The 70507-nt window shown below is 47.4% G+C and overlaps 5 protein-coding genes and 2 pseudogenes across 12 annotated transcripts; 1 reads left to right on the forward strand and 6 right to left on the reverse strand.

Annotated features, from left to right (window-relative positions):
• Positions 1–13316: 13316 nt before the first annotated feature.
• On the forward strand, positions 13317–14090 carry LOC136537335 (uncharacterized; annotated as a pseudogene).
• Positions 14091–15689: 1599 nt separating this feature from the next.
• LOC136537336 (proline-rich protein 4-like) lies at positions 15690–17146 on the reverse strand (annotated as a pseudogene).
• A 994-nt stretch (positions 17147–18140) lies between these two features.
• On the reverse strand, positions 18141–19191 carry LOC136537337 (proline-rich protein 4-like). The gene is made up of 3 exons (XM_066529339.1): positions 18928–19191; positions 18318–18831; positions 18141–18258 (listed from the first exon to the last, which is right to left on the reverse strand). The coding sequence occupies exons 1-3, from the start codon at positions 19091–19093 to the stop codon at positions 18141–18143; spliced, it is 798 nt and encodes a 265-aa protein (XP_066385436.1). The 5' UTR covers positions 19094–19191.
• A 6942-nt stretch (positions 19192–26133) lies between these two features.
• Positions 26134–27015, reverse strand: LOC136540314 (proline-rich protein 4-like). The gene is made up of 2 exons (XM_066532314.1): positions 26835–27015; positions 26134–26738 (listed from the first exon to the last, which is right to left on the reverse strand). The coding sequence occupies exons 1-2, from the start codon at positions 26998–27000 to the stop codon at positions 26149–26151; spliced, it is 756 nt and encodes a 251-aa protein (XP_066388411.1). The 5' UTR covers positions 27001–27015; the 3' UTR covers positions 26134–26148.
• Positions 27016–28188: 1173 nt separating this feature from the next.
• On the reverse strand, positions 28189–30112 carry LOC136540315 (proline-rich protein 4-like). The gene is made up of 2 exons (XM_066532315.1): positions 29885–30112; positions 28189–28983 (listed from the first exon to the last, which is right to left on the reverse strand). Exons 1-2 carry the CDS (start codon positions 30051–30053, stop codon positions 28379–28381), a joined length of 774 nt encoding a protein of 257 aa, XP_066388412.1. The 5' UTR covers positions 30054–30112; the 3' UTR covers positions 28189–28378.
• A 6053-nt stretch (positions 30113–36165) lies between these two features.
• LOC136537338 (uncharacterized) lies at positions 36166–37185 on the reverse strand. The gene has a single exon (XM_066529340.1). The coding sequence runs from the start codon at positions 37183–37185 to the stop codon at positions 36166–36168; it is 1020 nt and encodes a 339-aa protein (XP_066385437.1).
• Positions 37186–42177: 4992 nt separating this feature from the next.
• LOC136534650 (uncharacterized) lies at positions 42178–45167 on the reverse strand. Of its 8 annotated transcripts, XM_066527051.1 has the most exons (6): positions 44701–45164; positions 44552–44624; positions 43917–44175; positions 43756–43798; positions 42935–43004; positions 42178–42547 (listed from the first exon to the last, which is right to left on the reverse strand). In XM_066527051.1, exons 2-5 carry the CDS (start codon positions 44587–44589, stop codon positions 42961–42963), a joined length of 384 nt encoding a protein of 127 aa, XP_066383148.1. In that variant the 5' UTR covers positions 44590–44624; positions 44701–45164; the 3' UTR covers positions 42178–42547; positions 42935–42960. The 8 variants fall into 8 exon arrangements, 2 of the variants coding, with proteins under 2 accessions (XP_066383148.1, XP_066383145.1); XR_010778780.1 differs by having other exon boundaries at positions 42815–43004; positions 43756–44175; positions 44701–45166; XR_010778778.1 differs by having other exon boundaries at positions 43756–44175.
• Positions 45168–70507: the final 25340 nt, after the last annotated feature.

Raw genomic sequence — 70507 nt, forward strand, 5'->3', positions numbered from 1 at the left:
GTTTCGGTTATGAGAGAAAAGCAGTTTGTGCTCTGGAAAACACATTAATGCAGTTGAACCTACCACAATATTTTCATGGATCAAGATCTCTTCCTTGTAAATTTCTTTTGTTGTTCTCATGAACTCTTGACATGTCATTTTCAAATTACAGATACTGAAATACTTCCTTGGATCGTAAATATAAGCATCTAGGTTTGTCCTAAGTTAAACTTTTTGAACTTTCACCATCAAATCTATCTTTTTGTATAAATTGACAAAACAAGATTGGCATTACTAGTTTCACCTTGAAAATACTTTCATAATACATGCTCTTTTCACTTTTTCAATGATAATATACCTTTATAGACGAAGTTAGAAAAGTTTGACTTTGGACAAACCTAGATGGACTTATATTTGTGATCGAAGGAAATAGCAATTATAGATAATAACCAAGTATTCTGTTGATATGAGGCTAAATGGTTTGAAGAATTCTAAGAAAAGCACTGTAGAATTTGACTAAAAAAGGGTGGTTCCTTACAATCATCAGGTGGAATTTAAGTAGGATGCCTCTAACAATATATCCTATGTACATAATTGATTGAACAATTGTGGATTTCCATGGGAAAAATTGTTCCATATTTTTATAATATGCGGTCCATGTTTTTTTTGTCGGAGTTGTGTTTACTGCCCCCCCCCCCCCCCACCCACCCACCCCGCTTTCTATTACTATATTGTGTTACATGTTTTTATCCTCAAAAGGAAACATAAATCTTACTATATTATGCTTCTTACGTCCTGTGCTGACAGATGGTTAAGATTAGAGATCCTGAACAGCAGCTTGAGATGGTGGGTGTCCCTGAACAACACATTCAAGGGCATGCATTCCATCTGTATCATCTCACTTCTCCTGATGACAGGTAATAACCATTCTCCTGAAAATTGATGATACTGCCAATAAAGTAATTATACTCAATCATGGATATTTTTATAGTCTTGCTAATACATCAGAGCAATTTGAAGCATGCTATTTTTTCATCTTTGTTGATTTAATTGTGTTCTTTTAGTGTTTCATTTGAGTTCCAGCACAATGTTTGTGGTCGTTCAATCTACGCTGAAGGAACTATTGATGCGGCAATATTTCTGCATAGGAAGGTTGGCTGATGTGTTACTTCGGTTATTTTTTTAAAGTGGTGCTGCGTTTCAGATACTGTGCTGGTATCTTACATTCTTACGAAACTACTGGTATCTTACATTCTTACTCGTATTCTTTAATGTTGGTACAATCAAAGGACTCTAAGAGAATATATAATATGGATGATGTCCTGAGAGAAGGATACATGCGATAAAGTCTACTGATTAGCTGTTCATAAATAATATGCAGCACAGTATTGTTTTTTGTTAGTCTATGGGTTAGATATTAATAGAACACATGAGAAAGAGCAACAACAGCCTCAAATAGAACAAGCGTCATCTAGCGAGGCCCCTAGAAGGTCTCAAGAGTTAGGAGATCAGCCTTTCCTGATGATTATGAAGTTTATGAATGTGAGGAATTTCAAATGGAGGGTGATCCCACCTCATTTGAACAAGCCATGAGAAGTGCTCACTCATCCAAGTGGCTTGAAGCCATGGAAGATGAAATGAAATCAATGAAAACCAACAAAGTTTATAACTTAGAAACAATTCCTAAAGGAGCCAAGACAGTAGGCTGTAAATGGGTCTACAAAATTAAACATGACTCCAAAAGGAAATAGAAAGGTTTAAAGAACGACTTATGGCGAAAGGTTTCACGTAAAGAGAAGGCATAGATTACAATGAGACATTTTCTCCAGTCTCATGTAAGGATTCTTTTAGAATCTTAATGGCGCTTGTAGCACATTATGACTTAGAATTACATCAGATGGATATAAAGACGGTGTTCCTAAATAGGGATTTGGAGGGAAAAACATTTACAATGGCACAACCGAAAGGTTTTGGTTGTGAAGGGAAAGAACCCCCCCGCATGGGGATGCCACCTAAAGAAATCCCATTATGGATTAAAGCAAGCTTCAAGACAGTAGTATTTGAAGTTGATAGTACAATAAGAAAATTTGGGTTTCAAGAAAATGTAGAGGACAATTACGTTTATGCAAAGTTCAAAATGGGAAATACATTTTTAGTCTTGTATGTGGATGACATCTTGCTCGCTAGCAGTGATGTTAATCTACTACTAGAATAAGAAGTTCTTGTCCTCAAAGTTTGATATGAAGGATCTTGGTGAAGCTTCGTTCGTCCTAGGAATAGAGATTCACCGAGATAGAGAAATAGGGGTTTTAGGATTATCACAAAAGGCATACTTAGAAAAAGTTCTAACGAATACAATATCAAATTGTAAGTCATCACTGCTCCATAGTCAAGGGCAACAGATATGAGGAATTTCAATGTCCCAGGAACTAATATGAGATCGATCAAATGAAAGTAGTTCCATATAGTTCAGTTATCGGAAGTTTATAGTATGCTCAAATGTGTACTCGCCGTGACCTAGCATTGTTATCGGGTTGCTTGGCAGCTATCAGAGTAATCTAGAAACAGAACACTAGAAATTAGTTAAGAAAGTTTTGTGTTACTTGCAAGGTACGAAGGGTCTCATGCTAACATATAGAAGATCTGATTTCCTACACATAGAGGGGTAACATATTCTGATTATGCGGGAGATAAAAGAAAGTCCACGTCAGGATACATTATTCCACTCTCGCAGGAGAAGCCTATATCAAGGAAAAGCTCAAGCAAAACCATCACTACATCGTCCACAATGTATACTGAGTTTGTAGCATGTTATGAGGTCACAGGACAGGTGAATGGCTAAAGAAATTCATGCTCGGGTTGAAAGTGGTAAATGACATACATAAACCACTTTAAGTTATACTACGATAATAATCTAGCAGTATGTTATGCTCACAACAATAAGTCAAGTGGTGCTGCCAAACACATTGACATAAAAGTATTATGTTGTGAAAGATAAAGTCCAGGATCATATAATTAGTCTTGAGCATATAAGAACATAAAACATGCTCGTGGATCCGCTTACAAAGGCTTCCACCCAGTGTGTTCAGAGAACACGTAAGCCGGCATGGGTTTAAAGGAAAGCCTATGATTCCTAGACAAAAAGGTCTAGTTAAGAATCTATTTCAAAACAGAGATGTGCATTGTAGTTGTTTAATTTAATGGTAAGAGGACCGTAACGATGAGGCACGCTCTATGCACTGATCTGTGATGAAATGGGAACAAGAGAAAGTAAGTAAAAGTTAAGTTTAAGTTATAAGTGAGATCAAGGGGGAGGATGTTAGTTGATCTCCACCAATAGGCCCAACGGTCTATTGGGCCCTTAGATCCGCGGCCCTGATCGGGGGCGCCCAACCCTAATATGGTTGGTGGGCCCCGTCGCACAGCGCCATAAATAGAAGGTGGGGGTCGGGGGCACTCGAGTCCCAAGGTTCGCCTGAGCCACCTAGCACCCCACCTACAGTCCTAAACCCTAACAGATCACAGAGGGGGCGCTGCCAGCAATGGGAAGCGCCGCCACCGCCTCTGCATCACGTCGGAGGACTGCTATGATGCCGGGCTGCCCTGCGACCTCTACACCGACCCCGGACGACACCGCTACTGCACCGCCACTGGGTTATCGCCAAACACTATGATGGCGAGCCCATCTTCCTCCAAGGCAGGCCGATGGTTGCACCCTTTCACCACTCTCTCTCTATCTCGTTCTATCTACTGTTACCTGCATTAGTAGATGTTCTAGGACTCACGGTTTTGTTCAAAGCAAGTAGACTCGCTAGATCTATCACTAGTGATTCTATTTCGGTTATGAGAGAAAGCAGTTTGTGCTCTGGAAAACACAATTAATGCAGTTGAACCTACCACAATATTTTCATGGATCAAGATCTATTCCATGTAAATTTTCTTTTGTTGTTCTCATGAACTCTTGACATGTCATTTTCAAATTGTAGATACTAAAATACTTCCTTGGATCGTAAATATAAGCATCTAGGTTTGTCCTAAGTTAAACTTTTTGAACTTTCACCATCAAATCTATTTTTTGTATAAATTGACAAAACAAGATTGGCATTACTAGTTTAACCTTGAAAATACTTTCATAATACATGCTCTTTTCACTTTTTCAATGATAATATACCTTTATAGACGAAGTTAGAAAAGTTTGACTTTGGACAAACCTACATGGACTTATATTTGTGATCGAAGGAAATAGCAATTATAGATAATAACCAAGTATTCTGTTGATATGAGGCTAAATGGTTTGAATAATTCTAAGAAAAACACTGTAGAATTTGACTAAAAAAGGGTGGTTCCTTACAATCATCAGGTGGAATTTAAGTAGGATGCCTCTAACAATATATCCTATGTACATAACTGATTGAACAATTGTGGATTTTCATGGGAAAAATTGTTCCATATTTTTACAATATGCGGTCCATGTTTTTTTTTTGTCGGAGTTGTGTTTACTGCCCCCCCCTCCCCACCCACCCACCCCGCTTTCTATTACTATATTGCGTTACATGTTTTTATCCTCAAAAGGAAACATAAATCTTACTATATTATGCTTCTTACGTCCTGTGCTGACAGATGGTTAAGATTAGAGATCCTGAACAGCAGCTTGAGATGGTGGGTGTCCCTGAAGAACACATTCAAGGGCATGCATTCCATCTGTATCATCTCACTTCTCCTGATGACAGGTAATAACCATTCTCCTGAAAATTGATGATACTTCCAATAAAGTAATTATACTCAATCATGGATATTTTTATAGTCTTGCTAATACATCAGAGCAATTTGAAGCATGCTATTTTTTCATCTTTGTTGATTTAATTGTGTTCTTTTAGTGTTTCATTTGAGTTCCAGCACAATGTTTGTGGTCGTTCAATCTACGCTGAAGGAACTATTGATGTGGCAATATTTCTGCATAGGAAGGTTGGCTGATGTGTTACTTCGGTTATTTTTTTACAGTGGTGCTGCGTTTCAGATACTGCTGGCATCTTACATTCTTATGAAACTACTGGTATCTTACATTCTTACTCGTATTCTTTAATGTAGGTACAATCAAAGGACTCTAAGAGAATATATAATATGGATGATGTCCTGAGAGAAGGATACATGCGATAAAGTCTACTGATTAGCTGTTCATAAATAATATGCAGCACAGTATTGTTTTTTGTTAGTCTATGGGTTAGATATTAATAGAGTTCACTACAGGAAACTGGATCTTTGCCGAGTGCGTAGAGGTTTGCCGAGAGGCAAAACTCGGGCACTCAGCAAAGATCCACTTTGCCGAGCGTCAAACCCAGCACTCGGCAAAGGACGATTTGGCCGAGTGCCTGACTCTCGACGAACTCAGGCACTCGATAAATTAGTTCTTTGCCGAGTGCCGGGCTCTTGGCAATCATGGGCACTCGGCAAAGAGTGCCAGGGGCAAACGGCATCCATGGCCGCCACCTGTGCCGAGTGCCAGCCGTTAGGCACTCGGCAAAGACCTGCCACGTGGCCGGCTTGGGGGCCACCAGGCCGGCTCGCCTTTGCCGAGTGCCACGTGGTCGGCACTCGGCAAAGGACCCTCTTTGCCGAGTGCTAGACCTAGCACTCGGCAAATAATTTTTTTTTGGTTTTGGCCGCCAGTTTTTTTTGTGAAGCATTCCTATAGTATCATGATCAACATGTTCAAATTTGGCACATTTTTAGTACATTTTGCTATATTTTTCACTTTATTTCGATTTGTTGAATTTTTCCGAAAAATGTAGGTTTGAACTGCGGGTGCATCGAATATTCGATTTGAATGATTCAAAAAATGATATTCTTGTTTTTGAGTGTAAAGTTAGGCCAAATCCATGAACTGACCCAAAATTTCGATCAACGTGCGCACGGAGCAATGCCACCATCTTCCGTGCGGGCGGTTTTTTAATTCTAAAAAATGCAAACGAATTCCGAAAATCGCGAAACTTGTCGAGATGTCATGATATCGTATGTGTATGCTGTGGTCAAAATTTTAAAAAAGTTTCGAGCACGTTGCACATACGATGGTCACAAACCAGTACATCCCCATGAACTGGTTTGTGAACATCGTACGTGCAACGTGCTCGAAACTTTTTTAAATTTTGACCACAGCATACGCATACGATATCATGACATCTCGACAAGTTTCGCGATTTTTGGAATTCGTTTGCATTTTTTAGAATAAAAAAACCGCTCGCACGGAAGATGGTGGCATTGCTCCGTGCGCACGTTGATCGAAATTTTGGGTCAGTTCATGGATTTGGCCTAACTTTACACTCAAAAACAAGAATATCATTTTTTGAATCATTCAAATCGAATATTCGATGCACCCGCAGTTCAAACCTACATTTTCTGGAAAAATTCAACAAATCGAAATAAAGTGAAAAATATAGCAAAATGTACTAAAAATATGCCAAATTTGAACATGTTGATCATGGTGTTGTAGGAATGCTTCACAAAAAAACTAGCGGCCAAAACCAAAGAAAAATATTATTTGCCGAGTGCTAGGTCTGGCACTCGGCAAAGAGGTCCTTTGCCGAGGGCTAGGTCTGGCACTCGGCAAGAGGTCCTTTGCCGAGTACCGACCACGTGGCACTCGGCAAAGGCGAGCCGGCCTGGTGGCCCCCGAGCCGGTCACGTGGCAGGTCTTTGCTGAGTGCTGGCACTCGGCCGATCTGGCACTCGGCAAAGCGCGCAGCCCACCACAAAACTGCCTGCGCACACACCACTCCACACACACACACGCGAGCACGCTCGCACCCACCGCCACCGCCGCACGCGCGCCTCGGCCTACGCCCACGCCCGCCGCCGCGCCGCCTCGCCCCCTCGGCCCCGTCCCGGCGCCGCCCCGGTTCGGCCCCGCCGCGCCGCTGCCACACCGCGCCCACCGCCCGGCCCTGCCCCGGCGCCGCGCCGCCCGGCCCTGGCCCCGTCCGTGCCTCACCGCGCCGCCCGGGCCCCAGCCCCGTCCGTGCCCCGCCACGCCGCCCAGCCCCGTCCTGGCGCCGCCACGCCGTCGCATCGCCACCCCGGTCTAGCCCCGCCATGCCACCACCGTCCCCGGCCCCAGCCCCTTGCCCCAGCCGGTCGGAGAAGAGGAGGAAGGAGAGGAAGGAGGAAGGAAGAGGGGGAAGAAGGAGAAGGAGAAGGAGAGGAGGAGGAGGAGGAGGAAGAGCCGCCAACCAACCCATCCCCGACGCCCAGCCATCCTCGCACGTCGTCGACCACACCTCGCTCGGTGGCCCACCAGTCCGTCCGCGCTGTCCTAGGTACACTCTCTTTTCTCCTTTTTCCTTTCTCATAGTAGTGTAGCCATGTGTTGTGTTGTGTTGTGGTGGTGATGGTGGTGGAGGTGGTGGTGTGGTTGTGGTGGAGTAAATGGAGGTGTTTGTGGAGGTGGAAGTGGTGGTGGGGTTGTGGTGGTAGTGGTGATGGAGGTGGATGTAGAGTTGGAGGTGGAGGTTTTATGGCTTCATAATTAAAGTATATGGTTGTGATGTATACTTGTGGTGTTAAATGTGTACTTGTGGATGTTTGTGTGGTTGCCGGCCATCGTGCCGATGATTTTTTGTAGGTTTTGGGAACCTCACCGTGCAGGGGAGGTTCTGCTGATTTTTTTTGGAAATGACAGTATTTTGCAGAGAAGAGCGAATCCGGAGTAGCCCCGCGCCGTGTCGGTCTGCCTGCACAGCGTCGCCTCACCACAGCACCGCCACCCTAGGTATAACCCCTGTACCCGTACCTTGGTCATAGATCTCGTCACCCAGTTAGGCGTCTACCGTCCGAAAGAGATACGGTTCCCACCGTATCTCTTTCGGATTGTCCACATTTTTGGATAGCCTGTGGATGCGTAGATGGGTTAGCTTCCATGTTCTACTCTTGTCCGAGTTAGAGTTTCGATAGCACCTCTCCGTTATTCTCCAGATACACACTCTCCTTTGCAGGACGTGTATCGGGAGAACAGTGGGGAGGTGCTATCGAAATTCCATCTCGAATAGGAGCGGAGCATGGAAGCTAACCTTATCTATGCATCCTCGGGTGGGATTAGGACCTATCCTTCACCTATTAGATGGTAGGAATGTCGTGTAGATGCAATTGCTGGTTTTATTACTCGCTTATATATGTGTATGATAGAGGATGGATAACCGTGAGTGGATGTACATGGGCTACGCAAGTAAGAGCCATGAATGGGTTAGGGGACCAGTCATTTCCTGGAGCATGCATTTGGCAGGGCTGCTAAAGGGTCGAGTCGAATGCCGTGTCCCTGCAGCAAATGTAAGAACATGAAAAGAAAACGAAAGAGTCAGGTGGTGAGAGATCTTTACAAGCACGGATTCGTTGCAAACTATACCCGCTGGATCTACCATGGTGAAGGCGATCGTATTAGAGAGGAGGTGGTGAGACCACGCCTCGAGGAGTATGATGGAGATGCCGGGATGGCAGACATGATGGCAGACATTCACGATGCACAGTTCATTGAAGGATTGGAGGAGGAGGAGGATCCAGAGGAAACTGCAAAGGCGTTCTTAGCCATGCTGGATTCAGCACAGAAGCCCGTTCATGAGAAGACAATGGTTTCGCAACTGGATGCCATTTCACGCCTAATAGCGTTGAAGCTGCAATTGAGCCTGAGTCGAGATGGCTTCGATGCCATGTTGACAGTTTTGGGCAAACTGCTTCCGGAGGGTCACATCCTACCGAAGAACACGTACGAGTCACCGAGACTCCTTCGTGCACTTAAGATGCCGTATGAGCCGATCCATGCTTGTCCGAATGGGTGCGTCCTATTTAGGGGAGACCACGAGAAAGCAACGCACTGTCCAAAGTGCAAAGCCTCTAGGTTTGTGGAGGTAGACGGTAGTGATGGCAAGAAGAAATAGTCTAAGATCCCCGAGAATGTCCTACGGTACCTTTCTTTCCTACCGAGGATCCAACGACTATACATGACAGAGGAGTCCACGAAACAAATAACATGGCACAAGAATGGCAAAAGATACAGTCCTGGCAAGATGATACACCCATCGGATGGTGACACATGGAAGCACTTCGATGACATGCATCCTAGCAAAGCTATGGAGGCTCGGAATGTACGTGTAGTGCTGGCAACAGATGGGTTCAACCCGTTTGGAACGATGGCGGCCCCGTACACTTGTTGGCCCATTTTCGTGATCCCCCTCAATCTTCCCCCCGGCATCATTTTTGAACCCAGGAACGTGTTCTTGTCGCTAATAATACCTGGACACCTGGGCAACAATATGGGTGTGTTCATGCAGCCAGTGTGGGATGAATTGCAAGATGCTTGGGAAAAGGGGGTACTGACGTATGATCGAGCTACAAAGAACTTCACAATGCATGTGTGGTACCAGTATTCAATGCATGACTTCCTAGCGTATGGCATATTCAACGCGTGGTGTGTTCATGGGAAGTTCCCTTGCCCAACATGCAAGGCAGCTGTGATGTTCACCTGGTTGAACAAGGGTGGAAAGTATTCTTCGTTCGACAAACATCATCAATTCCTGCCTGACAACCATGAATTCAGAAGAGACGTCAAGCACTTCACAAAAGGTGTTGAAGTCACCGACCCCATTCCTCATATTATGGGCCATGCCAAGGTCCTTGCCAAGATAGAGGCTCTCCAAATTGATGAAGTCAAGGGTGGTTTTATTGGATATGGTACCAAACACATGTGGACTCATATATCGGGCTTGACTAGGCTCCCCTACTTCAAGGACCTTCTTCTTCCACACAACATCGATGCAATGCACACAGAAAAGAATATCACCAAGGCACTCTGGGCAACACTCATGGACATAAAGAAAAAATCAAAGGACAACGTTAAGGCTAGACTGGACGTGGAAAAGATGTGCGATAAACCAAAGCTAGTGATGAAGACCCCTGCGCCTGGCAAGAGATGGAAAAGGGGCTCGGCCGATTACATCTTGAAAAGGGGCAATAGGAAGGAAATACTACAGTGGATCAAGACGTTAATGTTTCCTAATGGGTATGCGGCGAATCTGAGTAGGGGAGTGAACTTCAAGACTATGAAAGTCAACGGGATGAAGAGTCATGACTTCCACATATGGATTCAGCGGCTCCTTCCTGTGATGACCCGGGGATACCTCCCCGAGCCAGTGTGGCACGTACTGGCAGAGTTGAGCTATTTTTTCTGCCAGCTTTGTGCCAAGGAGTTATCTTGGGCCGCGATTGCTGAACTGGAGCGTCTTGCACCTTTGTTGCTTTGCAAGATGGAGATGGTCTTTCCACCCGGCTTCTTCCTGTCGATGCAGCATCTGATTTTGCACCTACCACGCGAGGCATGTTTGGGGGGCCCGTGCAGGCCTATTGGTGCTATCCAATCGAGAGGTGTCTAAAGGTTCTTCAAAAAAAGTATAGAAATAAAGCCAAAATTGAGGCTTCCGTGGCAGAGGCATTCATTCTGGAGGAGGTGTCAAACTTCACAATGGCGTACTATAATGAGACCCTTCCCAACGTGCACAATCCACCCCCTCATCACAACGCCGTCGAGAGTTCATCGAACCTCAGCCTTTTCACAGGGCATCTCGGAAGAGGGAGCGCAGGTACCCCCAAGAACTTGCGAGATTATGAGTGGCGCACTATCTTCCTCTATGTGTTGTTGAACCTTGAAGAAGTGAATCCTTATCAGAGGTTAGTTCTCAATGAGCTTGTTACATACGCCATCACTATCCTCCACCTATCAATCCGACCCCCTTGTCTCTTGTTTTTTAGGGAATTTATTAATGAATACTTGAGAGGGAATAGGGCTCCTTCCCCTCAAGAAGAAGACCATCTTCTCAAATATGGTGTGCCCAATTTTATTTCCTGGTTCTGTACGAAGGTACCATCCAACTCACCTCATTCCAACTTTGAGATTCCACTTTGCTCCTAGGAGCGAGTAATGTAATGATCTACCTGGCCTCACCTTGCAGGCCCACACGAATGTGAAAATGAGTGATGAATTGAAATAGGTTGGCAGGGGCTTCTCCCATAGGGTCAAGTCATTCACCGTTTATGATGCGAATGGCTATCGCTTTCACACGAGAAGCTACGAGGAGAGTCGGCCCCAACCGAAGCACCACGTGCACCGGAGTTCATACGCCCGGCACCGATGAGCGTGACTATTACGGCATAGTCGAAGAAATATACGAGCTCAACTTTGAGGGTCCCAGAGCTCTTAATCCAGTGGTTTTCAAATGCCATTGGTTCGATCCTGAAGTCACGAGAAGAGCCCCTGAAATTGGGCAAGTCGAAATTCGGCAGGATTCCGTCTATAAAGGAGACGATGTCTATATTGTGGCTCAACAGGCCAGGCAAGTTTATTATCTCCATGGGTGTGCCAAAAAGATGAGAAGCTTACGGGTTGGTACCTTGTACACTTGGTATCGCCACGCGGTAAAGCGCTTGTCCCAAACGATGATGATTACAACTTTGACCCAAAGACAGATAGCGGAGAGTTCTATCAACCTGAGGGGCTAGAAGGGAGTTTGGAGATAGACATAACTTCGTTGATGGGCATGGAAGTAGACAACGACATCGATGAGGACGAGGGTGATGAGGTGTAGAATGCCAAGGTCTTAAGAATGCTTGAGCGATGGAGGATGGAGCGCGATGGAGTTGTTGAGGACGATGTAGATGATGAGGATGATGTAGATGATGAGGACGATGGAGATGATGCCATTCGTGGATATGATGAGGACTTATATGAGCTCGACGATATTGATAGTAATGACAACAATAGTGATAGTGATAGTGATGATGATGACGACACGCCAGTCACTGCCGTTCGTGGAGATAATTTCAAATTCATGTAATAATATATTGTTATTATTATTACCTTGCAATTATGTTTCGTTCATTTTGCATCTCTTTACAAGTACTTCTTGTTTATTTGTGAACAAGGGTTTAATCTTTGTCATTGCAGGCACTCGAAAAAATGCCGGGCGGAAGGCGACAGCAACGGCAGGGGATCACCTCGGTCTACCAGAGGGACCGCTCACCCACCACCGACGAGGAGCCGCCATCAGTGGAGCCGTCGATGAGCAGGGAGAGGAGGCCCCACGGACGTCGCTCGGCCACGAGGAGGCTGGAGTTGCCTCCCGACCCGACACCCCAACAGGGGGTGACGACGACGACGACTGATAGTTCCTCTTCCTCGTCGGACTCGGACCATGGGGACGAGGCGACACTAGGGGAGACACCTTCCTCAGGTTCGAGCAAGGTCTACTCGCGTGGGCCCTCGTCCCTCCCTTCAACGTCGCTCACGCCTTCCCACCGCCCGGTGATTCGACCCTGTGGTGACAAGTAAGTAACCATTGCTGTTTTCACTACTTGTTCATATGACATGTTGAAACTCGTACTTTAGACTAACAATTCTTCTTAATGACTGGTGCAGTAACTGGACGATGGTGAGCGAAGGGGGCAATGCACGCCATGTCAATGGCATCCAGAGCCTCCTACTTCGGAAGCACTACCCTAGCAGGGTCACCCACGCCAGGGTGACAGGGCCGCCCTGGTCGTGGGAGCACTTCGCCAGCGTCATGGACCCCGACCACGGCACCCTTGCGACGAGGATCAAGAGGGAGTTCTAGGTGAGTCTCCATCGCACTGCATTGCTCAGTACTACGCATTCGTTGGACGTTCTTGAAATAATGAAATGATACATGATATCTGTATGCAGGACTACTTCACGTGCGAGGATGGGAAACAGGCCGAGGCGGTGCGAGTGCAGGACAAGGTCTGCAGAGAGCGACTTAAGGACCTGTACCACGAGGGGTGTATCCAGTGCATCATCACCTACAACGCCGACGTGCTTGGCTGGGTGGTGAGGAAGAGGGAAGCCAGGCAGATGATGCTCCAGAGGGAGACCGACCTCACCAGGGAGTAGTACCTCCAGGTAAGTAGGAAACATTCATTCTGATTCCTTCCATGAAAAATAAGTAGGCTTCAATTCATCTTTTGACATGTCAAATACTTGATGTCATGCAGATGTGTCCTGCTTGGTGCTCCAAGTACAAAGACTGCTGGGTGGACATCGTGAACAAGTGGGTCTCGGAGGACATGTACACTCAGCGCAGAAGCCATCGGAGGTGCCGCCTAGAGATGCAAGGGCCGTCACACCACCAAGGGAACCGGTCCCTCCCAGTCTACATGGAAAGATGGGTACGCTTCTGTTGATCTATTTATTTATTTATTCTAGCGCTCAATTGTCATTACTTGTAATCATCTTTGTGTTTTCCTCGCAGTCCCAGTCGCATGGTGGCTAGGAAATCAATGAGTTCATGGGGTACGCCCTGGCTCACAAGGGCCCAGCGACAGCGGCGGACAACGTCTACAACCCAGAGGATGGGGCCGACACGTACACCAACGCGAGCGTCTACCCCAAGCTTGCTGAGTACACCTCGGCGGCTCGCATGCGCCATGGGGAGGACTTCGATCTGGCCACCCAGCCCCTGGATACGGACCTCATGATGAGGTTGGGAGGAGGGAAGCAGCATGGTCGGTACTGGATGGCCAACAGCGCAATCGAGTCGTCCTTTGTTCCCAGACTGAGCTAGATTCGACAAACCAGCACGAGCTCCTCCGACATCCCCATAGCACCTCGGCAGCCGAGCTCCACGCAGATGATGGCGGCATTTCAGGTAAGTACAATTTTATTCGTCGTTCACTGGTTTTACACATGTACCTGGCCTTTGCATTGTTTAAACCGGCGGGTTGTAATATTGCAGGCCTAGCTGGCAGAGTTGCAGGGCCAGCAGATGGCCCAGGCGGAGGCCCATCTACGGCAGCTGGAGGCTGTCCAGCAGCAGTCGGCGCATCAGCTGGAGGCTGTCCAGCAGCACTCGGTGCGTCAGCTGCAGGACGTGGCGACCTACTTTCAGGGCCTTCAGATCCCGGGTTTGGTCCTGCCTCCGTTGCCTCCCTCGCTGTTCGCTCCACCCCCTGCTCCTAGTCCTACAGGGACTCCAGTGAGTATATATGGTTGTTTATTGCTTTAGCTTGTGCGGCCATCCTGTAGGTACTAATGAGATCGCTTCTCCTTTGTGCAGGCATAGTCGGTGGGTTCGAACCCGACTCCTCCAGGTGGCCCTTCTCCACAGCACGGGTGGCCGGTTGGCACGGTTGGCCCGACTCCACAGTACACGTGGCCAGGTGTCGTTCCTCCATCTATGCAGCACGGGTACTCTGGGTGGACAGGCGGCCATCTTCTGCCGCCCGGGTGGACGTTCCGGGGTGGCCCTCCGCAGCAAGGGTGGCCTTCGTGGCCATCTGGGAGCTCTTCACACTCTGGGGGCCATGGGGACCAAGGGATGCAGTAGGTACCTCTCATTTCGCTTTTGGACTTGTGATGGTTATGTTGGACTAGTGATGGATTGGCTTATGTGAGGGTTATGTTGGACTAGTGATGGATTTGTGTGGATGTACTTGTGATGGATGGATGGATTTGTTACGGATGAACTTGTAGATGGATTTGTGTTGAATTGTATGAATGGAATGTGATATATATGTGTGTTGAATATATGTGATATTGCATGGATGGAATGTGAAAAAAAACTAAAAAAAAATTTACCCAGATTTGCCGAGTGCAAACACTCGGCAAAGCTGGGGAAGTTTTTCCCAGCACAACAGCTTTGCCGAGTGCTGACAGGCACTCGGCAAAGTGACCATAAGTTTGCCGAGTGTCAGCACTCGGCAAAGATTGTTTCAAAAAAATTACTTTGCCGAGTGTCTGTCAGACCGGCAAATATTATTTTTTTTAAAAAAATTTAAAACTCTTTTCCGAGTGCCTACCACGTCAGCACTCGGCAAAGAAAACCGGCAGATGACGGTGGACGTTAACTTTGCCAAGTGCTGACATGGCACTCGGCAAAGGCTTTGTCGAGTGCCAGACAGGTGGCACTCGGCAAAGAATTCTTTGCCGACTAATTCTTTGCCGAGTGCTCTTTGCCGAGTGCGGCACTCGGCAAAGCCTTTGCTGAGTGTAGAGCGGGCTTTGCCGAGTGCGGCCTGCACTCGGCAAAGAACCAAAATCCTGTAGTGGTTGTGTGCGAATTAAATTAAAAGATTTGCACTAAGTTCTTCAAGTTTCTGTCAAAACAAAAAACATATGAAAAAGAGAACATACATAAAGGTATATAAGTTTGTTTTAAGGTCAAAGAGGGATCACCTTACTGTTCTAGAGGGAAACATACATAAAAGGTGTATAAGTTGAAGTTTGTTTTAATGCCATAAAACTCTCATAAAATTTTCATTGACAAACTCGCACTGAGACTGCCCTTACACTCTCCTCTGGATAAAATCTCATGAGAGTTTGGTTTCATGAAGTACCGCGCACCACTTTGAAGTTTGGACGTTCATATCATTCTCTAGTTCAGTACATAGATAACATGGAACAACATGTTTCTATAATGACAGGCTTTTGCAGCAGTTGTTCAGGGCAGAGTCTAAATTAGATGTTCCGCATGTAATCTGATCGTCTTGATGAGTGCTATGCAATAGTGAACTCCATTTGATCATTTGAGATCAACTCTAAATCGGATCATTTTTTGTCGCTAAGATATTTAAGTGTTGTACATTTCCCACCTTTACCCATTTTAGACTTTCGGGTAATTGGGTTGAATATGCGAGGTTCAATAGGAAAAATAGCATGCTTCTGTTGACTGCAGTCATAATTTAATATTCCCAACTTCTTGCAGAGCTCTACTAAATAAAAACAGTTCACAGGAAGTTGCACAAGGTTCAACTATCCCCAATAGATAGAATAGAACACACCACTCTTAAACTGACCCAACCTTCATGCTGAACTTATCAATGTCACAGCCTTATTCTGAGGAAACTGCATAACCTGCAAAAACCATGAAACACTGACCAAACATTCTAGTGCTGAGTCTCCATCGCGGCAGGAGGAAAGAAAGGCAACAACTTCTTGAAGAACGGGAGCAGCTTCTTGAAGAGCTACGGGCCAGTGACAGCGTCGCGCTGCGCCGGCGGGTGGTAGATGGGGGTTGGCTTCGGTGGCGAATACACCGGCGGCGGCGACGGCGCGGTGGCCGTCGACGGAGGCTCGTGCTCCGGCACGGGCACCGGCGCCGGTTTGTGCTCAGGAACGCCTACCGCCGGCGGCTCATTGGTGACAGGCGGAATGGAATGGCCGTGGCCGTGATCAGGCAGGTGAGGGATAACCACAGGCGTGTGGATTCCTACGTGATGGTGATGGTGCATAACGCTGTGGAAGAAAGGGTGGCAAAGGAAAGCCGAAGCGCACTCGGGCGACGAGCGGTAGACCTTGCCGCCGAGCGCAACGAACGTCTTCTCGGTGCCGTCGTGGCCCCGGGTGGCGCCGCGACGATTCTTGGACGGCTCCTGCCCGGGGCACGGCGCACTCGACGCGCTGTGGAGCTGCGCGAAGCATTCGGACTTGAGCTCCCCGTCCTCGCCAACGACGTCAGCCGCCAGCGGGACGCTGAAGGCGCCAGACTTGCCCACCTGTCCCCACGGCCGTGCTCTCGTACTCGCCCTTGCTGTTCCTGCACTTCACGGCCACCTGAAGACCTGGGGAAAGTAAACGACAGACAAATCATTGACTAGCCAGCCAAACTGTCTACTACTATATCACGACACTGACAGGTTTGGGCTTGTTTAAACTACCTTTGAAAGCTGCCTCAGCGTTCATGTTCCTCCTGGCGCAATCGGAGCACTTGGCCAAGCCAACAACAACCGGCGGCTGCTGTCTCTCCTTGCACGGCATTGGCGAAACCTATCGCTATCACAATGCCGAAAACGGCCACCAGTAGCAGTCGTGCTTGGATCTCATCTAGCTCTACCACTTGTTCGGAGTTGTTGAGGAAGGAGAAGATGTGGATGGGTGGGGAGCAAGGAGTGGAACGCAGGCGGTCTATAAATGGGTGCCGAGGTCTGACGACGCAGCTCGATCGCGTGAAGTTAAGTGAAAACTAGTGAAGGGCCGAAGGCAACCTTGGCCAGCAGCCAGATAACTTGGGCGCCGCCTTTGTAGAATCTACAGTTTAATATGGTCCCTTGCAATGTGAACAGCGTTTCCTTCGAGTCTACTCCTCCACGCACCGTAGTGCACCTGCATGTGGTTGGTCATTGGCACTACTGTTCACCGTTGTCTGACGACGCAGCTCGATCGCGTGAAGTGAAGTGAAACTAGTGAAGGGCGAAGGCAACCTTGGCCAGCAGCCAGGATAAATTGGGCGCCGCCTTTGTAGATCTACAGTTAATATGGCCCCTTGCAATGTGAACAGCGTTTCCTTCGAGTCTACTCCACGCACCGTAGCGCACCTGCATGTGGTCTGGTCAATGTGGCACACTGTCCACCGTGTTATGGCCTTGCTTCAAAAGCTGATCGATGTGCGAAATTCTTGAAAGCCGAGAGTGATGTGACCCGATCACCATTTTTACACTGAACTCGGGTGAGATTTTATACGTACTACACTAGTGACAATCATATTCCATGGAGCTAGAGACAGTGAACTCTGCCGTTAGGTTACGTTGTGCTACTGCCTGCTGCCACTATTCTCTGCTGTGGAAATTCTTGGCCTCTGTTCAATTCCAACGCCACCTAGGCACCTAGCACCTAACCTGGCAGTTCCAACTTACATCTGGATAACAAACACCACGGCACCACACCATGTTGCTCCCGATCGAGCCGAGACGGCGAGACCCCAGCTGCCGCGCGCGCCATCAAACCAGGTGGCACTCGACAATTCTCGGCAGGCAGGCAGGCAGGACCGCGTGACGGGTGGTGGAGATCGTGCCCATTTTATACCGGCTATGCACGATCGTACGATCTGGATCCGGTGCATATAGTGTTCAACTAACCGTGCGCTGCCGACTCAAGGAGAGGTAAATGATGTCTTGAATGTGAATGTAAATGAATAGAGGTTTTGAGAACAACAGTTACTTTCATTGATCTCTCAGATATATATACAGAGTGAAAAGATGTTTGTTTACACGAAGAGGCAACTGTTCAGAGGAACAGTCGACTACCCAAAGGACATGCTCGTTCGGGTGGCATCCTAACGCTAACACGTTCACTACTAACCCTCTCTCTAACTGCATGTCCTTTCTTGTGGATGAGATCACACGGTGAGGAGACGCATGTTCACCAGTGAAGAGGCAGGCATTGATTCACAACACTCCCTCTCGATCGAATTCTTCTTGAGATCACAGCTATAGTTTGGATTTCCTCGAAAAACCCTGTGGAAAAAATCTAAGGAATATGTATGTATAGATATGCCATAAAAACTCCTTTAAACCTTAGGAGAATAAGGAGAAAATAGCATTGTGAGTGTGATTTAAACACCGGCGCCGGTTTGTGCTCAGGAACGCCTACCGCCGGCGGCTCATTGGTGACAGGCGGAATGGAATGGCCGTGGCCGTGATCAGGCAGGTGAGGGATAACCACAGGCGTGTGGATTCCTACGTGATGGTGATGGTGCATAACGCTGTGGAAGAAAGGGTGGCAAAGGAAAGCCGAAGCGCACTCGGGCGACGAGCGGTAGACCTTGCCGCCGAGAGCAACGAACGTCTTCTCGGTGCCGTCGTGGCCACCGGGTGGCGCCGCGACGATCTTGGACGGCTCCTGCCCGGGGCACGGCGCACTCGACGCGCTGTGGAGCTGCGCGAAGCATTCGGACTTGAGCTCCCCGTCCTCGCCAACGACGTCAGCCGCCAGCGGGACGCTGAAGGCGCCGGACTTGCCCACCTGTCCCACGGCCGTGCTCTCGTACTCGCCCTTGCTGTTCCTGCACTTCACGGCCACCTGAAGACCTGGGGAAAGTAAACGACAGACAAATCACTGACTAGCCAGCCAAACTGTCTACTACTATATCACGACACTGACAGGTTTGGGCTTGTTTAAACTACCTTTGAAAGCTGCCTCAGCGTTCATGTTCCTCCTGGCGCAATCGGAGCACTTGGCCAAGCCAACAACAACCGGCGTTGCTGTCTCTCCTTGCACGGCATTGGCGAAACCTATCGCTATCACAATGCCGAAAACGGCCACCAGTAGCAGTCGTGCTTGGATCTCCATCTAGCTCTACCACTTGTTCGGAGTTGTTGAGGAAGGAGAAGATGTGGAGTGGAACGCAGGCGTCTATAAATGGGTGCCGAGGTCTGACGACGCAGCTCGATCGCGTGAAGTTAAGTGAAACTAGTGAAGGGCCGAAGGCAACCTTGGCCAGCAGCCAGATAACTTGGGCGCCGCCTTTGTAGATCTACAGTTAATATGGCCCCTTGCAATGTGAACAGCGTTTCCTTCGAGTCTACTCCTCCACGCACCGTAGCGCACCTGCATGTGGTCTGGTCATTGGCACACTGTCCACCGTTGTCTGACGACGCAGCTCGATCGCGTGAAGTGAAGTGAAACTAGTGAAGGGCCGAAGGCAACCTTGGCCAGCTAGCAGCCAGATAAATTGGGCGCCGCCTTTGTAGATCTACAGTTAATATGGCCCCTTGCAATGTGAACAGCGTTTCCTTCGAGTCTACTCCACGCACCGTAGCGCACCTGCATGTGGTCTGGTCATTGGCACACTGTCCACCGTTGTATGGCCTTGCTCAAAAGTTGATCGATGTGCGAAATTCTTGAAAGCCAGAGAGTGAGTGACCGATCACCATTTTTACACTGAACTCGGTGAGATTTTATACGTACTACACTAGTGACAATCATATTCCATGGAGCTAGAGACAGTGAACTCTGCCGTTAGGTTACGTTGTGCTACTGCCTGCTGCCACTATTCTCTGCTGTGGAAATTCTTGGCCTCTGTTCAATTCCAACGCCACCTAGCACCTAACCTGGCAGTTCCAACCTACATCTGGATAACAAACACCACGGCACCACACCATGTTGCTCCCGATCGAGCCGAGACGGCGAGACCCCAGCTGCCGCGCGCGCCATCGAACCAGGTGGCACTCGACAATTCTCGGCAGGCAGGCAGGACCGCGTGACGGGTGGTGGAGATCGTGCCCATTTTATACCGACCTATGCACGATCGTACGATCTGGATCCGGTGCATATAGTGTTCAACTAACGGTGCGCTGCCGACTCAAGGAGAGGTAAATGATGTCTTGAATGTGAATGTAAATGAATAGAGGTTTTGAGAACAACAGTTACTTTCATTGATCTCTCAGATATATATACAGAGTGAAAAGATGTCTGTTTACACGAAGAGGCATCTGTTCAGAGGAACAGTCGACTACCCAAAGGACATGCCCGTTCGGGTGGCATCCTAACGCTAACACGTTCACTACTAACCCTCTCTCTAACTGCATATCCTTTCTTGTGGATGAGATCACACGGTGAGGAGACGCATGTTCACCAGTGAAGAGGCAGGCATTGATTCACAACACTCCCTCTCGATCGAATTCTTCTTGAGATCAATACAGCTGTAGTTTGGATTCCTCGAAAAACCCTGTGGAAAAAATCTAAGGAATATGTATGTATAGATATGTCATAAAAACTCCTTTAAACCTTATAGGAGAATAAGGAGAAAATAGCATTTGTGAGTGTGATTTAAATAAATCACTATGTCATTGGTATCCCACTAAAAACCCCGGTGGAAAAAAAATATTGGAGATACAACATATATAGATTACTCTCCCAAAAATCTTTTAAGGGAAAAAATATGAGGAGCAATATAAAAGAGATGTGCCGCTAAAACTCCTGTAAAAACCAAGTGGAAAAATTAGGAGAAAATATGATGACATATTATTGGTATTGCCTCTAGGATAACTCACATGAAAAACCTTTTGAGGAAAAACCATGGATGAGTTATGAGGGCAATATGTGTCTTTGATATTTTCCACAAAAACCCCGGTGGGGAAAATAGAAAATATGACACATGCTTATGTTAATATTACCTCATTAAAAACTTTAGCAAGAAACCTTGTGAGTAAAACTTGTGAAAAAAAGAGTATAATATGATTCTGGTACAGGTCAACATTTAGGAGATGTCTCCCCCTGATTCTGGCAAATCTCGAAGTCGCCGCATACCAATTCTATGTACCAATTTTTGAAACACAGAAATTGGTAAGGACTTAGTAAATAGGGCCTTGTTTAGATCATCTCTAAATTCCAAGTTTTTTCACTCTCTCTCCATCACATCAATTTTTAGCCGTTTGCATGGAGCATTAAATGTAGGTAAAAAAATAACTAATTGTACAGTTTAGTTCGAAATCACGAGATGAATCTTTTGAGCTTAGTTAGTCTATGATTGGACAATATTTATCAAATAAGACGAAAGTGCTACTATTCATCAGTTTAAAATTTTTTTCAATCTAAACATGGCCTAGGTTAGCGAGATTATCACATTACTTGATTTGCAAGATGTTTATTTCTCTATTTTCTTGTAATTTATGGGAATAAAATAGTTTATGAACAATATGCTTAGTGATATTGCGTTTTATGTAACATGTTTGCATCTGTGCCGATCGAGCTGTGAAGCTGCGCGAAGCAGTCACGGTCCATGCTCCCGTCGTCGCGCAGGAGTTCGGCGGCGAGTGGGATAGGGTTAAGTCCAATTTACACCCTCCAATTTGCAGCAAAGTTCGGATTTTAACCTCGAACTTCAAAACCGGACAACTTTGGCCCTCCAACTCTCGAAAAAGTTCAACTTTCAACCTTCTGTACGGTTTTGCGGGTGAACAGTAACTTTTGATATTTTTGGAAGCGCCGAAATTTTATATTATTTTTTCGAGCATCTTAACGTCCTCAAATGAAAAAACTCAAAACTACAAAGTTGTAGATCTCATCGAGGTCTACAATTTACATATAAAAATTATCTTCATCCGACATCGTATTGAAGGGTTTTCTATTTTTTGAAATTTGAGTCTCATCACGCGATAAAATTTGAGTCTCCGGAGGCGCCGCACCACCTTCTCGCGCCCCTTGAGTTGGCCGAGACGGGGTTGCCTCGGCGGAGCCGCCGCACCGCACTATGTTAGCGCCGCGGCACCGGCGGCCGCTCTGGAGTCAGCTGCGCCTCCAGAGACCGTCTCCTTCCCGATTTTGGTACGCATTCCGCTGGCCGCCTCCAATGTGCTGCAAAACCTGTTCGATGAAACGCTGCTATGGAGATTACTGGCTCAGTTTGTTTAGGGCGAGATTACTGGCTCTGTTGTTTCTGTGCAATGGTTTCCACATAGCACCTACTTGCTCGATGTAATGCCACAGCGGGGTTACCTGTTGTCCTAGGCCCCGCCGGTGGCTTGGACTGCCTTTTGGAGGTGATCAGAGTGTTGAAATCATTTTAGATTTGGATTCAGATGTGTCTTTTGCACTCTACAATCTTTGGAAGATGATTCTGCACAGAACCTAATGCCTAACCAAATGTGCTCACGGCTCACGAGATGTACATTTTCTAGGACAGCATCGTCAGCAGTACATATTTTCTGGAGCAACACTGTCTCGTTATTATACAACAACAACAACAAAACATTTAAGTTCCAAACAAGTTGGGGTAGGCTAGAGTTGAAACCCAGCAGAAGCAATCAAGGTTCAGACACGTGAATAGATGTCTTCCAAGCACTCCTATCTAAGGCTAAGTCTTTGGGTATATTCCATCCTTTCAAGTCTCCTTTTATTGCCTCTACCTAAGTTAACTTCGGTCTTCCTCTGCCTCTCTTCACGTTACTATTCTGGCTTAGGATTCCACTACGCACCGGTGCCTCTGGAGGTCTCCGTTGGACATGTCCAAACCATCTCAACCGGTGTTGGACAAGCTTTTCTTCAATTGGTGCTACCCCTAATCTATCACGTATATCATCATTCCGAACTCGATCCCTTCTTGTATGACCGCAAATCCAACGCAACATACGCATTTCCACGACACTTATCTGTTGAACATGTCGTCTTTTCGTAGGCCAACATTCTGCACCATACAACATAGCAGGTCTAATCGCCGTCCTATAAAACTTGCCTTTTAGCTTCTATGGTACCCTTTTGTCGCATAGGACACCAGATGCTTGCCGCCACTTCATCTATCCTGCTTTGATTCTATGGCTAAATTCTTCAACAATATCCCCGTCTATCTGTAGAATTGATCCTAAATATCGAAAGGTATCCTTTCTAGGCACTACTTGACCTTCCAAACTAATATCTTCCTCCTCCCGAATAGTAGTGCCGAAGTCACATCTCATATACTTAGTTTTAGTTCTACTGAGTCTAAAATCTTTGGACTCTAAAGTCTTCCGCCATAACTCTAGTTTCTGATTCACTCCTGTTCGGCTTTCATCAACTAGCACTACATCGTCCGCGAAATGCATACACCAAGGGATGTCCCCTTGTATGTCCCTTGTGACCTCATCCATCACTAAGACAAACAAATAAGGGCTCAAAGCTGACCCTTGATGTAGTCCTATCCTAATCGGGAAGTCATCAGTGTCTACATCACTTGTTCGAACTCTAGTCACAACATTGTTGTACAAGTCCTTAATGAGCCCGACGTACTTCGTTGGGACTTTATGTTTGTCCAAAGCCCACCACATAACATTCCTTGGTATTTTATCATAAGCCTTCTCCAAGTCAATAAAAACCATGTGTAGGTCCTTCTTCTTCTCCCTATACCGCTCCATAACTTGTCTTATTAAGAAAATGGCTTCCATGGTTGACCTTCCGGGCATGAAACCAAATTGATTCATAGAGACCCGCGTTATTGCTCTCAAGCGATGTTCGATAACTCTCTCCCATAGCTTCATAGTATGACTCATCAACTTAATTCCTCGGTAATTAGTACAACTTTGAATATCCCCTTTATTCTTGTAGATCGGTACCAATATACTTCTCCTCCACTCATCAGGCATCTTGTTCGATCGAAAAATATGGTTGAACAGCTTGGTTAGCCATACTACAGCTATGTCCCCGAGGCATCTCCACACCTCGATTGGGATACCATCCGGTCCCATCGCCTTATCTCCTTTCATCATTTTCAACGCCTCACTGACCTCAGATTCTTGGATTCTCCGCACAAAGCGCCTATTGGTGTCATCAAAAGAGTCATCCAACTGAAAGGTTGTGTCCGTATTCTCACCATTAAACAATTTGTCAAAATACTCTTGCCATCGATGTCGGATCTCATCCTCCTTCACCAAGAGATGCTCCCTTTCATCCTTAATGCACTTAACTTGGTTGAAGTCCCTTGTCTTTCTCTCACGAACCCTAGCCATCCTATAAATGTCCTTCTCTACTTCTTTCATACTCAAACGTTGGTAAAGATCCTCGTACGCTCTACCCTTTGCCACACTTACAACTCGCTTTGCAGTCTTCTTTGACACCTTGTACTTCTCTATGTTGTCCACACTCCTGTCATGGTACAAGCGTCTATAGCACTCTTTCTTCTCCTTAATAGCCCTTTGGACTTCCTCGTTCCACCACCAAGTATCTTTAGCCTCGCCTCCACTTCCTTTGGTTACTCCACACACCTCTGAGGCCACCTTCCGAATGTAGGTTGCCATCTTCTCCCACATGTTGTTTATGTCCTCTTCTTCCTTCCAAGAGCCCTCTTTGATAACCCTTTCCCTGAATACCTCTGACGTATCTCCTTTCAGTTTCCACCACTTTGTTCTTTCAATCTTAGCTTGTTTATCCCTACGGGCACGCACCTGAAAACGAAAGTCTGCCACCAAAAGCTTATGCTGAGAAACAACACACTCCCCTGGTATCACCTTGTAACCCAAGCATGCTCGTTTGTCCTTTCTTCTTGTGAGGACAAAGTCAATCTGGCTAGAGTGTTATCCGCTACTGAAGGTCACTAGATGAGATTCTCTCTTTCTAAAGAAAGTGTTGGCTATCATCAGGTCAAAAGCTACCGCGAAGTCTAGAACTTCCTCCCCCTCCTGATTCCTACTACCATACCCAAAACCTCCATGAACTGTCTCGAAACCTGCGCTTGTAGTACCTACATACCCATTAAGATCTCCTCCTATAAAAAGCTTCTCACTACTGGGTACAGCTCTAATCAGGCCATCTAAGTCTTCCCAGAACTGTCTCTTAGCACTCTCGTCGAGGCCTACTTGGGGGGCATACGCACTAATTACGTTCAAGACCATATCACCAATGACAAGCTTGACTAAGATAATCCTATCTCCTTGCCTTCTCACTCCCACCACATTATTCTTGAGGCTCTTATCAATCAAAACTCCTACTCCATTTCTATTCACAACTGTCCCTATGTACCAAAGCTTGAAACATGTATTATCCACCTCCTTCGCCTTCTGACCCTTCCATTTAGTCTCTTGAACGCATAATATATTTACACGCCTCCTAGTTGCGGTATCAACTAATTCTCTTAACTTACCTGTAAGCGACCCTACATTCCAACTGCCTAAACGGATCCTAGTTGGTTCGACTAGCTTCCTTACCCTTCGCACCCATCGAATCAGATGTGAAGACCCTTGCTCATTTTTCACTACACCCGGGCGCCGATGTAGCGCGCCACTAAGGATGCGACGACCCGATCCTTGATCACTTGACACCGTGCCCAGATCGCGACACGGCGCGTCACGGGGATGACGACCCGGCCCTTGCTCATTTAACACCATACCCGGGTTCCGATATGGCGCGTCGCTAAGAGAGTTACGCCCTAACGATTTTCTTTCGGGTTTCATCTCCATTAGAATGTCTAGATTTAACGTTGGCTCGCCACGTCTAACATTTTTATTTGGGGTTGATCACGAGTCAAGCTTCGCTTTCAGATTTTCTGTTACTCTTTCCTGGGAGAGTTTAACTGAGAAAGCACAACGCCGTATACTTAACCTGGTTCCACAACGCACATACTACACAAGCTAGATTTCTGGTTAGTTGATGCATATTCGGGTAAAAGTATAAGTAGTTTGTCAAATATGAAGCTGGCTTCCCTGGATGCAAAGGTGGCTTCTTTGGCTACAGTGCTTGCATCTATAATTCACAAAAAGCAAGTGCAAAGCTGCAAATTTTCGTGAATTTCCTTTTCGTCAACAAAAATCCTTCTCAACAATATCTTATGCTGATAGAAACTTTTCTGGGTCGTTGGATATATCAAAACTGTATAAGAATCTTATGTAATCATAAAGAAATGGAGTTGGAAAGGAAAATACATAAGCATACCTGATCAACTATGCCCATTTGTAAGAGGTGGGCAACTTGTTTAATATTTTACATTGGAAGCTATGCGAATACACCGGCGGCGTCGACGGCGCGGTGGCCGTCGACGGAGGCTCGTGCTCCGGCACGGGCACCGGCGCCGGTTTGTGCTCAGGAACGCCTACCGCCGGCGGCTCATTGGTGACAGGCGGAATGGAATGGCCGTGGCCGTGATCAGGCAGGTGAGGGATAACCACAGGCGTGTGGATTCCTACGTGATGGTGATGGTGCATAACGCTGTGGAAGAAAGGGTGGCAAAGGAAAGCCGAAGCGCACTCGGGCGACGAGCGGTAGACCTTGCCGCCGAGCGCAACGAACGTCTTCTCGGTGCCGTCGTGGCCACCGGGTGGCGCCGCGACGATCTTGGACGGCTCCTGCCCGGGGCACGGCGCACTCGACGCGCTGTGGAGCTGCGCGAAGCATTCGGACTTGAGCTCCCCGTCCTCGCCAACGACGTCAGCCGCCAGCGGGACGCTGAAGGCGCCGGACTTGCCCACCTGTCCCACGGCCGTGCTCTCGTACTCGCCCTTGCTGTTCCTGCACTTCACGGCCACCTGAAGACCTGGGGAAAGTAAACGACAGACAAATCATTGACTAGCCAGCCAAACTGTCTACTACTATATCACGACACTGACAGGTTTGGGCTTGTTTAAACTACCTTTGAAAGCTGCCTCAGCGTTCATGTTCCTCCTGGCGCAATCGGAGCACTTGGCCAAGCCAACAACAACCGGCGTTGCTGTCTCTCCTTGCACGGCATTGGCGAAACCTATCGCTATCACAATGCCAAAAACGGCTACCAGTAGCAGTCGTGCTTGGATCTCCATCTAGCTCTACCACTTGTTCGGAGTTGTTGAGGAAGGAGAAGATGTGGATGGGTGGGGAGCAAGGAGTGGAACGCAGGCGTTTATAAATGGGTGCCGAGGTCTGACGACACAGTTTGGATTGCAAATTTTTGCAATCCGGACACTATAGCACGTTTCGTTTGTATTTGACAAACTTTGTCCGATCATGAACTAACTAGGCTCAAAAGATTCGTCTCGTGATTTACAACCAAACTGTGTAATTAGTTATTTTTTTTTACCTATATTTAATGCTCCATGCATGCGTCTAAAAATTGATGTGATGGAAAGAGAGTGAAAAAACTTGGAATTTGGAGGTGATCTAAACAAGGCCCTGGCCGAAAGCAACCTTGGCCAGCAGCCAGATAAATTGGGCGCCGCCTTTATAGATCTACAGTTAATATGGCCCCTTGCAATGTGAACAGCGTTTCCTTCAAGTCTACTCCTCCACGCACCGTAGCGCACCTGCATGTGGTCTGGTCATTGGCACACTGTCCACCGTTGTATGGCCTTGCTCAAAAGTTGATCGATGTGCGAAATTCTTGAAAGCCAGAGAGTGAGGGACCGATCACCATTTTTACACTGAACTCGGTGAGATTTTATACGTACTACACTAGTGACAATCATATTCCATGGAGAGACAGTGAACTCTGCCGTTAGGTTACGTTGTGCTACTGCCTGCTGCCACTATTCTCTGCTGTGGAAATTCTTGGCCTCTCCAACTTACATCTGGATAACAAACACCACGGCACCACACCATGTTGCTCCCGATCGAGCCGAGAGACGGCGAGGCCCCAGCTGACGCGCGCGCCATCGAACCAGGTGGCACTCGACAATTCTCGGCAGGCAGGCAGGACCGCGTGACGGGTGGTGGAGATCGTGCCCATTTTATACCGACCTCTGCACGATCGTACGATCTGGATCCGGTGCATATAGTGTTCAACCAACCGTGCGCTGTCGACTCAAGGAGAGGTAAATGATGATTAATGAAAAGTAAATTTCAGAGTTGGACCTCGTTCAGTAGCCGAAGGCCCGAATTAACTCGGCACGGCAGTACTCAACAGCAATCTCTATTTTCCCTGAAAGCCGATAGCGAAGTAGTGAAGCAGGGTCCAAGAATCCGACATCACTGATGCTCAAAAGGAAGAAATTTTGCTTTAGAAATCACTACCTTTATTTCTCAAATCAAGTAACGGACAGAAACACCAATGCCACCGCGACACACACGGGGCACGAACTGAACAAAACAATCACTGATAACACAACAACAACATCAACGAAACGAAACGAACATCACAGACACTCCAACATCTTTTCGCTTTGCTGCTGTCCTGCTCCTGCATGCCCGCTCGCACGCGCCACCCTAGTTCAATTTCTTGGGGAGCTTCTTCTCCTGCCGGGTCGCAGCAGGCCGGGTCGTGTCGTCGTCGTCGACGAGCGGCGGGCACGGCTTCTTCTTGTGCATGAACTTCATCTTGGGCTTCTTCTTGAAGAACGGCTCGGGCTCCTCGGGCGCCGGAGGCCTGGGCTCCTCCACGGGCGTGGGTGTCGGCGTCGGGGGGCCGTATGTCGGCGTCGTCGGGGGATTCGGGGTTGGCGTCGGCCTCGGCCTCGGCGGCGGCGGCGGTGGGCCGAACATGTAGTGCTTCTTCTTTTTGCCGCAGGCGCACGCGACGGGGGCGAACACCGTATCGTCGGTCGCGGCCGCGAAGTAGGTCGTGCTGCTGCTGTCGCCGCCGTCTAATTGGCTGGTGGTGGGCGCGATCCTGGGCGGCGCCTGACCGACGCACGGCGTGCCGATCGAGTTGTGGAGCTGCGCGAAGCAGTCACGGTCCATGCTCCCGTCGTCGCGCAGGAGTTCGGCGGCGAGTGGGATACGGAAGACGCCGGTGTCGTCGAGGGGGCCAAGCGCCTTCGTCTCGTACGTCTCGTCGGCGCCGGATTTGCACTTGATTGCTACCTGCAGGTCTGCAGAGCACAGAGGGAACAAAAGTTTTTTAGTGTTCGCGGCCATATGCATGGGCCGCAAAAGTTGTGCCGAGCGTAGTCAGGCCTGATTCTGGCAGGCATGTGGATGTGGCCCAATCCATGATCATGTGTATGTGTATTACTCGTACGTTGTTTGATACGAAAAACCGTTCGAAATGTGAATGAAAAGCAAAAGTGTGTCATTTGAGAAAAAAAAAGAGTAGGCATGTCATTCGGAAATATTGTATGTGATTCGCAACAAATAGTGTGTGTCTGTCTAATATTTTGAATTGGTTTTGGGGACACAGTGTTGTTCCAGAAATTTGTCTCAAAACTCTTGACAGCTTTTATTTCGTTACCAGCTAGTACCACATAAAGGCCGTGTTTGGGACCGCGGTCGTCGACCGCGCGGTGCGGTACGGGCACCGCGAGCTCCGAGTCGCGGTGGCGTAAACGCGAGCATCGTGAGCTGGTAGTTCATTTTGGTGACTCCCGTGACGAGCGCGGTTAAAAAAATCATCGCTGCCGCAGGACGTTTGGCGCTATCGTTCGATTCTTTCTGCAGTCGCCGCGGAATACGCGGTCCCAAACACGGCCAAAGTTTGTTACTTAAGCTCCCTTTGGCACGGCTCATCCAAAATGGCTTCACCGGTGAAGTCAAAGCCGATGAAGCCAGAAAAACTGGTTTTTCCCCGCTTCTAGTTCATTTTAACCCCGGCTTACAAAACGGCTTCACGCTACAGTGCCTCGATTTGCGCAAAATAGATGAAACCGAAGCCGGCATAAGCCGTGCCAAAGAGGCCCTTAGAAAGGCAGTAGCGCTCTAGTCGGGCCAACTTTTCATGTCCGCAACAGAGCTAAACCAGTAGTGCAAGTGTGCAGGCAGGCGATTTGCATGTACCTTTGAAGGCATTGGCATCGTTGGGGGAGCAGTCCAAGCACTTGATGCTGCCAACCACGATCGGCGGCGGCGCTGCCGCCTCTGCCTTCTTCCAAGCCGTCGCGCCGAAGCTCACGGTCAAGAGCGCAGCCAGAAGAACCGCGGCTTGCTGAGGAAGCAGAGTCCCCATGTTGGAGCCGGCCTGCAGCTGGCTGCTGCTTCTTCGTCTAAATTTGATGAGGAAGAGAAGGCGGTGTTTGGATGGTGAGATGGTGCTCGAGTGCATGCGTTTATATAGGGGCCAAGGGGCGGGACGGCAGGTAGTGACAGTGTGACACTGTGGCCGGCCGGCTGGGCCATTCAAGTCTGGGAGGGACAGGTACTGGCCGGCGTCCATGAGACCAGCTCGTGATGAGGAATAAAATGTGTGAGCGATGCGATGGAGGTTTCCGGTGGAGTCTCAGTACTGTTTTGATCATTCCAGTCCGTGAAGATTCAAATTCATTACTGGCCGAACTTTTCATTGGTGTTACTACTGTACAAAGAATTTGTGCCGGCCGGTGAAAAGATTCAAATTCATTTCGAAAAGTATGTATTGTTCGCTGATTTATTGCCATGGCTGATAAGCCAGGCTGATAAATTCAAGCGAACACGGCCATAGTCCTCAGGCTTCCATGCACGCAGGTGCTTTCTGCGGCCGGCGTTTGAAATTTGAAGTGGCCAACGGTACAGCTCCTCACCGATGTGGTGTGCGTGCTTCATCTGTCAGGGTGGCTCATAAACCTCGCACGGCGCATGCATGGTTTGTGCGTGACGGGAGGGGCCGGGCGGCCGGGAGAGCCGGAGAGGGTGGGTTGCACCAACCATGTGCGTGCCATGACCGATGGAGCACGTAAAAAGTACCCGCAGGCCGGCACGCGGTGCGTACGTCGCTCCGGTTAATTGGGAAGCGTTGGTGACTGCTGACTGGCGACAGAGTCGTATTGGTGGGCAAGTAGCAGTGAACATGCTAGGCACGTCATGGCCGTTTTAACATCTTGGATCGTAGCCTCACGCTGCACGGCCAATAGCTGTGAATTGGTGATTGCTATGAATGGCCGGGTGAACGCTTGTAGCGTCCTTTGGCGTCCATGTGAGAAACCGAACAATTTTGTTGCAGTCCTCCCTTTGTAAGGACTGAGAACAAAATTATACAACGGGGACTGGGAGTATATGTTTGGCCCAAAAAGCACAAATACAATGGGCCGGGTCCATGCAGACCGTACTTCTTCACCTGACCTCGAACAGCCACATGGCACTCCCGCGGTGCAAATGATATGCATATTTTCTAACCGTATCTGAGTCTAAATCCGTTTAGATGAGTAGATCCATCCGTTTTTTAGTATGGGTATTCAACATCCGATACAGCCGTATGCGAATATTAAAATCGTATATTTATGATGTTGATATCCATTTGTATTCTATCCAACATAGTTGGTACTATACGTATTGAAATCCGAATAGAAATATACAAACAAATATAAATATCAACGATATCCGTCTATATCCAATCCGTTTGCATCCTCTCTGCACGAAGGTCATGAATAATCTTTTTTTTTTTAACTTCAGCTTCTTACTAGCTCTCCTAAGTTGCCCTTGAAAGTTGACAAAGTAACTACGGCCAGCAAAATGATATCTATACCTAATACTAAATAATGAATGGATTTTTCCAGCCATCTGTTTTTACTTTTCAAAATACCTGGCGCCCTTTGTCTCCCGTTTGTTAGAACAATTCACGTTTAACGATGGTACAAAATCCAATTTCAAGATATATTAGCTCCCGTTGTTGTGTACGTTTGCTAGTGAAGATAAATAATTGATAATAAGTACACTTAGAAAATTGCAAACGACACCAATGCCTCATATCAGTAGGCAATGTTTTATTTATTTTTGAGACCTTTATAAAACATAATTTGATATTGTTTTTAAATAGAAGAAAAACATATTTGGCCTGAATCAAATTTTCTAAATTCATTTTCTATAATAAATATCAGCGCAAAGGCATCAATACAAGAAAAAATACATTATATTATAAAAACTTAGATAATCATATTTTTCACTCTCTAAAAAGATAATAAATTAACTAAGGCTTGAAAAATAGAAAAATATCATTTACTTTTTAGTGAAAGCTATTTATAACCCAAAATAAAAAAATTGGAGTGTGACAATTGTACGAGTAAAAAAGGTGCTAAACATAACCTTTAGATCCTTTTGACCAAGATTTCGGGCATCAATATATTGGTGGTGAATTTCCTAGGGTTCTTGGACCATGTGTCAATAAAACTCAATCAAGTTTTAAATTCTAGACTTCAAAATAATTCCTTAACAATGTGTTTGGTTTGCCGGACGACCTACTGCGGAATGATCCGAACCTACATCCGAGCTGGCGTTTGGTTCAAGTCACACGATGGATCCATTTGTCATCGACCTATTCCTTTCCCTGTATAAATGCGTCGCTACCCCATCCCTCCAGAAACCATCGGACGACATGGTCCGTGACCAAACCAAACGTGCAAAGGTAATTATCCGAACCTGCTAGGAATGGGTCCATGCCGGATGAGTTGGTTCCAGCCGTGGTCCTTCCGCAATTCAAACACACTGTAAATCTCCCATGCTCCCTAGGCACCAATATAACTAAGGTGAATTACATATGAAATTTGGATCAAGTTAAAATGAAATTCAACTAAGTTTGAATTTTGTATATAGAGATAGAAAAACAAATCTTTCTCGATCTCTATCCTCAATATGGGCCAAAACTTTAGCCCATTTCCTTTTTCCTTTCTTATTAAGGCAAGCTTAGCCTGTAGGCCTTCCCTCGACCTCAGTCGTTAATGGCCCAGTGTGCCTCCCTCCCTTCCCCTTTGAGGCTTTGACTTCAGCCCAGCAGCGCCCCATTTTCCACCCTCTCAACCCAACAAAGTTAGTTTGAGTGCATTTATTTGAGATTGTAGATTTTAACATATTTTTATATAGATTCTGTCAAATTTGGATAAATTTGAGTTAGGACAAAAAAAAACTACTCCCTCTATCTAAACTATAAGACGTTTTGATCTTTTTAGATGTATAACTTTTGTCATACACTTAGATATATACTATGTCTAGATACGTGGTAAAAGCAATATATTTAGAAAAAGCACGTCTTAAAATTTATGATGGAGAGAGTACTTAAAATAGAAATGGAGTAATAAATTTGTGATAAAACCTTTTGCCTTTTTGATAAAAAAAGGGTCTGGCTTTTCGCTGTAAACGGGGGAGGGATAGGCAGTGGAAAAGCTCATTAGCAGGGAGAAGCATAAAACTTCCTGAGGCTGAGGGTACATGAAGACCGCCAGATAAAAATATGTGGTTCAAAAACCGAATGTTTTCATTCCTCCAAACACTTTTTAGATAGTGGAACACTAGTGTGACATACTCCCTCTGTCCCGTTAAGTTTGTCGCTGAAGCACCCGGCTGTTGTCCCACCGAGATTGTCGTTCTAGCTAACGAGGGGGCCACACCTAGGAAAGCAAAGCAACAGAGACCCAGCCTTATCCTCCCGGTCTCCATTCACAAAAAAAAATCCCTCCTGGTCTCCATGCCGCGCATGACGCCCCGTCGCTCCTCCGCTTCGCCTATCCTCTAGGCCGGCGGCCTCCTCCTCCACACCGCGTTGCCCCTCCGCTTCGGCTCCTCTTCCAAGCCGCGTCGCCCCTACACTTCACCTCCTCCTCCGGTCCGCGAGGCCGCCGGCGGGCGCGTGGATCCAGAAGCAGCCGCCCCCGTCCGGACTCCGGAGTCATCGGCATCCCCTTCCCCAGTCTGGAGTCGCTGACGTCCGGTGGAGGCATCGGCAGGCCAGTCGGTCCGTGGGTTAGGAGTTATCTGTGGCTGCTTCCCCTTCGCCGTCTAGCCCCGCCGGCTTGCCCTCTCCACCGGGCCATCTGCCACCGCAGTCCGTACCTCCCGGTCGACCAGGAAGCTAGGGCCCCGGCACCTCCAGCTGCTGGCCGCCGCCCCCTGGAGCAAGCCAAGGTGGAGCACGCCGCCCCCTAGAGCACTCGACTTGGACTGCTTCCGGCATCTCCGCGACTCTGATTCGTGTTTCTGTTGCAGATCCATTGGTATGTCCAAATGCCCTCCCCTGCATCTTTATTTTGGGCCGCTCCCTTCCTATTCTAATCTGGTACGTGCGTTGGGAGCTCAGATTGGAGGTCAAAATTTCCTGAATAGCAGAGGAGACATGTTAAGGAATTGTTTTATTTCAGTCTTTGGATTGACAACCATTTGCTTTGGTAATCTGCTTGTCCTGATTAGCAATGGTAACGGAAAAAAACATAATAGCACATTGTGTCTAGATTAATTCTTTTAGAGGCCAAGCAGTATGCTAGGAATAATTTAGGCTTATGTTTCTTTTTTTCTGGTAAATCAAGTTAACCATATGGTGACTCGTGTAATGCTGACTGATATTGCAACTCTATATTTAATTTTTAAATTTTTATAGGTTCTTACATTAGCGTGTTTCCTGTGCTTCAGTCGGCCGTACAATGGTGGGCGGCAAGGGGGCACATGGGACTAGCCGGTTCATCCGCCGCTTGCAGATGAGGCGTGCCTTGGGTATCCAATCCAGCCACGGGATGCGTCCTGCCAATCGCACGCGCGGCCGGGATCGTCGTCCTGGAACTTGGTGGGATCGGGAAAAGCAGTGTATCGCCATAGAAGGCCAGGATTTTGCCCAAGACACACAAGAAGGGGGCACCGACCAATTTGAGTTCGTCCCAGATTCTGATGAAGAAGGTGGTGATAACGGTCCATCCTTAAATGGCGGCGATGATGAGTTCGTGCCTGAGACGGAACCACAGGACATTATTGTTGTGAGCAAAGGTCGTCCTCGTTTAGGGTAAGCCATATTATCTTCCCCGTTAGATTTGTTTTCATTCTGGTAAATTCAATGATTCTCATAAATCCTATGTACTATTTGCAGTACCATGCTTCATGAATGGCGGCAAATTATTATACTGGAAGAGCAGCAATGTGCAAGGCAAATTGCAACCAAGGAACATGAGCTTACAACATGCTCCAAGGAAGAACACTATTGTACTCTAATTGTACTAATGAATCTGCTCCCTGTTTTGTGTTTTTTATGGCTACAGGTGCATAATAAAAAGAGGAAGAACACATAGCAAGAAGCAGGTGCATACTAATTCTGTTGAGTTGTCCATCATTTAGCCAAAACCTGATAAACAATGATGGCAACTATCACTTTTCTTCTAGGCTTGAATTAAGATACCAGGATACTTTGAACTGATACAAGATTAAACTTTTTTCCCCATTTTTTGAAAGGCATTCCATTTTCATTTGTACACAAAATTCTAAAACAAGGCATACAATTTACAAGCAACACTTATTTTAGAAGATGCAAAAAAAAACAGAATATAGGCAGTTCATCATTTTAGGAGAGGTAGATAGAAGTACACTCATTTTGGGAGAAAGGCAGATGTGCTAACCTTGATGATGTTCTTGGTGTTCCTCTGTTTCTTGAAGATTGAGACCAAGGTGATGCCCTCGTGGCCTTGTCCCACCGTGCAGTTCATCATATTCTTCGTCAGGTGGATTGTTGAGATCGAACATGGTCTCCTTCCTCAGCTACAGTTGTGTTCAAATCTATGGCCATGGAGGTGGATGGTTGAAGTGGAAGGGAAGTGCTTGGATGTGGGCTTAAGTGGATGGTAATAGTGCAAGATGAAGCTGCCGGCGGTGACTCAGATAGCCCAAAAGTGAGAAAGGGCGCCTGATTCAATATTTGGATTTCAAGTTTCAAGCATTGCCTTGTGTGTGTAAACAAAGAGCGCCAGAGTTTTGGCGCTAAAATTTTGATGCTGAAAAGCTACTTTTCACTGCTTGCCGATTTGTGCCCATTTGTTTAATCGGTGAATACTAGTGTACTAGTGTCGTGGCTGGTTTTGATATGGTGAATGTATCTGTAGCATTGACATGATGTAAGCATTTAATGAAGGCATGTTGCAGCACAAAACTTGGAATCTGTCGAACACGTACGATTTGCTAGCCTTTCTTCTCTCGTCTTGGTATGCACGCCCATTCCTTCAGCGACAAATTTAACGGGACGGAGGGAGTAGATAACTCTTTGTTTTTTAGCTGAGAATTTTAACAAATAATTTGCAGTCTCAAGATTATACTACAACGACAATACCCCAATGACATCACCAAACAAGAACCACCCAAACACAATACATCTACCGGCTACTTGTGCCGGAGATAACAAGAGTTTAGTACACCACAACCATTTGCACGCGCGCATGTTTCGAATTCAGGAGGCCCAGACCCATCATGGAGACGGCAACAGTGAGCCCCAAAGCAACTGAGGTCCCAACGAGGCTGCATCCATGCTTCGGTGCCCCACTGTCGTACGGGCTGTTGTCCACCAGTGGCTGGTTGCCGAATCCGAACGTCTGCCCCACATCCTGCACGCCCTGTCCCTGCCCCGCGGCGGCAGCGGCGCCACCGAACTGATCCGCTTCCTGAGGCAGCGGCGCCAGTGGCAACTCGGGCTGCGGCAATGGCGCCGCAAGCGGTGCCTCGGGTTGCGCCACGCCGCCAGCTCCAACTCCGGCTCCGGCTCCGACGCCGTTGCCATAACCGTCTCCCTGTCCAAACGGCAGGTCGCTGCTCCCGTGCCCGATCGGCTCGGCGAACGGGGGCAGAGCGGAGGCCAGGCCGGGCGAGCCGGGCATCCCGCAGTGCTGCGCGGCGCGCGGCTCGTCGCTGGCCTTCCACGCCAGCTCGCCGCCCTTGTCGAGGATGCGCATGTCGCCCTGGTCCACCAGCTGCAGCGTCTGCAGGAAGTTGTGGTCGTCGGACTGCGCGTCGTGGGTGTGCCACACCGAGGTGCTCCCGTCGAACACCTCCAGCCCGTTCCACGAGAACACGAGCGCGCACGTGTTCACGGTGCTCACCGCCATGCACTCCGACTCCCACACGCTCCGGCCCTCGGCGCCCGGCGCCGTCGTGTCGAGCACCTCGACGTAGCAGAAGTCGGCGCCGAGGCCCCCGGCGCCCGGCGTGGTCTGGGTGCGCATGAAGTACGCCGCGTACTTCCCCGACGGCGACGTGAGGAACAGCACGGGGTTCTCGTCCCAGTGCGGCGGGATGCTCGCCAGGATCTGCTGCTTGGTCTCACGCTGTACCGTGCCTGCCGGGGCCGTCGCCGTCGCCGCGGCGTGGGACGGGAGCAGAAAGGCTAACGCGAGACACACGACGACAATGTGCGGCGGAACGCTGAGCTGCATGGCTGCTGGGTTGGGTTTTCGCCACTCGTGCGCTGCTCTCTGCAGGTGGAAGGGGGGGCTTTGTGTGTTTATGCTTGTGCATGGACTGGCGACCTGGCGTGTCTTTTATAGTTAGAGATGCAGATGGAGTGGTAGAGGGTGATGATGGTGTAAAGGCAACGTTGAGTGGTTGACGATACCGGCTCCAATGTTTCAGTGGGAGATTAGGAAAGAAAACGAGCACAGAACTTCGCTAGGAGATTTGTTATGCTTGGGGTTGACTAGCTTGCATTTGTGACCTGCATCAGCCGATAGCTGAGGATTGTTAGTCATGTTGATTGGAATCGATTGAGAATGGAGCGCACTTAGGAAGGGCATGACTGACAGATCTGAATCCAAATTGACGAAGAGGTCCATTTCAATTTCAACACAGGATCAGGTTTTATGTAGATTCTATAATATAAATAACACTATTGTTTTTCGGTATTTCCTCTTGATGCAACGCGGAGTCGCGGACTATATCAGGATGGTCAACTTCACTTGAAATTGTTTATGCTTCAACTTAACTAATCCACCAATAGTTCGAATTCGATTTATCATGTCGAAAAGCGCACGTTAAAGTCTGAACAGCCTGCGCAATTTTTTATTTCTGTTCGAGGGAAGAAATGAGAACCGTGAGCAGTACTGGGCAGGGCTGATAAACAAAAACCATCGAGCAACTTTGTTTCTGCCAAGCCCATGTAACATTTAGGTCTTTGGTTTAGTATAGTCGCCAACCGTGATGGGCTGGAGGAATATTGAAACCCTTCCGGTTCTTTGCGATGACAGTTTCGGCCATTTAAAGAAAGTATAATGGTCGTGGCTGGGCGATGAGCCCAGGACCTAGAAAATCTTGTGCCAAATCCTACCTTTCCAAAAAAAAAAAAAGCAGAAGAGACTATTAACGCCAACATGGGAATAAAAGCGCACTTCCTCTATATTTCACATGCCTGATTTTGTTGACTACAGAAAGAAATTGTGAATTATCTCTTGTGAGTTATTCTTTTAATTATACTAGTTGGTTGTATAATTATTGTTTAAAATTATCTAAAAATTAAGACAGCTGAAATAGAGTAATAACTCCCCTAAAAGCGAGTTTACACGGCGCGCCATGCTGAGCATGTGCAGTAAGGTATAATATACGATATACCACTAAAACAACCTAAGAGCGTCTCTCTTCCAGAACCCACTCCCAATCTTAATTTGGTGGTAAGATTAAAAAAAACTCTCTCCAATAACTCCTTATCTCAACTCCCAATTTTTCAGCGCTTGAGAACATGATCCAATCACACTAAATATACGAAGAGGCTAACGCCGCGTCCGTCTAAACGCTGCTCGTGCAAATGACCGCGTCGCACGGGTGTTGTCCGTTTTTTCGCCCCCTACGCGTGGACCCCATCGCTGCTTCCTGCCCTGACCACCCGCGCCCTCTTCGTTTCACCATGTGCACGAGGGGAACCCGTGGGTCACCTATCCGCCTGAAACATATACAACATCCATATCTACTTTTGCAACATCCAGATAAAACACTTGCAATATATGTCTAAAACAGATGAAATATTTAGAACATAGACTTGAAACATGCGTGTATAGCCATTGCAACAAATGAAACATCCCGATCTACTTTTGCAACATCGATATAAAACACTTGCAACATAGCTCTGAAACACTAGAAACATACTTTTGCAACATGCGCTTTCAGCGCAACATCTCCTTGCACACAGAGGGTGGGGTGGGGGCGGCACAGGCGGCAGTGACGACGTAGAGGGCGGGTGGGCACGACAACAGTGGCGTAGAGGGTGGGTGTGGGCACGGCGGCAACGACGACGACGTAGAGGGCGGGTGAGGATGGCAGCGGTGGCGCAGTGGGTAGGGTGGGGTGGCGGGGTGGCGACAACGACGAGGTAGACCTCAGGTGGAGGTAGCGGCGACAGCACGCAAAAAAGCGGAGCGTGCGCATCTTGGGATGGGGCATCAGTACATCTGGACGCCCGCGTCTAAGCATTAGCTAATTATACTAGTTGGTTGTATAATTGTTGTGTAAAATCATCTAAAAATTAGGGCAGCTGAAATAGACAAATAACTCCCATAAAGCGAGTTTACACGGCGCCATGCTGAGCATGTGCAGTACGTGAGGTATAACATACGATATACCACTGAAACGCCATCTCCGAGTGTTTGCAAAACCCACTCCCAATCTTGATTCGGTGGTAAGTAGGGCTGGATTAACGAGCCAGCTCGGCTCGGCTCGTTCTTGCTCGTTAAGATAACAAACTAGCTCGGCTCAGCTCATTCACCCTGTTCGCTTGAACTACTTTTCAACCAACGAACAATATTTTCCTCTCACAATAAATCAACATAAGTATCAGCATAAGCCAAATTTCAGCATAAACCAACAGGGTGATTATCTTAACAAGCTAGAAGGCCAGCTCAGCTCGTTTGTGAGCTCAAGCTTGCTCGTTTAGCTCGCGAACCAGGTCTAAAAAGACATAAAAAATATAATATATGCATTTATTTATAGCTTTAGAATATTAATAATATAGAAGTAACACATTCATAAGCATTAAATTAACAAAAATTTAATATGTGCTAACATATATACAAGTATAATATAACAATATAATATAATATTACACCATATATCTATATTCCATACTCCATACCATACATAATGCATAATGTATCCATAATCCATTACTAATTATCCATACATCCATTAAAAGTAAAGTAATAGAGTCATACAAATCTCATTTTGTAGGGTCTAGGCTGGTCATCAATCAATTATAAAGTGCAAGACAAGAAGTAATATAAAACTAATATAAGTTCAAGACCAACATATTTGGCTCGTTAGGTTCGCGAGTCGTTAACTATACGAGCTCAAATGCTGGCTCAGCTTGTTAAAAAATATAAACGAGCCGTGCTACGCCGAGCCAGAGTCGAGCTACCGAGCTATGAGCTTTTCGTTCAGCCCTAGTGGTAAGATTGAAAAAGAAAACTCTCTCCAATAACTCCTTATCTTAACTCTCAATTTTTCAGCACTTAGAACATCGATCCATTCACACATAAATATACGGGGTAGAAAGACGTGGGGAAGAAAAGAAGAAAGGACATAGTTTTCAATGTAAATGTACAGAAGAGAAAGAAAGTATAAAATAGCTGAGGATGATTTAAATGTAGTTTAGGATTTTTGATGTAAAATTATCTTCTAGTTTTTAGAAGTGAGATGTTAAAAATAGTTAGAGAAAGCTATGTTCTCTACTTTTTTAGTGACTTGAAAACTCACTAATTTATAATTGTATTTTTAGGAACTATTGGCTCTAAGCCAGCGGGCAGTAGCAAGGTGAGTATCCCGATGAATCCATTGATCTGCTTCGTGCTTGATTCACTGCAGCGCAAGCTGAAAAAAAAGTTCGTGGACAATTCTTGGAGAACTCAAGGATCACCAAGCATGGAGGCAGGGCAGACGTTGACGCCGAGAGCAGCCGCCGGCCAGTGGCTGCGAGCCGTCGCGCTCAGCGCTCTCCATGATCAAGCAATCAGCCAACGTTGAGTGGTTGACGATACTGGCTCCAATGTTTCAGTGGGAGATTAGGAAAGAAAACGAGCACAGGACTTCGCTAGGAGATTTGTTATGCTTGGGGTTGACTTGCGTTGTGACGTGCATCAGGCCATCAGCCATAGTTGAGGATTATTAGTCATATATGGCTCTGTACGCTTCTTTTATAATCCGTACTTTTTAGCTTTCAATCGGAACAATATTTTTCTCTCACAGCAAATCAGTTGGAACAATGTTTTAGCTTATTTTTTCAGCGAAGCGAACGGGATTGATTGAAATCGATTGAGAATGGAGCGCACTTAGGAAGGGCATAACTGACACTTCTGAATCCAAACTGACAAAGGGGTCTATTTCAACACAAGATCAGTCTTTTCGCTTGATCGTATCAGCTATGATACAGTGTTTTCTCTCTCACAACAAAACAACATCAACCGGTTTATAAGCCACAGAAACAATTGGTTAGGGTAGGCTGAGTATTTCGGTATTTCCTCTTGATGCAACGCGGACTATATCGGGCTGGTCAACTTCACTTGAAATTGTTTATGCTTCAACTTAACTAATCCAACGATAGTTCGAGTTCGGTTTATCATGTTGAAAAGCCACAGGCCCTGTTCGCTTGTCTTATGAGCTGTACAGTTTCAGCGAAGGAACCGTGTTTTTCTTTCACAACAAATCAGCGAACAGTACTTTCAACCATGGCTTTTCAGCGAAGCGAACAGGGCCACATTCTGAACAGCCTGCGCATTTTTTTTATTTCTGTTTGATGGAAGAAAATAAGAACCATCAGCAGTACTGGGCTGGGCCGATAAACAAAAACCATCGAGCAACTTTGTTTTCGCCAGGTCCATGTAACATTGATACTTTTGTTGGTTTTTGGTGGAGGAATATTGAAACCCTTTCCGGTTCTTTGAGACGACAGTATAATGGTTGCGGCTCGGTCATGAGCCCAGGACCTAGTAGAAAATCTTATGTGTCAAATCCTTTCTTCCCTCAAATACGCAGAAGAGACTATCTTTTAATACACAAGATATAGTAGGAATAAAAGCGCACTTCCTCTATATTTTAGATGCATGTTTTTTTTTTTAGAAATATGTAATTTTGTCATTGTTTGACTATAGAAAGAAATTATGAATTATTTTTGGTGATTTATTTTTTTAATTATACTAGTTGGTTGTGTAACATTATTGTCTGAAAGCATCTAAAAATTAAGGCACCCGAAATATAGTAATAACTCCCATAAAAGCGAGTTTACACGGAGTATCATGCTGAGCTTGTGCAGCAAGCCAATCAGTTATATAAATAAACTAGGACGAAAGGCGCGCTCCGCTGCGCCCGCCAGTCCAGGCCGAAACTAAACATCATCATAGAATTTAGTAGTAGATTAACATAGAAGAGTAAATATGAGGTTGAATCCAATGAAAAATAAACACTTTCTTTGACAAATTGTTTAAAAAATGGTAGTTCAGTCATGCATGTTTGACCAAAAAGCATAAACATTTTGTTTCCAATATTGTTTCATGTGCAGTGGACCAAAAAAAATGGAAATCCACAGTAGAATTAAGAAACCATGTATTCGTATGTAAACAATACATGTCATATTGAGACATCTAAACATACATGTTAAATCGGTTCATGGAAATAACAACTACAAAGGATCATCTTGAAAAAAACATAGGACGTCCTTAGTAATATATTCTGTATTTATATATCCATGTCCATTAGTAGTCATCTCCTCTCCGTCCATTGTCCTGTAAGGCTGTAAGTAGGCACCGACTCCTAGTTGACTTGCTGGGAAATTCGAAAAGAAAAAAAAGGTGAATACATTATAGGCAAATAATAGGCATATGGTTACTGAATTAGACATGCTGTTGATGTTACACGCTGCAAAAGCAATAAAATCATATTGATCATATAAACCTGAAAAGGGGGAACTTACAAAAGCAAAGGCAAGCAAAATAAGGACAATAATACTAACAAAGCATGAATGCTTTCACTTAAATTCTTATGATACAGAAAAATCGAGGCAACTGAGAATGGGAAGGTTTTTGGACTGACAGTTGTTTCCTTTTGGTTGACCAAAGGAAGCAAAGGCAAATATGCACACCCCAATCAGAATGGGTGGTTTCCATATTGTGGCTGCGAAGGAACTGAACTCCAAAAAGTGGGAAGGAGTACCATGCGAAGCATTTTTCCAATAATGGTCAGCCAATGTAGGTCCTATGTGAATCTTCACTTGGTGATGAACCTACAAAGAAAGTAGAGTAAACATTAACTCTGAACTGGAGGGAATATAACTTTAGAAATCTGAACCTGTATTGCTATTTAAGGCTGGGCACATACAGCTCTGAAATAATAGACTATAGAGTTACCAAAAGGAAAGTTTATTTTAGGCCTGGCTAATATGTACCACCCAGTAACTACAAACATAGAATAACTCTTAAACTTTAACACATTGTGTGCATATGTTGACATATTTACTTTGGGATATGGACCTGCAAAGATGGATAGGTGTCCTAATCTTGTTTACAGTGTTTTGTAGCATCTGTAAATTTCCACAGATAAATTGGTTCAGCATATTCGATACTACAAAAGAAAGCTCCTATCGAAAGCAATAAGATCTGAGTAAGGTTATATCCCCAAAAACCAAAGAAAGGAACAACGAATCTTTGCAGTGATAATTTTCAGTAAGCCTACATCATTCCCTATTAAGATTTTAGTAAACAGGGGTTCCTTCTTAAGATGTAAACCTAGGCAAAGCTACAACATCTAACTTTTTTTTCTCTCGAATACGCAAAAGATTTGCGTATCATTGTAATTAAGAAGAAGAGTTTAATCGTACAAACGACACGCTTTTGATGAGTGCGCTAGGTGGACAGCATCTAACTGAAATTGGTATGGCAGGAATATCTATGCAGTATTTCACCGTGGTCTGAAAATGTAACAACACAAGTAGGGAGCATGAATATTACACCCATTTAGACACTAATAGTCCTCACCGTTGCATAATGTCTTGTTGAGGTTGTCAATAAGCTTCTGGATCTATTCAGTGGAGCATATTGTACAGATTAGCAGCAGTTGTTACCAAATTAGTTTGATAGCCTGAAAAATCAAAGACCAAACACAAGATGTAAAACCATGTTAATGGAAGGCAACACACCTGAGCAGAATTGAAATAGCTTGCAATTGATGATGCATTTAGATGCCACATCAGATATGTCGAGAAAGAATAATCCATAAGGGAAGCTTCTTTGTTATTTTGAGAAAGCGCAAAAGCATTTGGGGCTGGTGGTAGAACGACGGGAGCCTCTCCTCGCTGGAACTCTTGATTGATATAGAGGCAGGGTGTTCCCTCCGCCATCGCCCGCACGGTGGCGAGTTCCATTTTTACCTCCATGGTCAGATGGCTTTGTTGGAATCTGAAAGTACAAATAAGTAAGATGAAGGAAGACAACCTGCGTCGAAAATTGTGTCAAGCGATACCTGCATAAAAAGGTGGCAGCAGCAACGGTCTAAGGCAGTTAAACTTGTTAATTCACCTTTACTACCTAATCTCTATGTCTCAGAGTAGACCAACGTCGCAAAGACATGAATCTTTATAGGGGAGCCCCAACAAAATAGCATGATATTTAAAAAGAACAACCTGAAATGTCACTTTCCTTTGTCCCTTGGTGATAGCTAAGATCATATTTATTTCTAACTAAGCACTTGAATCCAGCTAGACTGGATGGAACAACAATTTTGAACTAAAATTTGAAATTATTTGCCCCAAAGCATACCACGCGATGACCTGACCTGGTGTTCCAGCGGCATACTGCTCGTGTACATTCCATCGAACAGGTTGCAGGCAAGTACTGGACGCTTCATCCTGTAGCCATACAAACAAATAATGGAATAAGAAAATGAATCGGGGAAAGGAGGAAAGATTTCATGGATGAACGCACCAGATCGTAACGACTCTGATGAAGGGGAAGGCGGTCAGCGCCTCAGCTCAGAACTGTGGCCGTGTCTCCATTCTGTGCACGCAGCCGCCGGGGGAGAGGACGCCATGGACGCGTCTCCATACTCGATCCGCGCACGCAGCCGCCAGCAAAGCCGGCCGCCGCATCTGCCGGTGCTGCCGCCGGGGGAGAGGACGCCATGGTCGCGTCTCCATACTCGATCCGCGCACGCAGCCGCCGTCAAGGACAGCCGCAGCATCCGCGCGCACAAGCACCGGCAGGGCCTGCGGTTGCATCAGGAAGGAAGGGGCCACGCTCCCGCACCAGCGGGTTAGTGCGGTGGAGGCGGGCGGCGTTGGCGCGGATCCAGGGCGAGGCGGCAGAGGGAGCGAGGAAGAGGTGACGGAGGGAGCGAGGGAGAGATGAGGACGTGGAGAAGTATGAGCTGGTCGATTTGTTTATGGCGGACTGGTGGTCCCACTGTCCCAGTCCCGGCGTGCGTAAACCAACCGCGTGGGCGGGCGACAGGATATGTACGGAGCGGCGTACACATAACCAGATAAGCCAGTGAAAGCAACTGCCGGTAGACGGTAAAAACTGCCAAATGTCAAAACGCCACTCGCAGTGGCCACGCGGATGGTCTCACCGCCGAGCGGTCTCGTCGCGCGAAATCGACGCTCACACACGCACGACCCCACGTGGCTGCACAGGATTCATGAACAGTAGAAAGTGCGTTGGGAGCACGTGAAAACGTTCACATATAAGGATCTACTACATATAATATTAGAGACTGTGGGCGGTCTTCAATGAATCGGGAGAGAGAGAGGAAAGCCAGGCTTAGACACGCACGAGGCATGTGGCCGCGTTCAATTAGCAAACAGTAGGCGAAGCAATCTCCTTGCGCGGATCCTATGCGCTATATGAAGTTTCATATAAATACTTATATATATACTACTTAAAAAACACGTAGAGCTTTTGTCAAAAAAAAAAATGGTGCGCGTGCCTCCGAGTATATCGCCGTACGTATCCGTATCGATGGAAACTGCAGGCCCAGCCGTATATGTATCTGGATCGGTGGAAACATGGTGCGCGTATCCGTATTTCCACCGGCAACTGCAGGCCCAACCTTCCTCGGCTCCCTGGCGCAAAACTCCGACTACTATGGGTGCCCAAAAACCGAGTACAAAACTGGTCCACTACCGAGTCTGATACGAGGACTGCGATCACAAAGCACGCCGCGGCTGCCGCGGACTGCCCTGCCATCGTCTTCTCCTCCAAATGGGGGCTCTCCGGGCTGTTGCGCTTCGCCAGCACCACCAGCAGTAGGCTCCAGGCTACGGGACTTCTACTCTGACAGGAGCGTCATGCTGATCTGATCGAGGCCCCAGGCACATGTATGGCTTCTGTTAGTACACCATGCACATGGCTACTTATCTTGCAAGACTGTAATATACCCTCCAAATACTTTGCAAACGTTTAACAGTTGGGAACCGCTAGCGTCCGGACGTCCGATCTGGGCGCTAGCGTCCGGACTCCCCTAGCTCAGCGCTCGACTCCCCTCGTCCGCTTCCCAGTCCGCACTCCCCCAGCACGTGCCCTTTTCCCAGTTCGGCACTGGACACTACCAGCACGCCCCGGCGACGCGCGCAAGGAGCGGACCTGCTAGTGATGGTACGAGACCGGGGCAGCAACATGGACCGCCGCTGCCGCCATGAGATCGCACGCCCGTGCGAACTGCCGCTGCTGCGTCTTTGTCGAACGAAGAGCCCCACTAACACCGATGAACCGCGCGACCCGCGATGCCTACGAAGAGCCTCGCTAGCCTTCGTGTTGCGCGAGTCCGCACACCCCCAGATCGTCCCGCAGCCCGTCACGTCCGCCCCACGCCCACGACGAGCATGCTGCATGCCCAGCGCCCCCATGGCCACAGCACCCCCGCGTCCGCCGGCCCAGCACCTCCGCCCGCTAGGCCCCGGTGAACCACGCGCCCCCGTCCATCCCGGCTCGCCCCTTCCCGACCGAACAACATAGAAAGCTAGAATAAAACACGTGCAACAACACGGAAACAACTACTGCAACGTTAGGCTGAAGCAGCTGAAACACCATGAAACATATATATTGCAACAACAAGGATCAACAGCTGCAACATTGAGATGAAGCAGTTGAAACACTATGAACATATTATTGCAACAACAAGGAACAATAGCTGAAACATTAGGATGAAGCAGCTAAAACACCATGAACATATTATTGCAACCCCACCGAACTAACTGCTGCAACAATAGCTGAAGGAGCTGAAATATTTAGAACATATTATTGCAACACTGGTGTGAAGCATATGAAACAACGCTCGAAATAAAAACACTTACAACAACATGGAACAACTACTGCAACGTGAGATTGAAGCAACTGAAACATACTGCAGCATCGCAAAAACATCTGTTGCAACAACAACAACAAAAATCCCATTGCAACATTCGAAATCATATGTTGCAACATCCAAAAAAACCATTGCAGAGATTTGACCTCGAGAGCTCGCCGGAACCCTAGCCACCGCCGCATCCCTTAGATCCAGAGGAGGAGGAGGAGGGCTTAGATCCAGAGGAGAAGGTGAAGGAGGAAGGCTCAAATCCAGTAAGGACCCACCTACCTCGCTGGAAGCTGCCGCCGTCGCTCTCTTCTCCGGTGGCATGGAGGTCACGACGGGAGGGAGGGAGGGGCGGCTCGCCGGAAGCCACCACCATCGCCCTCCTCTCCTGGGACATGGAGGTCGAGGAGGGAAGGAGGGAGGGGGAGGGAGAGAGGGGCGGCTCGCCGGAAGACGCCGCCGTCGCCCTCTCTCCGGTGGCATGGGGTCGCGGAGGGAAGGAGGGAGGGGGGAGGGAGAGAGGGGCAGCTCGCCGAAAGCCGTCGCCGTCGCCCTCCTCTCCGGTGGCATGGGGTCGCAGAGGGAGGGAGGGGCGACGGGCGGGGCGGCGCCGCGAGCGGCTCGGGAGGGAGCGGCGGCGAGCGTCTCCGTATGGAGCGGTTTGAGCGACGTGGGGCAGGTGGATGAGGATAAGGCGAGGGGAGCGAGTGGAGGAGGGCGAGCCACGTCCGGAGGTAAAGAAGCGCGTCGGACGCCAGACATATAGCATTACCGTTAACAGTTGCAGCATGCTGTGATTTGGTCTTCAACGAAAAGAGAGAAAAGGCGTGCTGTACATGTTCTGACATTGTTCATATTACATGCAGCATCAGTAATTCAGTACGAGCGAATTAACTATCTATTCCTTTCTGTTGTCGTTTTAGTAAATAGACACGGACAGAGACCAAATTTAAGTCTGAGTTGGAAGCACAGTTGACACAGCATGTCAACATGCCTGCCTGATAGGCCGATAGTGATAGACAGAATCAGCTAAGGGCATCGAGCAGGGCCGTTCGTTTGGCTGAAATTGACTGAAAAATACTGTTCCGGCTGAATTATTGTGAGAGAAAAATACTATTCTGATTGAAAAAAGAAGTCGAATAAACCAGATTATAAGGTAAGCCGAACGGGTATGCATGTCTGAACTCTGACATCGAAGCAACAATCTAGATCTACTTGATATAACTGATAATATCATGGGTAAAAAATTATAACCCCATGAAACACACGGGCATGAATCTAGTACTATACTATATAGGGCCACTAAAACGACCTAAGAGCATCTCAAGGGTTTCCAAATCCACTCCCAATCTAGATTTCTTTAGTAAGAGGAAAAGAGCTCTCTCCAACAACTCCGTATCTAACTCTCGATAATTTTCCAGAATTTGGCAAAATGGATCCAAACGCACATAAATATATGCGCTTATCTAATTCGTCAATTCGGAGGTGGAAGGACGTGGGAAGAAAAGAACAAAGGACAGGATTTACAATACAAATATGGGAACTGCTCGGGTACTCCCTCTTCTAAAAATGGCACAAATCCCAAAGAAGCCAAATTAAAGAAATTAATTATTTTATATTATTTTACAACTGGGTCCCGCCTAGGCCCATCCCGTCCAAGCCCAGCCCCGAGTCTTGCCCGTCCGCTCTGCTCTGTTAATCCGTCAGACTTGAAACGCATGGTGCCGACCCAGTCGGACCTGAAGCGCTCCCCAGATTTGCCCTAGGTAGCAAACCCCCGGGGTTTAACTGGCCGGTCGTATCCCCGTGAGGCGTTACTCCTGGGGAGATTCCCTGTGTGCCATTAAAAAAGATCGTAATATCCTATGTGTTTCTGGAAAAATTCAGCGGTCTTCAGCGCCACTACTCTAACTTTTTCGTGTCCTCCATGCAACTTCCGTCAGTTCCGTCAGTTTGGGCTCTAACGCCGTCAAACTGCAGGTGTGAAAAGACAAAAATACTCTTAAGTCTAAATATGTTATTAATTTTTTTGAGCATCTTAACGACTTCAAATGAAAAAACTCAAAACTAGAAAGTTGTAGATCTCGTCGAGATCTATAATTTTCATATAAAAATTATTTTTATTTAATTCCACAAAAAAATATGATTTTTCTAAGATATATTAATCATATCAAATCATTTTTTTGCGGAATTAAATGAAAATAATTTTTATATGAAAATTATAGATCTCGACGAGATCTACAACTTTCTAGTTTTGAGTTTTTTCATTTGAAGTCATTAAGATGCTCAAAAAAATTAATAACATATTTAGACTTAAGGGTATTTTCGTCTTTTCACACCTGCAGTTTGACGGCGTTAGAGTCCAAACTGACAGAAGTGGCATGGAGGACATGAAAAAGTTGGAATAGTGGCGCTGAAGACCGCTGAACGTTTTCAGAGGCACATAGGGCATTACAATCTTTTTTAATGGCATACAGAGAATTGTCTCTTACTCCTGCCCTGTCCACTTCCCTGTCGCCATTTGAAAGCAAGGCCAAGATACCCAAGATGTACGTACAAACTTGCATGTCATGACTATATTGATTATGAGCTTCCTCATTGTAAGCTGTAAACAATATTCTGAAACTCCAAATAAACACTCAAACTGACATCGTACTCTGAAATATAAATTGAAAGCTAAAACAAGTGACGTGCCTTAGCAAATATAAATTGAAAGCTAAAATCTGCACCAATATTTAAATTATAGTCCTCTAGCTCACACACCAATATATTACATAGACGCCAGTAGCATAAAAAATGGACAAATAGTAGGTGCATGTATATAAAAATTGACAAACAGGAGGAGCAAAATCTAGCTATGATCTTGAACATTTCTCAGATGCTAATGATGAAGGCCACTTCACTTTTCTCTAATCATGTGTTGCTTCCGCCAAGTCCTCTACAAGTAACACAAAAGAAATGGTGGTGAGTTACAAGAATATGCAGCAGAACAGTGTGAAGTGTCATGCTTGATACCCATTTCATACATGAACTGATGAGTTGCATGCACATCTCCCTTATCTTTCTACAAATAAAATGGTCAAAACAAGTGGCTCACTCACCTCTCTATCACAAGATAAAGAAGGCTGAGACATAGTGCACATATATCATTCTGTTCTAGAGAGAGCTATTAGCAAACCTGATTATAGCCATTCTAGAGTGAGCTATTAGCAAATGTAGTATACTTATTAATTAAGCATTAAAACTGATCTAAACTGAACTCTGCTGCAGCAAAATACCTCTACAGAGGCAAGAGCTGACCTAAATGGTTCAAACTCTACTGCAGCAAAATTCTAGAGAGGGAGAGCAGCAGATTATCTCACATACTAAAATAGACAGCAGGATTTCAGACGAGCGCTATCTCAAATGGATTGCGCATTGGCTCAAACTGTGTGTGTCTACTAAAATGACATGAAGCACTGAAATAGACTGCAGACCAGTGAAGTGCTTCTATTACCTATGGCTATAGGCTAGAATCAACACAAAAAGTAGCATCACATTATAGTGTACTTCTCTTGCATCGGAACTTGAACCTCTGAGTTTTTTAACAAAATATTTTGGAGACCTATATTGGTATAAACAGTACAGTTCTCATCACATCTAGAATTCTGATAGACGCTACAATTTATACTTGTTAAAAGTTGTCATTTTGAAGTTTTGTACTCTCCATGATCACTTGTACTAAAAAGTTTAGCCGGTTATGACCTTATTAGTTGGAGAGATTTAGCAAGCACTTGTCTGAACTTCTTGTGCTAGATGATATGTGAGACATATATTCAGTGCATCTCGATATACAAGAATTTATACTCTGTTCAAATGTTAAGACTACACACACTAAACATGTAGATGCATATATGACATAATTTGGCCAAGCTGCCTATACATGTGTGCTTGCAGGTTTGCAAAAGCAAACCAAGTCTTATAATTTGGCCAAGCAGCCTATAACTCAATCGAATAGAAACCGACTGCTATTGGGAAGACAAACAACCTAATAAGTCATAAATGTACATGCACCAGAATTAGGCCGGCTGCTTACTTGCTAAAAACTATTGGACAAAAAATAACTTTTCCTCGGACAATGGTCCTTTTGTTCCCAAAAAACTTTGAACCATGGATTCTGATATATCCACATCTCCATATAAACCATGCATACTAATTCAAGTAAGCAACAACAACTCTACTGATTCACAACTTTTCTATGGAAAACACATGTTATGATTCACAACATTTCTATGGAAAACACTGGTCGTGATTCACAGTTTTTCAATGAAAACCACAGGTCAGGGCCCAGGAACATCTATTTAAGTAACTCTGAGTCAGGAGTGAATGCAATTAACTACAGGCAAAACTGCATAGAGAAGCTTGACCGAGACAACAAGATTAGGGTGGGATACTAATACTCTATAGTTCAGTAATCATTATAATGGAACAGGGTAAAAAACGAAAACCAAGGAAAAGAAAAGCCCGGGTAAGCGAACTATCAAAGTAGGCCTAAGGGTACTGTGCCTAATGGCCTGGAGAGGTGGTACCCTTTCTGAAGAATTGACCATTTGCGCTTTTACTTGCTCAGAAAGGCCTTCAAAGAAAATGGTGGGTAAGAATCGTGCTCGAAGAGTTCCAAATGTCATGTATGCAACAAGATGTAGAATACCAAAACTAAAATTTGAATTCAAGTGGACTGGTGAGCAGGAAGAACTCCTGAGAACAAAAGATACGTAAGCAGTCCTCTCATTGAACATCATATAGCATCACCACAGGACATTTTTTTAGAACCGAGGGCATATGCCCCATTTCCATTAGATGATAACGGAAATACAAAGAAGTTTAGAGTTCAGACAAGATAACAGAACAAGAGACTTCAGATTACACCATCAGTACCAGACAAATAAGCAAGACAAACATGGCAACTGAGACCCAGACATCAGCTAGATAACATCACCAGAGGACATTATTACACAATAATTATTACAAACTAGTACAACTGAAATCAACAAGATATTATTGGCGTGGAACATTAACATCACTAAATCTCTTCCTCTAACTTGCGTCCCGCCTAGGGTTTAGAGCCTGTCAGCCGCCCCGTCCAGAACAGACACTGCCCTGTCAACCGAGACGATGATGGAAATTATTCCCTAGGCTCGGGAGTTCCTTGTCTTCTATCTGTTCATCATCATCGAAGGCCCATTATAACACTACTACTATGAAAGCAAGATGCTAACAGCTTCCCGTGTCCACGGCATTGTTTGTAGCCGTTAGCTACGACTTCGGGCCAGGAGATCACGTTCGTGAGGTGCAATCACAAAGTATCCATGTACGCGTCAATGTGTTCAGTTGAAACCTTTTACTTTCCCATGAAGATATAGATTCAGACCATTTTCACTCGTTGAAAGCTATAATTTTTGACTTGGTATTAACACCAGATATGTAATTGAGTTAAACTAACCTTTACCATTATATGTAGTCCCTCCCATTCAATAGTAGAAATAACCCAACAAATTACTTTTAAGAGAAAGAATCCAGACTGTATCTTTACTAAGGAAATAAGTCATGAGGCCTGCAGACTTACTTGGCAAAAGCCAGTGGTCAGCAACAATAATACAAACCACACTTGGTAATCCATGTGTTTAAATATTGCTTCAATTCATAATTTCCAGAGGTATAGATATTGTCATTCTTGCTTTGCCATAGGTATACTCAACCAATTTGAACTGATTTGAACGGTCATTCATGTGTTTAAATATTGCTTCAGTTCATAATTTCTAGAGTTATATATATTGTCATTCTTGCTTTGCCATAGTAGGTATACTTAACCTATTTGAACTGATTTGAACGGTCATCCATGTGTTTAAATATTGCTTCAGTTCATAATTTCCAGAGTTATATATATTGTCATTCTTGCTTTCCCATAGGTATACTTAACCAATTTGAACTGATTTGAACGGTCATCCATGTGTTTAAATATTGCTTCAGTTCATAATTTTCAGAGTTATATATATTGTCCTTCTTGCTTTGCCATAGGTATACTAAACCAATTTGAACTGATTTGAACGGTCATCCATGAGTTTAAATATTGCTCCTGTTTATAATTTCCAGAGATCAAGGCCGTACACAAGGCCCATAGTCGAAAAAACCACATCATTATTAAAAATAATATGATTAGAAAAAGATTAATAATATGAAACATAAAAAATCATCTAGTGTACTAACTGATAGACCTGTGTTTCTTTGTATGGCAGTTTCCTAGTGGCTTTGGCGGCTGTCCAATCCGTGTGGTCATTCGGGCTCGCAATTATGGACATCGATACAATGTTGATAAGCAACAATGCTTCCCAAAACCACTGGTTCTTCCAGATGGTTAAGTTTGAGATGCGGTAAGCAGTTATTTGCGTTGTTTTTTTTGTTTTCGGTTATATATCCATTTCAACCGATTTAATTATTAATCTAGAACTCTCTGGCCATGCACAGATCACTGGTGCGGCCATGTTCTGTGCTGCAAGCGCATCTTCTGGAGTCTTTCTGTTCCTCCTCTACGACCGTATGTCATGCCTCACAGAGCACTGTGCTTAGTTCGAAGCCGCCATAACACGAGCGTTCATGAGCTTCGCTGCTCTTGTGTCATCCATGGTGGCAAACTGGCTAACCTAGAGTGCAGGGCCTACTGAAGCAATGTTTCGGATCGAACGTATTGTCCTCTTTTTAAACTTGTCCGACATCGTTTTTGCGGCCCACCGCAGCGCTGCCCTGCTTGCCGACAAAAGGGTGGAGCAAGCCGCCGAAGACATGGGCGAAGAAGATACAATATCGTTCGAGGTAACTCGGTTTTTTTTGCCCATAGGGGCATGTGCCCCCACCCCATGCACCATTGGATGTGCATGGAGATGTGTGCTCAAAGAGAGACAATCTACTAGTGTCTCTCTCATGCTGGCATTAGAATTAGATTAGCTGCTGGATACGACCTATGAGTCAATGGATGCACACAACGCAATTTGCGATTTACACGACACGGAGTTTTCGATCTGAATTCAAGACAAGCTCCATTATTGCAAGGTACCATAGCCTAGACATATATCGCACAAGAGGAAATAGCTTGTGGATGAAGATTCATGGTGGTCATCAGCAACCCCATAGCTTGGTGACGCTATTTTCACATGGTGCACTTTGAGTCTAGAATGCCAAGAGCAAGTTCACGAGTTCAACGTGCCCAAAGTTGCTAACTCGGATGGGATAGGCACCTTGAATGGTCTAGTATCATGAAAACTAGGCGTCAAAAGATGAGAGGGTCGGCAGAATAGTTTGCTTCATTGTGAAGCTCCATGTTTTGCACTTGTTTGTGTGTGTATACTTTTTGTTTGTGTGTGTATATATACACTTAGTTGTTTAATTTGTGAAGCTGATGTTGTCAGTGTTAAAATTTGTGAGGATTGATCAAAAGCTATGACGAAATTCTGTTACGATGTCACAAAATTAAAACGAGACTATCTACGTATGTCACTTTTTTTTACACACAATTATTCCTCGATGACACACGTGTATTAACCTCGCTGATGTCTTCCCCATCAGATACCAGATATACTCGGTACGTACGAAGGTTAGAGAGTACGTGCTTACACGACGACGATGACACGTGAGACGGAATACGGTAGCTGACGTGACATAGAAAACGAGCACAAGACTTCGCTAGGAGATTTGTTATGCTTGGGGTTGACTAGCTTGCGTTGTGACGTGCATCAGGCCATCAGCCGATAGCTGAGGATTATTAGTCATATTGATTGGAATCGATTGAGAATGGAGCGCACTTAGGAAGGGCCGATGGGGTTAAGATCGAACGAGAAGGTTGAGATGACCCTGTCTGCTTTAGGGTAGATTGGGTGAGGGCCGCTGGGGCTCATCTGCGTTTTCTCCCCTGGTTCTATTGATGCGAGGTGGCCTCAAGCTCTTCGAGGGCCGGCCTTCAAACCCCGGTCGGTCATTTGCTCATGTTGAATGAGGCGACTGCCGCTTCATGACGCAACACGGAGCGTTGTGATGCATCAATTGCATATGCGATGCTTCGGATATATGTGATGAATGAATGACTGTATGAATGAATGTGTGAATGCGTGTATGAGAATGGATAAATAAATGAATGATCATGCATTAGAAATATAAAGTAAGAGGAATTGGTAGAGTTACCTTGATGACCCAAGTGATAGGCTTGATGAGTTTTTTATCAGATATGTCTGAATGGGATCCATGCTCGTCGTTCATGATGGAGTCGACATGGCCCACATGGGGCATCCCTCTGCTCCTTACCTATCTCTCAGCGTTCGCCTAAGTCGTTCGATCGACTCAGGAAGCCCGTTGGTCTCTCCTAGGTAGAGATCCCGTTGTTGGGCCCTTCCAAGTCTTGCCTAGGAAAGCGGAGGGCCACGGTGGTTCCTAAGTGAGAGAGGGTAGAGCGAGGAAGAGGAGAACTCACAAATCTATTTTGTGAATCCGGAGCGTAATGTCGAGCTAGAGGCCATCCAATGTGGATGAGTCGATGCTAGTCGCCTTCGCTGGGAAGGAGCTACTTCCGCCGAAAGAGGTGGCGCACTAGAGGGCTCCTACAGGGGAGGATTTCCTACGACCTCAGGCCGGCGAGGTCATCTCCTTCCTCGCCTTCCATGAGCACAGGCTAGGATATCCCACGCATTGGTTCCTACGTGAGCTCCTCAATGAGTGGGGCCTGGAGCTACAGCACCTCAATCCGACTGGGGTGCTGCACGTCATGGGCTTCGTTACCGTCTACAAGGCCTTCCTCGGGATGGAGCCGCATGTGGACTTCTTCTGGTGAATCTTCATCGGGCAGGCCTTGTCGGAGGGGAAGCTGGCCAGGACCATGTCGGTTGGTGGCTTTGCCTTGCTGAAGAAGCCGAGCTTGTTGGGCTCCTACCCTGCATACACCCCCTATGACTCCAATCGGGGGTGGCATGGGGAGTGGTTCTTCATAAGGAACCCAATGGAGGCGTTGTTCTCGCCGTTCACCAGAAGGAGACTAGAGAGGTGAGAGAGCTGGTCGTGGGGCCTGTCCAGCTGGTAGAACAAGCTAGAGATCATCAGGGTGGAGCTCCAGAAGCTGTTGTAGCATGGCCTCGATGGGGTGCGGGTGTTCCACACCTTCTTTCACCATTGGGTCACCCTGCTGGCAGAAAGGATGTGGCCGATGTGGCTATACACTGGCCCGACAGACCCCGACCGCGCGTCGCCGGTGGAGTTGGCGAAGGACGAAGTCTGGAGCCGACTCGACCGGGTGCTGCAACTAAAGGCCCAGGAGACCGATGAAGGAAAGCCCGGACCTCTACATGTCGGGAAGTTGCCCAATCTGGTATGTTCTCCTTTCCTTATTCTGTGTCCCTTCCGATCTCGCTCTTCTATGATTTGACTTCAAGTCATTTGTTTCGCAGGGACTCACCGGTTATAAATCCCGGCCACACCTTCCGAAGGGGCCAGAGGGCGTGGCTTGGTAGGTGGCCCTGAAGGAGGCAGTGGACGACAGGAAGAAGAAGAGAGCTGAGAAGGCTCGAAGGAGACACCAGAAGGAGCAGGATATCGCCTGGCGCATGTGGGCCTACGAGAATCAGAGCGATGTTGAGACGGAGCTTGAGTTAGAGGACCCCAAGGAGATGGGTGATGACGTGATCTCCTCCGAGAATGAGGGAGGTCATCGTGACCTCAGTGGAGCATCGCGAGTCTACGGTTGCATCCACCGGTGGTGGGTGGGAGGCAGAGAGGCACGGCGATGTTCCTGCACCAAGGAAGTGCGCTGTGAGCTCAGACACCGTCGGCGAGCAGGAGGTGAAATGGACATGGTTGCCGCGGCCTTCGGAGGCATCGCCGGCCTTGTCCCCACCTGCTCCGGGCGCAGTGGGGCAGGCCAGGCGGTTGGAGGAGCGGGCTCACACCCATGCATCTTCGAGGCTAGTGCCGGCGCATGACCCACAATAGGGGGACGCCCCGCCAGCTACTCCGGTCGGCACACCAAGAGCTGGCGGTCGCGGTGACTCACGGGCTGATCGAGAGCCGGCCGAGTCAACTCCCCCCGGTCGAGGTGAGGGGGCGTGGCTCATGACCTGTGAGTGGCCCTCATCCGGTGGGCCCATTGCCAGTGGGTCAAGGTTTTAGAGCCCAGCCGCTTGTGTCCCGATATGTATTCTTTGTTTCTTTTCGATCTCATAGTTTGAGTTTTTTAGCATGACTGACCTATACTTGTTTGACAGCGGCTAGATATTGATGGGGTTGAGCATCGCCCTGCCTCCCATGCGGGAGGAGTGGAGGCCCACCTTGCAGCGCATCGCGATGAGTGGTGGGGAGAGTAGGGTGGCGACGGTGCGACCTTCCCCTCCGGGGGCTACGCTGTCCCGATTGGTCGTAAGTACGGTGGCAGTGGTGGCGATGGTGTTGGTGGTGATCCCAGTGGTAATGGCAGAGGCTAGGTCAGAGGTGACCCTCATGATCCCTCCTGCACTGGTTATGGTAGAAGAGGGGAGGGAGACCGGGCTCCATGACTCGCCCTCCTAGTCAGAGCTATCGGGGTAAGGGGGAGACGCGGCCAGACCGAAGGCAGAGCAACCACCGATGGGCCATGAGGTCGAGGAGGTGGAGATTCCCTGCCCCAGCGAGGTAGGCACCAGGGTGGAGCCACCGGCCATCCCGCCATCGCAGGAGCTAGCGGTGGTCCAGTCATCGGTGGGGCCTTCCAACAGGTTGGGGGCGACCACTGACCTAGTGTGGCCCTACCCTGGTGACCCGAGGAAGGCATGGTTCATCCTTTGGGATGAGGAGGAGGTGCAGCTCTAGGACATACTTGGAGGGACAGGACTTGCCATGGAGTCTGATCTCGCCCAAACTAGGGTGAAGCTCGAGGAGGCCTTAGAGCGGGTCAAGGTCATCCATCAGGTGGTTACAGTCTACCTACCCTGTGTCGTAGAGATAGGTTTTCTGTGTTTGTCCTTGATTCCTTGGTCTTTCACTGGTTGCCTCAGCATGCTTGCTTGTCGTTTGCAGGGTCTGGAGGAGGTAGTGGCAGGGTGCGATCGGTCGAAATGTTTAAAGCAAAGTCACGTAAGGTAATTAAAGGAATGGACTACCCTTTCGTTCAGGTAAAAAAACATTTACCATATGATAGTAAAAAAGAGAGGTGGTATCGCACCCCCGTGGAGCCCCCGAGCGACCCAGGCCAAAAGTGTTCAGGCTAGGGTGCTTTGTAGGAGCAAACGTTGAATGAAACAAAGCAGTAAAACTAAATTTTTAGGGGAAGAAACGACGTAACTGTTCGATGTTTCAAGTGTTGGTGAGATCTTCGCCTTTGTCGTCCTTCAGTCGATAGGCACCCGGTCCGATCACTTCGGTAACCGTATAGGGTCCTTCCCAAGGCAAAGAGAGTTTGTGTTTCTCCTATGTTGATTGAGTCCTTCGAAGCACGAGGTCTCCGACCTTGAGGATTCTCCCTCTGATTTTTCTTTTGTGGTACCTACGGAGAGTTTGCTGGTAGCAAGTGGAGCAGATGACGGTTGTCTCGTAGGCCTCCTTGAGCAGGTTGACTGCATCTTGCTGAGCCTCCGTGGCTTAGTCATGGTCGAAGGCCTTCACTCTTGGGGCGCCATGGTTGAGGTCGGAGGGCAGTGCTGCTTCAGCTCCGTAGGCTACGAAGAAGGGTGTGAACCTTGTGGATCGGTTTGGGGTCATTCTCAGGCTCTAGAGGATCGCTGGGACCTCTACAACCCATCACCCGGCGTACTTGTTGAGTCAGTCGAAGATGCGTGGCTTAAGTCCTTGGAGGACCATGCCATTGGCGCGCTCGACCTAACCGTTAGTACGTGGATGTTCGACCGAGGCCCAGTCGATCCTGATGCCATATCCATCATTGAAGTCCAGGAACTTATACCTGGTGAAGTTAGTTTTGTGGTCAGTGATGATACAGTTAGGAACATCAAACCGGTAGATGATGTCGAGGAAGAACTTGACCACCTCTTCCGAGCGAATGTTGGTGATGGGCTTGGCCTCTATCCACTTGGTGAATTTGTTGACCATCATGAGCAGGTGAGTGAAGCCGCCTAGGCCCTTTTTGAGGGGTCCTACCATGTCGAGGCCCCATACCATGAACGGCTAGGTGATGGGCATGGTTTGGAGCTCCTATGCTGGCAAATGAGTTTGCCGAGCATAGAACTGGCATCCTTCACACCTGTGGACGACCTCCTCTGCATCTCATAGCACGGTGGGCTAGTAACAACCTTAACAAAAGGCTTTTCTGACCAGCGACCTTAGGGCCATGTGGTGTCCACAGATTCTAGCATGGACCTCGAGGAGGAGCTGCTTGCCTTGGTCGGTAGGGACGCACTTCATGAGTACCCCTGATGGGCTTCGTTTGTAGAGTTCGTTATCAATCGCGATGAATGTCTTGGCGCATCGAGCGATCCATTGCGCTTCAGTCCTTTCTGATGGGAGAACCTCCTCGAGGAGGTAGGTGAGTAGCGGCGCTCACCAGTCGGCTTGATCGAGTGCTACCATGGCGACGTCGGCAGGCGGCGTCATCATGGGGGCACCGAGGTTGGAGCCCCCGAGCGTCGGGTTGGCATCGGGGTGTGTCTGGATTGGATCTTGCAGGATGCAGGTAGATGGTTCATGAAGGTTGTTGATGAAGACCCCATCCAGATACGGAACCCGCCTGGTAGCCAATTTTGCGAGAAAATCGGCGGCATCGTTGTCCTTTCGGGGGACATGGTGTAGCTCGACCCCTGGAATTTATCCTCGAGCTTGCGCACCTCCTGGCAGTATGCTACCATGAGGAGGCTTTTGTAGGAGGATTCCTTCATGACTTGGTCGATGACCAACTCCAAGTCGCCGTGAACGTAGAGTCACGTAGCGCCGAGCTCGATGGCGATGCACAGTCCATTGATGAGGGCCTCATATTCTGTGGCATTGTTTGAGGCCAAAAAGTGGAGGTAGATTGCGTAGCGGAGCCTACTCCTATCTAGGGAGATTAGAACCACTCTAGCCCCCAAGCCGGGCGCCATTATGGACCCATCAAAGTATATCATCTAGTACTCGTGGGTGACGTCTGGGGTCGGGAGCTGGACCTCCATCCATTCAGCAACAAAGTCCACAAGAGTCTGAGACTTAATAGTGATATGGGGGATGTACCTGATGTCATGGCCCATTAGCTTGAGTGCCCACTTGGAGATTCATCCCGTGGCGTAGCAGTTGCGAATGATGTCTCTAAGCGGGTATGAAGTGACAACTGAGACTTCGTGGTCGGTGAAGTAGTGCAGGAGCTTTTGGGTCGCCATCAGCATGGCATATAGGAGTATTTGCACCTAGGGGTACCAGACGTTGGGGTCAGTGAGTACCTCCCTGATGAAGTATACGGGTCGTTGGACCTTAAGGTGGTGTCCTGGCTCCTCCCTTTCGACGACTAGGGCGGCGCTCACCACATGGTTGCTCACCGCAACGTAGTGGAGGAGGGGTTCTCATTCCTATTTGGCCGGGAGCTAGGTCTCGATCCACACCGTCTTGGTAGGGTTGCTAGGGTCGATCCCCACCGCCTTAGTTTCTTCGAGTGGGCGGAAGGTAGTCGAGGAGGTTGCTTTGTTGTAGTCTGAGATTGCTAGGGTCGACATCTCCCCGAGCCATGGGAGCTCGGACAAGTTGATGATGGTAGTGGCAAGCTCGTAATGCTCGTGGTCACACGTGTAGGCGTGTGAAAAGGTGCTACCCATAGTGATGACGTCGTTCGATCCCGGCATCTTTAGCTTCAGGTAGGTGTAGTTGGGGACTACCATGAACTAGGCATAGCAAGGCCGCCCCAAGATGGCATGGTAAGACCCCGGGAAGTCCACCACATTGAAGGTAAGCGTCCGTTTGGTTGGGCTTTTGGCTTTGGCTTTTGGCCCTAAAAGCCAAAAGCCCAACCAAAGGGGCTACTTTTGGAGGCTGCTTTTTCAGAAGCAGCTGTTTTTTCGTAGTACATTTTTGAAAGCTGGTTTGACCCTGCTTTTGGCTTTTGGCTTTCTGCTTTTCAAAATTGGTGGAATAAAAAGCTCTTCCATAGTTGTTTCAAGAGAGCTAAAGATAGAAGATATATTTTATACTTGTTTAACCAAATAGCTTTTAGCTTTTCTACAGCTCACAGCCCACAGCAGCTTTCCCACAGCTCATAGCTCATATCAGCTTTTTCTCACAGCCACAGCTCAACCAAACACACCCTAAGTACCTTCGAGCAGAAGTTGGCTCGGTCGCCAAATGTGACGGGCAGGTCGATTTGCCCGAGCAGGTATGCGTGCGCTCCTAGGATCATGCCGTAGAAGGAAGAGCTCACCGGGCGGAGCTCCGATCGGGGGATGCGCATGGCGTCAAGGGTGTCGACGTAGAGGATATTGAGGCCGCTGCCTCCGTCCATCGATGCCTTGGTGAGGGGCTTCTTGCGGATGATGGGGTCGATGATGAGTGGGTAGTGACCCGGTCTGGCGACATGGGAAGGATGGTCCCTCTAATCAAAAGTGATCGGAGATTCTGACCAGCGAAGAAAGGTGGGGACGGCCGTCTCGGCGACGCATGCCTCTTTGTAGCACACTTTGTGCTGATGCTTGGAGTAGATGGCATCGGATCCCTTGAAGATCATGATGCATTCCTCGGGGTCAGGAAAGCCATCCCCCTCCTTGCTTGTCGCGCCTCTTTTCTTGGTTGCTGCCTCCTTGCCCTTTCCTTCTTTTGGCCCACCGACCTGTTGCAGGAAGCGCTTGAGGAGCTCGCAGTCCTTATAGAGGTGCTTGACGGGGTAAGCGTGGTTGGTGCATGGGCTATCCATGAGCTTGTCAAAGTGATCGGGATGGCCCTACTGGGTCTGCTTGCCCGCACGATCAGCCATGGTGACCAACACAGAGTTGGCGAGTCAGTGCCAATCCTTCTTATTCCTTTTGCCCCTCTATGTGGAGGGGCCCTTGTCTTGATCCTCGTGCTTGGCCTTACCCTTGTCCTGACCTCTGTTGAAGACTGCTCTGACCACCTCCTCATCGGAGGTGTGGTTCGTGACGATGTCGAGCAGGTCGCAGGTGGTTCGAGGCTTCAGACAGCCAAGCTTATGGATCAGGGACTCACATATTGTCCGATAGAGGAATGCACTGATGATGTCCGTGTCAATGACATCAGGTTGGGAGTTGCATTGTTTTGAGAACCTATAGATGTAATCCCGTAGGGACTCATTGGGCTCCTATTAGTAGCTCTTGAGGTCCTAGGAATTCCTAGGGCGGACATACGTCCCCTAGAAATTCCCGACGAAGATCCTCTTAAGGTCCGCCCAGTCACGGATGCTGTCATGCGGGAGGAATTCGAGCCATGCTCGAACATGTTCCCACAAGCAGATAGGGAGGTACTGAATGATGAAGTGGTCATCATCCACTCCTCTGGCTCGGTAGGCGAGTCAAAAGTCTTTAAGCCATATACCGAGGTTGGTCTCCCTGGTATATTTGGTGATGTTGGTAGGCGGTCGGAAGCGCTATGGGAACAATGCTCTCTATATGCGTCAGCCAAAGGCCCGTGGTCCTAGGCCATCTAGGCTAGGACTCTGGTCGTTGGGTCGATGACCATGTCTAGGGTGCATCTCACTGGTCCCCTCGATGGTCTGGCCAGAGCCCATGCTGCCTACTCTCACCGTCGCCTGATGGATGTCATCGTCATGATGGGCCTGACGCCGATTGTTGATGATGCTACGAGCATCTCGATTCGGCCCGAGTCATTCATGCACAGGCGGCCTGTGTGGAGCAGGCATCGGGTCAGGTCATAGCGCAGCTACAATCTCCTATTCCATGCCCAGCGGTTATAGTAGTGAGCGGATGGAGCGATTCGACTGGTGCGTCCCCACTCCCCTGATGGGGAGAGAGGCCACGAGTTGGTGTCGCAACGTGGAGCTCTCCACCTGTTGAACGGCGGTGATCTCCACCAGTGCCCAGAGGTTCCGATGGATCGCCTGCTCCTATGGGTCGATAGGCTCGGGAAGGCCACGTAGAAGCATCACCACAAAGGTGATGTTCCGGCCAGCCCGAGCAAACTATGGGGGATTGTTCCCCCCATCCATGATGTTGAGCTAGACCTGGTGGGCACGACCCCAGGCGCTGCTCACTGTGTTACATGCATGGGGTGTAGCGTGCTGTGCCGAGCGTGCTGACGCAGTTGGTTGCTGGTTCTGCCACCTTTGTCGTAGCTCCTCGTCGTGCTCTTGTGCACACGCGAGGGCCTTCGCGTGAGGGTCCAGAGGGGTGTAGGTTTCTAGAGACTTCGCCACCACCGGTGGCTGTCCGGGGGCATCTGCTATAGCGCACTCTCGGGATAGAGGGTGGCTTGGCACCATGACATCACCGATGTTGGAGCCATCGCTCTCAACATCGTCGTCCATGAGGTCGTGAAAAGAGGTGGGAGCATAGCTCGCCATCCCTAAGAATTCAGATGTGAGAGGGGGCTACGCCAGCATCCTTTGGAGCCTTCAAGCATACACGTCCATGGGGGATGCGAGGCCATAGGGGAACTAGTCATATGGCGGTCATGGCAGGGACAACGGGGTCCCTCCGGAGAGTCAACAGAAAATATGAAAAAGCGAGTAAAGAACAATGTGTACATTACTCACAGTGGGGTTTGAGCCCAGCATGGGCTCGGAGCAAAGCACAGGTGCCTCATCGTTGAGGTCGCTGGGTCGCCCGGTGTCGACGGAGGGTGCTCCTCCTTCGATGGGTGCTGGGACAAGTGCCTCCTTGTGGAGGTGAAGCACGCCGAGCTGGTCAGCGATGAAGTCCAGGCTTCCAAAGATGAAGGTCTGGGATGGCTCGAAGACAGGAGGAACCCACATCCTAATAGGTGGGAGTGCTGGAAACTCTAGCGAGCTGAAGTGAGTCTTATCGCTTGAGCCCACCATGCCAAAGACGGCGGAAAGGTGGGCCATCCGATGACTAAAAGCGTGAACGTACGGCGTCCTCCCCACGGACGGCGCCAACTGTCGGTGCAAAAAGTGACCAACACATAAATATTTGTAGTTTTGCTGTACGTTGTGATTGGATGTGGCCTAACACTCAATGACACATGGTTTATATTGGTTCAGGCAACGTGCCCTACGTCCAATTTGAGTCGGTCGGTGACTTTATTCTTGAGCCTAGGTGCTCAAAGTTTGCTGTGGGGTTACAAACGAGAGGGAGTAAGATGGGAGGTATCAGAGGTCTGGTCGGACTCCAGACCGAAGTGCCAAGAGTGACGGGACCTCCGATGTGCGCTTAAGTTTTTGAACGTATGCTCTGTTTGGCTTTAGAGTTTTAGAGCCGAGCAGAGAGAATTGGAGTGATTCGTTGGCTATTTGTTGGGATCCTTGGTCATTCAGATTGATCCCCTCCCCTTTTGGAGAGAGCGCATCCCCTTTTATAGATAAAGGGGATGACTTTACAAGAGAGAGTGTGAGAGAAAGAGTGTGTGTGTATGCTAACTAGTCTTGTTGCCCACGCCGTCGGGTACAAGGCGGTTTGTCGACGCCCATAACACTGTTGATGTTCAGATGCATGTGGTAGGTTCCATTGTCTTCTTCTAGTATGGCAGATGTTGGTGCCTACCATACTATAGGATAAATGCTGGTGCCCACAACATTGTTCATGTTCTGACATGTCTGGAAGGTTGCGGTGGATCCTTCTAACATGGCCTGATAGTACTATCATATAGGTGTGCAGGGTATGGCCCTTGATATTATGGTTGACTAGAGTGCCCTGCCTTACTTGCTATGTCCATTTCCTAGGCCTTCACCGAGCGGGCGTCCCCAGTCGGTCGTTCCCCAGTCGGCTCTAGCCTCCCGGTCGGAGAAGAGCTATAAGCAGAGGTTCGATGTACTCCTAATTAGAGAAGCGAGTCGGAGTCAGACGTGAGCATCATCCCTTCTTGGCCAGGCCTTCCGGTTGGAGAGGTGGGCCGGAGTCGAAGGCGATGGAAGCGAGTGCCATTCCTCCTTGGCTAGGCCTTCCGGTCGGAGAGGCGGGCCGAAGTCGAAAGCAAGCGCCGGAGTCGAAGGCAAGCTGGCCAGGCCTTCTAGTCAGAGAGGCGGGCCGGAGTTGAAGGCGAGCGTCGGTCCTGCTTAGCCAGGCCTTCCGGTCGGAGAGGCAGGCTAGAGTCGGAAGCGACAGAAGCGAGCGTCGTTCCTCTTTGGCTAGGCCTTCCGATCAGAGACTGGATCGCCCCTGGCCTGTCGTTAGGTTTTTGGGCTGGCCTAGGAGTTACGCGTCGTTCGCAACATCGTTTGCTGGGCTCAGCTTTTTCTTGGAAGCAGGTCCATGAGGGACCCCGGGTTTATGAACCCAACACTGTGGTTAAGCGACAAGCAATTGAAGCATTTGCCTTCTACATGAATGAAGAACTTTGACTTCCTCTTAGCTTGTGCACTGGTCTAAAACTATAAGCAATAGTATCCTAGGCTTGCTCTGTTCTCATACTCTTTGCCCCACAATTTTGGTAGGTGACCCTTTCTCTATGAACTTGAGTCATCTGTGTTCCGATTCCACCAATAATATGGGAGAGCCTTAGTCCACCCAGCATCACTGTCTTCCAAAATTGCTTTTCTTGAAATTGCCTGATGCAGCAGCTTATTTGGAGCAAAGGCTGCAGTGAAGCCATTGGGCGTAGACCTGACATCAACCTTGGGATGTTTAGCTGAATGGGCTCTCTCTTCTTCTTCCACCTCTGCCACCTTCACCTCATAGCACCATTTCTCTTTCTCTTTACAGGAGAGCCTACCTCTAAGAAGCTCTTCTTGAGCGATGTTGGGCTGTTGCAAGTTGGGGTTAATGGCGTCCATACTCTAGCCTGATGCATTTGGTGGATTGGGGTGCTTTTGGAGCAAATCTTGAACTATCGGGTCCATTTTTGGGTTTGTGATGTGACCGAACGATTGCCTTCGCTGCCTTGAGTGCAAGAGAGTTTGCAAATCCTTGGTAAGATCTGGGAGAAAACCCTTGAAGGGAAGGTTCTAGTTCATGGTTGGGCATTGAGTTTTTCTTTTTCTTCACCTTCTCAATCATGCATTCATCTCTATGTCTCTGCCCCAAGTGGAGCTGTGAAGTGAAGTGGGACTTCTACCGACACGTTTTCGTTAGGAATAACTAGAAAGGAGATAATAGGAGTATGTAGTGGAGGTGCTCCTTCTGCTATTTATTTACGTGTGATATTAGGTTCATTCTAAATCAAATACTCCTATTTCAAACTTTGACCATTAATTTTGAAAAAAGTAGTTTGACAATATATGAATTTATCGGTGTTTTTGACCACCGACGAGTAAATTTGTATTTACACATCTGGCTCGGATGGTGTGCTCAGAGGACATAAGGGTTTATACTAGTTCGGGCAAAACATCCCTACATCTAGTTTGTTGTTGCTCGTGTTACCAGCACTTGGTTTGCAGTAGGGGTTACAAATAGATGAGAGAGGGAAAGGATCCCAAGTCTCTGGTGAAAGGAATGAACGGGTGCTGAGAGCTCGATCATCGCTTAGTTGTGTGCTTGTGCCGTGCTCTTGTGTTTTTATCTTGTGGTTCGGTCTTGTGTGGATCTGGATCCCCTCATGGGGCGCCCTGCTTTCACTTTTATAGGCCAAGGAAAGCGCGGGTTATAGCGGAGGAAAAGGAGAAGAACGAGAGAGAGGAAGGCATCTAGGATCATCGGGTCCTTCTTCTTCTTCGTGCAGGTCCCACCAATCCTGTAGATGTTAACAAGGATGGCTCCACATCGTGGCCCTATCCATCACTAGCGCCATGCGTAGGCGTCATCTGCCGATCATGGCATTCCATCCCGTCCCGGCGGATGTCGTGGTGAACTGACGCGCCTGTCAGCGTTCATACGAGGGTTAGGCAGAACAACACTGGTACGCCCAACAATGTTCTTGATGTGAATCCTCAGGTATGGCCCATCATGGCCTCGGGTTACATCGAGTTGTGTCCGTCTCTTCCCTGGTGTCAGAGTTTTGACCTAGGCCTATACGCCTAGACCTGGAGTGGTTGGCACTGATATGGGTCCCCATCGTGCGAGATAGAGCCTACGACCCTTTGGAGTTGGGCGAGACGGAGCCCACGACCATTGGGGGTCGGACGAGCTGGAGCACGCTCCTAAGGGTCGGGTGAGGCGGAACCTACGGCCTCGGGGTCGGGCGAGATGGAGCCCACGGCCTTGGGCGATACCCCCGCAGCCTCGAGGTCAGGCGAGACAGAAACTGCATCCTTGGGGTCAGATGAGACAGAGCCCATACCCAAGGGGTTGGGCAAGACATGTTAATACGTCTTGCTCTGTCCGGAGAAGTCAGCGTGGGCGCTAACTCCCTTGCTTTGGGTATCCCTAATATCGATACCTGGCAGAATTATATAGTATAAAAGTATTATGACCTAGCAAATAAATGATATGAATTCCCTCTTAAATCTCCTCTTCCACTCCACTAACCAAACAAGAGATTATGACAAAAAAAGCAATGCTATCAATTTTTACCACTAATTCTTATACCACTTCCAACATAAGGAGTAGTTGTTAACACATCGTATGTTCTAGCAATTCTTCACATAATGGATGGGAACATACCACATGGAGACTCCATGAGGATCTACCATGGATTCACGACATGTGTCCATGTGCCACTAATCAGCATGTGCAGCTAGAAACAAAAATAATTCCATAAATTTAAAAGAACCATAGCTCTTTCAGTCAATGTTTACTTACATGTACTGTGAGCCTGTCAGATTCTCATGGCGCGGAGATTACTCCAATTTCTTTAGTACTTCTCTTGTCGCGATTAGGTTGCTTTCAAGGTTTTTAACTTGACTTGAATCGGACTTAAGTAACTGTGATATTCCAGGTATTGGTCGACTTTTGCTATCAAGGTTGCGCTTATTTTTCATGGAACCTGACATATATTGTACATTAGGCTATAGTAATTTTTGTGTAATAGGCTCTTCCGGTCTTGCAATAGCAGTCATCTTACTTAGGTGCTCTTTGGTTTAGCAAAAGGTGCCGGCACCGTAACGTAATCAGCTATCGGCGCTAGAGCATCTCCAACAGCCCCTCAATACAACTCCCCCAATAAGATGGTATTGGGGTAGTCCAATACCACTTTTCTAGATTTATTGTGGGAGATGCTGCATCAGTACCCCAATATATCTCCTCCAATACCCATATAAAAGGTGGGTCCCATAGGAGTGTAAGAGAAAATATGGCTAAAAAGTGGTAGCTGGGATGGTCCCCATGGTATTGGGGGAGTTGTATTTCCCCCTTTCTTTGAGGGGAGATGAGGAAAATATTGGTGGCCACCAAAAAAAGAGAGAGGTATTGGGGAACTGCTGGAGCAAGGAAAAAGTAAAGTTGTCCTCAATATGACAGTTTTATGGAAATAGGGGAAGGTATTGGGAAACTGTTGGACATGCTCTTAAAAGTTCCATGGGAACAAAAACCGCTATTTGTTTGGTTCACCTTGGGAGTGTGAGTGATTTCCATTTGCCCTTCTTCTTTCTTCTCGTCCTTGGAAAGAAGATGACTTCTCCTTGGTCAAGCAATGGCGGGGGTCTCATCGCTAGGGCCAGCGCTGTGTCGAGCACCTCAGGCACAAGTGCAGATTTGCGGCCATCGGGCTTCGTCTCTAGAGGTCAGGCCATGGCAGGCATCTTAGAGGCTTGGACACGGTCGTTGGCACCTTGATAGTGGGAGATGTCACTGTAAGATTCTTAGGATTAACTAGGAGTAGATCTAGCAGGTGGAACCTTTTCTATTTGAGATAGAACACATAGATCCATCCTAGAACATGAACTAGAGATAGAAACTAGAGAGAAAAGGAGAGGGGTACATAGGTAGCTGACCATCAGGCTTGGTGGAGGAACTAGCCATGGCGGTGAATATGACACCAATGAGTCGACGGTCGATGGAGAGGGGTGAGCACGATGCAGTAGCGGTGGCGTCCTGGCGGCGATAAGGCGGTGGCGTTTCCCGTCACTCATAGCGCACCCTCTCTAGATTAGATTAGGGTTGTAGGTGGGGTATAGGCGGCGTTAGTGAACATTGTGCTGTGAGCCCTGGCCTCTACCTCCTTTATATAGCGCTGCACGACAGGAGCCCACCAGCCATATGTGCGGCTAGGCACCCTCAATCAGGGCGCGGGATCAAGGCCCGACTCGACCGTTGGACCGAGTCGGAGGAGATCAACCTAACATTCTCCTCCTTAATCTCAACTTATGACTTAAACTTAAAATACTTATCTCATCCCATTCCATCATAGATTAGTGTACCATTGGATTAACAGCTACAATACACCTCTCCATTTTGAAACAAATTCTCAACTAGGCCCTTATTGTCCAGGGATCATAGGCTTTTCCATAAACCCATTCCGGCTAAGTGTACTCTGAACACATTGGGCGGTAAGCCTTTTGTAAGCAGATTTGCAAGCATTTTTTTTGTACTTACATGTTCGAGACTAATAGAATGATCCTAGACTTTATCTTTCACAACATAAAACTTTATGTCAATGTGCTTGGCAGCACCATTTGACTTATTGTTGTGAGCATAACATAATGCTGGCTCATTGTCGCAGTACAACTTGAGTGGCCTATGAATGTCGTCGACCACTTTCAACCCGGGCATAAATTTCTTTAGCCAGTTCACCTGTCCCATGGCCTTATAACATGCTACAATCTCGGCATACTTGGAGCTTTTCCACGATATAGCTCCTCCTGCGAGAGTAAATACATAGCATGATGTGGACTTTCTATCATCTACATCTCCCGCAAAATCTAAATCTGAATTCCCCTCTATATGTAGGGAATTAGATCTTCTGTACATTAGCATGAGGCCTTTTGTGTCTTGCAAATAACGCAAAGCCTTCTTTACCATTCTTCAGTGTTCTATTCCTGGATTACTCTAATATCTGCCAAAATTCTTGGTAACAAAAGCTAAGTCAGGGCGTGTACATACTTGAGCATATTGTAAGCTTTCGACAGCTAAAGTATATTGAACCGTTTTCATTCGATCAATCTCATATTGGTTCCTAGGACATTGAAATTCCTCAAAACTATCACCCTTGACTATAGGAGCAGATGAAGGCTTACACGCATGGATACTGTATTTCTTTAGAACCTTTTTTAAGTATGCCTTTTGCGATAATCCTAAAACCCCGTTTCTCCTATCTCGGTGAATCTCTATTCCTAAAACGAATGAAGCTTCACCGAGATCTTTCATATCAAAATTTGAGGACAGGAACTTCTTCATCTCTAGTAGTAGATTAACATCACTACTAGCGAGTAAGATGTCATCCACATACAAGATTAGGGAAATGTATTTCCTATTCTTGAACTTTGCATAAATGCAAATGTCCTCTACATTCTCTTTAAACCTAAACTTCCTT

Source organism: Miscanthus floridulus, chromosome 2, assembly GCF_019320115.1.
Source record: "Miscanthus floridulus cultivar M001 chromosome 2, ASM1932011v1, whole genome shotgun sequence".
Classification (NCBI taxonomy): domain Eukaryota; kingdom Viridiplantae; phylum Streptophyta; class Magnoliopsida; order Poales; family Poaceae; genus Miscanthus; species Miscanthus floridulus.

Coding starts and splice junctions, on each gene's coding strand:
- LOC136537337 (XM_066529339.1), bottom strand. CDS start 19,093: ATGGAGATCCAAGCACGACTGCTACTGGTGGCCGTTTTCGGCATTGTG. Junction 18,832..18,927: donor CGCTGAGGCAGCTTTCAAAG/GTAGTTTAAACA, acceptor TACTTTCCCCAG/GTCTTCAGGTGGCCGTGAAG. Junction 18,259..18,317: donor TTTCTCCTTATTCTCCTAAG/GTTTAAAGGAGT, acceptor TTTTTTCCACAG/GGTTTTTCGAGGAAATCCAA.
- LOC136540314 (XM_066532314.1), bottom strand. CDS start 27,000: ATGGAGATCCAAGCACGACTGCTACTGGTAGCCGTTTTTGGCATTGTG. Junction 26,739..26,834: donor CGCTGAGGCAGCTTTCAAAG/GTAGTTTAAACA, acceptor TACTTTCCCCAG/GTCTTCAGGTGGCCGTGAAG.
- LOC136540315 (XM_066532315.1), bottom strand. CDS start 30,053: ATGGGGACTCTGCTTCCTCAGCAAGCCGCGGTTCTTCTGGCTGCGCTC. Junction 28,984..29,884: donor CGATGCCAATGCCTTCAAAG/GTACATGCAAAT, acceptor TGTGCTCTGCAG/ACCTGCAGGTAGCAATCAAG.
- LOC136537338 (XM_066529340.1), bottom strand. CDS start 37,185: ATGCAGCTCAGCGTTCCGCCGCACATTGTCGTCGTGTGTCTCGCGTTA.
- LOC136534650 (XM_066527051.1), bottom strand. CDS start 44,589: ATGGAATGTACACGAGCAGTATGCCGCTGGAACACCAG. Junction 43,799..43,916: donor GCTATTTCAATTCTGCTCAG/GTGTGTTGCCTT, acceptor TCCACTGAATAG/ATCCAGAAGCTTATTGACAA. Junction 43,005..43,755: donor CAACAAGACATTATGCAACG/GTGAGGACTATT, acceptor CTTTCTTTGTAG/GTTCATCACCAAGTGAAGAT.